Raw genomic sequence first — 72,089 nt, 5'->3', positions numbered from 1 at the left:
GGAAACATGCTTGCTCTGCAGTAGAGCAATGGCTTGGCGAAGCAGCAAGTTCCTTTAAAATACTTTCTTTTTAAAGAGCAAAATGACTGCTTGGCTCTCCTCCAAAGATTCTTGGAATATTGAACCCAGCGGACTATCCAGAAAATAATGCTAAGTCAGCACAACATGCAGGCTAGAATAGAGTGAGGAAGCGATGACCCCCTTAATAAAACACTGATCACTGGGTGAAACCATCTTTAGGGGAAGTCTTTGGAAATAGACTAGGCAATGCCAACCTGTGCTTCCCTGAGGTAGGTTAGATGTTAACTGACTCAGGCCAGGAAAATGGAAGTAAACGACATTGGTACTTTCCAGTCCAAAAATATTTGTGTTGGAATTAATCCAAGTCTTCAAATTAAAATTTATAGACTCTCAACGTGATTAAACTCCTATATAACGGTATATCATAGCAATTAAGTAGCATATTATAAGAAACATATGTATTAATTTCCAATTGCTATGTAACAAATGAACACAAACTTAGTGGCTTAAAGCAACACACATCTGTCATCTTACAGATGTGGGAACGGAGTAACTGAGCTCTCAGCTTAGTGCTTCACGAGGCCAGGATCCTGGTGTCAGCAGGGCCACATCCTCTTCTGGGGCTCAGGGTCCTCTGCCGTCCCCACTCAGGCTGTTAGCAGGATTCAGTTCCTTACAGTTACAGAGCTGAGGTCCCCGTTTCGTGTTGGCTGTCGCTGGGACACGCAGGTCCCCCCGAACCGTGTGGTCCCTCCAGTTCACAGTGAGGCTTTTGTGTTTTTCGAGGCTCACAGGAAAGCTGTTTGTTCTCTATTTTAAGGTCTCACCTGACTAGGTCAGACCCACCAAGGATAAGTTCCCATTTGATTAAATCAAAGTCAACTGATTAGAGACTTCAATTATATCTGTACAATTCCTTTTCTTACACATTAATAACACGGCATAATTATGGGAGTGAGGTCCCATCATAGTTACGAGTCCTGCTCACACTCACAGGCAAAGGATTCAATCGACAGAGCATGTGTACAGGGGCGGGAACCTTCGGGCCGTTTCAGAATCCTGCCTACCACGATGTGTATGTATCCGCGCTTCCCTGTCTGTCTGTGAGCCTCTTCAGGACATGGATCAGAATTTAAATTGTTGGTTGAATTAATGAAAAAAAAAAACTAATTGAAATGAGCTTCCCCGGGCTTTTAAATGTCTCTATTTTGTATCTGGTTATGTTGAGTTACTTTGACACCAATTATAATTAAGCATAGATTTCCATAAATAAATGGCAGTTTGTAACAAAGATTTGCCAATAGAGCTGACATCTTTAGGGAATAAAACTTTATAAAATCAGTATAATGACTAATTCCTTCTCAGAGCTAGCCTATTCATCAACAAGTATTTATTGGATATCAACCTTGTAGGCCATGAGCAAGGTACTAGATTATATGGAGAACAAAACAAAAGAATATCAGATATATTCTTTTCACTCAAGGAGCTCACAACATAGTGGGAAAGATAGCCCTAAAGCACATAAAATAATGTTAAACAACACCAGACAAAACGGTTTAGATATGGAGTGATATAGAAAAACATTGTAGAAACTTACCGAAGTAGGAGATCAAGGTTGGCTAAAGTGAGAAGAGAAGGTTCTAAATTTTATCTATTGCTGAATGCTAACCAGGAGAGATTAGACTTGATTTGTTAGAAGAGAGCTGTCGAAGGTTTTGGTCCGTGACATAAAACAATGAAAGCCGTGCACAAGGAGAATGAGCGTGAACAGGATTTGTAGGAAGTATTGGAGCAGAAGAGGCTGAAGTTGTGAAGATCCCTAAGAAGCTCATGCAGAAACCCAGACTCGAGAAGTGCTGAGGGCCTGGACCCTGTGGCAGTTTCAGGACTAGAGGAAAGATTCAGTAAGAGGCATTTTGATAATATAGCAAGATTTGGTACGGGATTTGATCTGATATGAAGGATAACATGGAATTGAAATCTATAGTCTTAAATTTAGTTGGCCGTGGCAGAGATTGATGGCCGCACACCAAACTCCATGTCCTTTTTCCTTCCTGAGTGATGAGCTAGGCCACTTTTCCCAGCTTCCCTGCAGACAGGTGTGGCCGTGACCCCGGGGTTTAGCCAACAGGAGAGGGCAGAGATTGTGCAGCACTTGAAGGTCTGGAGCATGAAGCCTCCTGCGTGCAATCCTGCATCCTCTCTTCTCCTTCGGCCTGGCTGCCCTGCAGACAACCCTTAGGTCCTCAAGATGCCAGCAGGGGGAAGGGCCACCCTGCAGACTTCTTCTCCCACCGTGTGCTATTATGTAAGGAGAAAATTAACTTCAGCTGAGTTTAAACCACGATACATTTTTGTCCATTGATTTTTGGAATCAGATTACTTTACCATTGGCTTATAAAATGGTGGCACCACTAACATAAGCAGTGATCTGGGAAGAGGGTGTCTGGGGTTTTAGAGAATGCCAAAAGAGAGTGGGAAGTCTGACAGGCAGCTGGTGGTACCGCAGGATCAAAGCTCAAGAGAAAGGACTCAATAAGAAGTAGAGATTTGTAATTTGCAAAGTAAAGCATGTTGACGCTGTAGAATCGAAGAGTTCTCAGATGAAGAGAGTGTCAGAAAATAAGACAGAGCTGAGACTGAACCTTAAACATATGTTTATGTTAAGGAGTGGAAGAAGGAAGAAGAGCTAATGGAGAATTGAGAGAGCAGGATTAGAAACACAGGAAAGCAACAACAGACAGCTCAGCTTTAAAATCTAATTTCGATCTCAGTGTGTTCCCGACGCATCTTCCTCTGAGCAACGGCGGAGTGAGCGCAGATAACAGCATCATCCTTAACCCAGGCCCGTGTTGCAGGGAAACCAGCCACCGCTGGTTTATTGCCTAATTCTTTTATGTTCATTTAATGCCCATTAACACTCAAATGAAGTTGTTTAAAACAATGAGCTGGTCAGAAAAAAAAAAAAGTAGCATAAGGGAAGAAGAAAAACCATAGGGTGTGGCTTCTGTGACCATCATCGTGTCTGCCTTTGATTGACTAAAAAAATGTTTTATCCACATTTGAATCGTTCATTTGCTTTACTTTGCCATCAGCATATCTTAACTTTGGACAGAAAAATATAATTAACCAGCATATCATCACAGTTATCTATGCGAATTCCAGCAATGTCTTGGCTGATCATTTTTTCCGTGACAGTTTTCAAAATATTTGGCTTTTATTGGCATTATATGTGCCCAACCTCAGAGGCAGCCCCCACAGACCCAAAGAAATATCCGAAACCTAATTTTGACCTTGCAGTTGATTTCATGAGCAGTCATTTTATGAAAGTAATAGTAGATTTTGGTTTGTTCACAGTTTAAAAGTAAAACTTTCATCGTGGGTGTGGTTTAACGCTGAGTTCAGGAAATAAATACAAGTTATTCTGTTGCTGTTAATGGTTATGTTTGAGGGTAGTCCTTACTTCAAGGGAAAATAAATAGTTCAAAGGAACAAAACTATTTTTAAACTAAATATCAAAGGCATGGAAATTTCAAAAAAAAAAGAAGAAGACTTTTGGGTAGAAGGTAAAGAATATGATCATTTCTATGTTTAAATAGCAATAAGATATCTTGTTAATAATTCAGAAAATGCCAAGCAGAGGCACACAACTGTCTGAAGGAGAAATTCTCAGAGAAGAAAATACACCCATCAGTCAACCGGCCCAGAAGGGGTGCAAACAGCCCTGCAGACACTGGGCAAGACACGTCGCCTGCCTGAGCCGCCAGCCCGCTCCTCACTTGGTCAGTTGTTCCAGGTGTGGTGATTGGCAGCACATCTCACTTAGCTGGGTGGGGACTAAAACTGCAAAAAGACAGGGCTTATTTCAGGCCACACCTGTACGCTACCAACATAATGGATCACTGCAGTCAATCCAGTCCAAAAAAATCAGTCAAGTTGTGAAAACAAGTCAGATGAATTATTTAGCAATTCTGACAAAACTGCTGAATTATTTGAGAATTATTTGAGACGTTCACTCTCCCTTGGTGATTTTTTTACTCTGTGTAAAGACTTCACTTGCTCTCTTTGTCATGCAAAGCATCCCTTTCCCTTTCTCCCCTTTTTTTATACAGAATAACTTTTCCCCAACTTTCAGATAGACAAAATAACAAGAATGGAAACGACTCAATGATCTCTTCAATCCCCTAGGCTCTTTCAACCTTTGTAGGCTCACTTTAATGCAAATCAAACTCGGGTGGATTGCACGTTACCTGCTGAAAAATAGTTTCAATTAGAAATTTAATTACACCGTCTTGAGGAAATGGAAACCACAGTTTCTTTGAATTTTATACATTATGGAAACCTCCAAAGTGCTATAAATCTGCTAATTGATTTCTGTACCTGTTATGTTTGATTAGGTGTATTTTATTGTCTTCTTGGTTTTAATTAACCCTGGGCTTGTCAAAATGCTTCCAACGACAAAGGATATATGATGAAGTGTGATAAACTCTATTAACAGAGGCTGACTTTTGTCAGTAATTGCTCTCATGCACAAGAGTTATTAGAAATTAGCACACAGGAAGAAAGAAACTGTACTTTTGGTAACAACGTTCATTGGCAGCCATAAATCTGTAGACCGTCCCCTATGTGCCGGTGATAAGCAAATGTGAGTGACCACAGGGTCCTATAGAAGATCAATCATTCACTAGATGTCACATAAATATTCAGAGTGACAAAATCACAAGAATTATGAAGTCTGAGTGATAAGAGCAAAAATTATACCAACATCTCTAACCGTTCAAATTAAGGAACTTGATCCAGAGGGTGGACATAAATGTGGAAACTGAGCCACTCCTGCTGAGGCTGACCCAGAGCAGTCACTCTGTAGGTGTTTGTGTAATTAATGTAACAATAAATTAATGAACCCATCAATAAATTTCCCCAGATGATTAGGATTGTTTTTCATTCCAAAATCATTTTAACTATAGCTTTCTATCCAACTGGTCAAGACAGATCTTTCTGTTGAAAAAAGAAACATTTATATTCCACTAGCTACTGCAGAAATAGAAAAGAGGGAAAAGACTTGATTTGTTTGTTCAAACATTATAATTAACTTTTGTTTTCCTTAAAGTCTGACATGGGAGTACAATACCAGCAAAATTTTCCAGGCTTTCTATCTCAAAGAAACTGGCAGAGGCACTCTTCCAGAAAGATGTCAATATCATATGAAAATTCTATTGTAGATTGATATCATGTCAGAAAGCTGAACACCAGGCTGTGCGACATAATTTAATATGATCAGATAAATTTGCCTTATCAGATTAGACACACACCTATGATGCCTAAATCTTAGAAGCAATCTCTGCGTTGGAAATCATTGTAGCAGGGATCCTGGTGTTCCCAATAATTTGTAGGTAAGTGATCATACTCAAGAGTAGAGCAGCCAGCTTGAAAGTGTAGTCCAATAGAAACACAAAAACTTCTTTGTAGCATGGACATAGAAAAGTAAATTTTCTAGGTACCCAAGAGAAATGGGAGTAGAGGAGCTATGATCCGAAAGGTAAGAGGAGCCTTCAATGCCAGGCTGAAGAGTCTGGAATTTCTCAGTAGAAGTGAGACATCTGGGAAGTTCCTGACTGCGTGTTACGCACCGCGGTGTGCTCTGCAGGCCAAGTTCAGAGTGGCTGTGCCCTCAGAACCCTCCTAGACTGACCTTGGTCTTCCCATAGAGTGAACCCACAAAAGAAAGGGCAGAGCAAACTTGAGCAAGTGGCGTTGGGAAGATCAACTGGTCTTCCCAGCTCCTGAGAAGCTGCAGAGGTATCTGGCATCTAAGTTTATAAAGGGCACTACTTTTTGGAACTAAGATGATTGAGAGATGACCTGCTGGTCATTGTACCACTGGCTCCATGGAGAGTGCATGGCGGGTGAACCTGAGCCCTAAGAGCTAGTAGAGCAATGAACTGGAAAAGGAATGAAACAATGTATCCAAACAGAGGAAGAACAAGCCACGCACCCAGCACAGGTCGCTTCCTAATGAAGAAGAACTTCTGAAAGAGAGAGATGGCAGTTTGAACAAAATAATGATTTTGTTATACTATGAGCACTTAAGGAAAGCAAATTAAAGGACAAATACTTTCATGAACTTGAAATTTATGTTCTGAATGTTGAAATTCGGTAGACACAACCCAAGATTCTATATCCAGCCACGATAGCAATCATCTATCTATCAGGGTAACAGGAAGATATACAAAAATTTAGAAAATATGCCACTCTTTGACCCTATCTGGAAAAAATTATTAATGAAAAGGACATTAAACAACATTTAAATCTCAAGGAAGTTCTTAAGTTAAGGGAAGATAAAAAGGAGAGAAACAAGGAGTGAGGGATGAACTTTGCAATATATGTAGCTGACTCTAAAAGAATGATGACAGAGTGATGGATAAGGAGCAACATCACTGTTAAGCTAGAATTCTTAGAATAGAAGGCACATGCTGGAATGTAAAACCTAAATATAGCTATTTCTGCAATACCTCGGGGTCACAGAGGTGGGAGAAGAGTGAATGAATTATAAAGATATTATCTTGTTGGGAAGGAGAGGGAAAAAAAGAAAAGTCGAAATATCTCATTTTCTTGTGGTAGGGACAACAGTGGATGAATAGGGTGTCTTGGAAGAAGGAAACAGTTGGCATTTTGTTTTCAAGGAATACTATATAAACACACGCAAAAAAAAACTAATTGTAGGCACTTATTAAATATTTGTGGAATGAATAAGTGGCAGGTGTTGAGAAAGAGAAAAACACCACAGGTCGAATAGAAAATGATGTTAGAACTTCCAAACAAGAGAAAAAGTGAATAAACAGTGGCTTGGTTCAACTAGCATAAAAGAAATATGAAACACTATATTAAATATAAGGTAGAATGTAAAGATTAAAATTAAATGTATGCATGTTTTTATCCAATGTGAATATAATGAATCCCCTTAGTAAAATACAGAGACTGAGACTTTCTTGGTTTAAAAAAAAACAAAGATCATATATATGTTGTTTATGACTGTTCTACTCCAAGTGTGTGGAACCAGCAACATTAGCACCCCGGGAGCCTGTTAGAAATGCAAAATCCCGGGTTTCACCCCAGACCCACTGAACAGAAACTGTATTTTCATAAGATCCCAGGTGATTCATATGCATGTTAAAGTTTAAGTAGCATCATTTGATAAGGCACATTTTAAAAAATATATAAAAGAACATTGATAATAGACAGATGGGTAAAGTGGTCCCAGACAAATGCAAACAAACAAGAAGATAGTGTCAGTATTAATACCAGACAAGGTACTGTTTAAAGGTAAATAAACTGATCAAAAAGGAAAATTGTCCATTTTTAAAAGCCCAATTTACTATTTTTTATTTGACCTCAGTTTCATAAAAATAGATTATTCATCATCCCTGGTTCATGATACTTTTTAATCATTGGTCTATTTACAGCCTACCTTTTTATTTGGTTAATTGGATATTTAATTTATTATTTTAAATTATGTCATAAAAACCTGAGATAACCTACCCAAAACAACTAGTAGGAGAACAACAATAACCTACATCTAACCATGTTGCCCCCTCCTTGTCCCCTCCTTCCACCACCTGATACAAATGTCACCCTGAGTCCTATGTTTATCATACACTTGCTTTCCTTTTTATGTAATTTCCTCCCATCTATATGTTGCTAAATCACTCACACACACACACACATACACACACACTTCTTAACACTGTATAATGGCATTTCATGGAAGAAATCTTTGGAGATTGACTTTTTATTGACCTCTTATTACTAAGATTCATCCATTTTGGTGTATGTCACTGTAGTTCATCAGTTTGCTTGCAGTGGAATATTCCACCAAGCCATAGTTCTTCCTCCCATCCTTTCATTGTTGAACTTTTGGGTTTTTATAGGGTAACTCGTGCTCTCATGAATATTCTTGCACATGTCTCTTGCTGTAGGCATAGAAAGAGTGTCTCTTAGGCATTATATCTAGGCATTTAGAATATGTGGCTATTTTAACATAAGAAGACCTCAAAATTATTAAAGCCATATATGATAAACCCACAGCCAATACCACACTGAACGGGGAAAACTGAAAAGCATTCCGTCTTAGAACTGGAACCAGACAAGGATACCCACTGTCTCCACTTCCATTCAACACAGTGCTGGAAGTCCTTGCCAGAGCAATCGGACAAGAGAGGGGAATTGAGGGTTTCCAAATGTGGGCAGAAGAGATCAAACACTCACTCTTTGCTGACGAAATGATATTATATCTAGAAAATCCCGGTGATTCAACCAAGAGACTCCTGGAATTGATAAATGAATTCAGTAAAGTCTCAAGATACAAAGTCAATGCACACAAATCAGAGGCATTCACATACAACAGTAACAATCAAGCCAAAAATCAAATCAAAGACGCAATACCTTTCACAATAGCATCAAAGAAAATTAAATATTTAGGAATATATTTAACTAAGGAAGTGAGAGACCTATACAGGGAGAACTACGAAACCCTGAGAAAAGCAATTGTAGAAGATGTAAACAGATGGAAAACCCTACCACGATCATAGATTACAGAATCAATATACTTAAAATGTTCATACTCCCTAAAGTCATCTATAGAATTAATGCAATCCCTATCAAAATACCATCATCATTCTTTGCAGATCTAGAAAAAATAATTCTGGGGGATGGACATGCTTGAAGCTCTGACTCGGATGGGGCAAAGGCAATATGTGTAACCTAAACATATGCACCCCCATAATATGCTGAAATAAAAAAAAATTAAAAAAAAAACTCTTATAGACATCGGCCTGGGCAAAGAATTTATGAAAAAGACCCCAAAGCAATCACAACAGCAACAAAAATAAATAAATGTGGCCTGATCAAATTAAAAAGCTTCTACACAGCCAAGGAAACTATCATTAGAGCAAATAGACAACCTACAGAATGGGAGAAAATATTTGCATGCTACACATATGATAAAGGGCTGATAACAAGAATCTGTATAGGACTTAAGAAAATTAAGAAGAAAAAATCAAAAGCCCCATTTTCCCAAAAAGTGGAAAAATGACATGAACAGAAACTTTTCAAAAGAAGACAGAATAATGGCCATCAAACATATGAAAAAGTGCTCAACATCTCTAATCATTAGGGAAATGCAAATCAAAACCACAGTGAGATATCACCTAATTCCACTGAGAATAGCTTTTATAAAAAAAAATCCCAAAACAACAAATGCTGGTGTGGATGTGGAGAAATAGGAACACTCTTACACGGCTGGAGGGACAGCAAATTAGTACAACCTCTGTGAAAAGTAATTTGGAAATACCTCAAAGAACTAAAAATAGAAATACCATTTGATCCAGCAATCCCTCTACTAGCACCTACCCAAAGGAAAAAAAGATGTTTTACAATAAAGACATCTGCACTCAAATGTTTATGGCAGCACAATTCATAATTGCAAAGATGTGGAAACAACCCAAATGCCCATCAATACATGAGTGGATTAATAAAATGTAGTATATGTATACCATGGAATACTACTCAACCATAAAAAAACAATGGTGAACTAACACCTCTTATATTATCCTGGGTGGAGCTTGAGCCCATCCTTCGAAGTGAGGTATCACAAGAATGGAAAAACAAGCACTACATATACTCGCCATCAAATTGACACTAACTGATCAGCACTTAGGTGCTCACATGAAAGTAATATTCATCTGGTGCCAGGCAGGTAGGAGGCGGGTGGTGGAGATGGGTAAACTTACAACTAATGAATGCGGAGCGCACTGTATGGGGGATGGGCACGCTTGTAGCCCTGGCTTGGGCGAGGCAAAAGCATTATATGTAACCAAAATGTTTGTATCCCCATAATATTTTGAAAATTGAAATAAATAAATAAAGTATAATTAGAGAAGAAAAGAAACCACCAAAAAAAAAAGATGATGTCAAAGTGTTTTTCAAAGTATAGAGCACTGTATCAAGATCTTTCCTGTCCACATTCTCTCTCATAATATTGTAGACTTTAACAAAATTTTGTCTATCAGCTGGGTATAAACTGGTTAGCCATTGCATTCTTGGTTTGCATGTACCTAATCATAGTGACAGCAAATATCTCTCCATATTTGTATTAGCTCTAGGAGTCCATTTTCTGTGAAATGCCTATTTATAACTATTACCTGTTTTTCTATTGGTTGTTTATATAAAAAGCACTTACACAGATCTGGTGGACAAAAGTATGTAAGAGCATGGGGACAGCGCGATACAATCCACAAATTAATTTTCACACATACTCACATTTGTATGTATGTATGTGTGCATATGTACACATATGTATATGTGCATATGCAAAAGCATGTATTTGTGTGTATTTATGTGTGTGTAGAGAGAGAGAAAAATTAACATCTTTAAAAAGGAGAATATAAATTTGTTTCATATGTCCATGGAATATTTACAAAACTCTCCCATGTAACTGCCATAAAATATTTTAACAATTCTTAGAGGAGAGATTTTGTAGAAAACATTAATTTCAATACAATTAGAAATAAAGAAAAGATGGTATAAAAATCTTAACTCATTAGAAATTAAGAAAAAATATACTCCTACAAAGCAATTGATTCAAAAGCAAGACAAACTGAAATTATAATCTCTAGAAAAAAATTGAGTATGCTGTATATTATAACAGATAAAAATGTTTAAACTTCTACTCAGAGGAAAATTTTAGTAAATGTGACTTAAGTATTTATCTAAAATTTATTAAAAATAAAAAATGTCTATATTAAAAAATAAATACGGAAAACAAAGGAGCTTAGTACTCAGTTTAAGAACTCTAAAAAGGAATAAAATAATTCAAAAGGAAGTAGTAGGAGAGAATTAATACAGATAAATGTCACAATTAATCAAAACCAAAAATGGTAGAAGTTATCAATCTTCAAATGCTATTCATTTGAAAGAACTATTTAAAAGAATCCTCACAATCCTGTTTAAGAGGTAAAAAGAGAAAGAGAAAAAATATAAAAATTAGGAAAGAAATAGAAAACATAATCATAAATAAGGAAGAAATTTTGAAAATTTGGAAAGAATACACATGCCACTCTGTGGAGCCATATTTGGAAACCTAGCAAAGATAGATAATTTTCTAATAAAATATAAATTAATAAAAATGACCTGAGAAGAAATAGAAAATTTGTATAGGCCCAGACAGCATAGAAGAACTTGGATAATGATTACAATTTTAGTATTTATGTTCAGTATAGTTTAAACTATTTCAAACAACAGAAAAAAACATGGAAGTTTCTGTAACTTATTTTATGGCAAAAGTAAGACTTTAATACAAAAATGTAAAAAACATTGCAGAAACCAAGACCTGAATAAATTGTGGAAACTTTTTGCATTTTACAAAGAAAAAATTCCATGGACATCTAATTAGGGAAAAAAGAAAAACAAGCAAACAAACATCCTCAACAACAACCCCAAAAATGAATAAATAAAAGCCAACAAACACATAAAGTGTTGACTACAATGTATTCAGATTTCTCCTTTTAATACTAAATGGTTGAAGATAATAAATCAATAACTGTTGAGTACAAAGAAAATAGCTATAATTCAAAGATTCTATATTCATTAAAGATGTAATTCAAATGTTAAGGAAAGATGGCCTAGCATGGTTGTTCATACCTATAGTCCCAGCTACTTGGAGGGTGAGGAAGGAGGATCACTTGAGCCTGGCAGTTTGAGGTTTCAGTGAGTTGTGATTGCACCACTGTACTCCAGCTGGGGTGACAGAGCAAGACTCTTTCTCTAAACAGAAACAAAAACAACATCAACAACAACAAAAAACAAATGTTAAGAAAAAGATAGAGATAAATATGTAAGGACTAAAAAAAAAAAAACATCATTTATATACCAATCCTGAAAATGTTTACTTTAATTCATGTGCTATTAATCGAGGAATGAGTGAACATAAAATGATAAAGATAAAAAAAGCTGTGAGCATATACTAATCTAAACAATTATTGGAAATATGTTTTAAAAAAGAAATGACAAGAGGAAATTTTTGCATACAAGTAAAAAAAATCTAGAAGATAGCGAGAAAAGGAAAAGATGTCAATTTCATTTTCTTTTATAGTAAGGTTGTCAATTTTAGCTACTGTGGATGGTATAACATTTAAGTGCCAAAGGTTTAGTCTTCAGAGTCCTTTTCCTTTTTATCTATAGTCACCTCTTTGACAATCTCTGGTTTTAAATTGCATGAATAGGCTATTGACTTCCAAATTTATATCTCTAGCCCTGACCACTCCCTTGACTTTAGACTTATCGTTCCTCCATATCTATATCTATTAATAGATCTCTATATCTCCATTTAGATCTCTAACAAGCGTCTCAGACTTCGTACGATCAAACCAAACTCAGATTTTCTTATGCACAACCTAAGCTTCCCGTTCTCCACCCTCAATCCACGGCAAATCCTGGCATCTCTACGTGGAATATATCCCGAAGCTTGCCATCTCTCACCATCTGTGCCATGACCACCCTGGTCCGTGTTGTCTTCCACCAAGGTTGCTGCAAGAGACTCCTGGTAAGTTTCCTTCCTCCTGCACATACTCCTACACACACACAAGAGCCTTTCCAAAATAGACCACATCATCTCCCTGCTCTGCGCTGTGCCTTCACGTCTCCCTCAGAGCTAAACGCAAAGCCTCCGTAGCCCATAATAAGCTGGTGCCCCTCCCCAACCCTCTCTGACCCCCTCCCCCACCATTCTCCTTGTCTGTCCTTTTGCTGTAGCTGCAACTCAACTCTCTCCCATTGCTCTTCCCCCGGATGGCAGGCACAGCTCACTCGTCTTTGGATCTTCATTCAAAGGTCACCTGATGAGAGGGCTCATCTCTGACCACCTGTCTAACTTGAAGCACAGCACTCATTTCCTACCCCCTCATCCTACTCTATTTTTCTTCTTCACAGCACTTTACCACCTGACATATTATTTATTTTTGGACAGCTCTTGGCTGAATATGCCCACTAAAAGGTAAACTACATGGGTTTAGAAACCGTGCTAAATTCTCAGTGCTTAGAACAGTGTCTAGCACACGGCACCCAATAGATATTTATTAAATTAGTAAATAGGATAATTAGTAATAACACACACATGTACACAAACACACATGCATACACACAGCTGCATTCCTAAGAGCATTATTGACTGAATACTAATATCACAAGATATTAGCAAGAGATAGGTCAAATAAGCTTAGGAAATGTGGGGTTAAGTAAAGTTACTTGGATTCTTGACTCATTCAGTACATATTTATGGAGTGCCTACTATTTGTCTAAAACAAATCTAAATCTTTGACCGGCCATTAAGCAGATGCCATAGCTCTATTGAAAAACATGACAAGCCGGGCGCGGTGGCTCACGCCTGTAATCCCAGCACTCGGGGAGGCCGAGGTGGGAGGATCGCTTGAGCTCAGGCGTTCGAGACCAGCCTGTGCAAGAGCGAGACCCTGTCTCTAAATAAAAAAATAAATAAAAAAGAAATGTAAAACAAGACAGACAAGTTCTTACTTTTATGGAGTTTGCAGTCCTACTAGGAAAACATCCATTAACCAAATTGTTACATAATTAATTAGCTAATTGTCATTATAACCAGTGCTAACAGAGGAAGAGCACAGGATGCTCTGAGAGTGTACGATGTGGATCTGAGCTATATCCTAGAAGTTTTCCTGGATGAAATGATATGTAACTCGTGAACTGGAAGAGTGAGGAGGGGTTACCCAGGTGCAGAGGTGGAGAAAGGAGCTCTAGGAAAAAGAAGTCATTTGTGTGAAGTTCCGAGGCAGGAAGGAACTTGGCATATTCGTGGGACTAACGGAGCGGAGTGCCGTGAGGTTGGCAGGGGCCAGATGCTAAGTTCAGAGCTGTGTTAGGGATTTGGGATTTGGTCTAAATGCAACGGGAAACCATTGAGCAGCTTTACATAGGACTTCTCAAGAGCCCTTAAAATACCAATATGAATTGTAAATCTTTAAAAAGCATTTCTTCAATTTATTTGATTATGAAAACTACTTTTTGTAGAGCCTCTTGATAGGACTATTCTTCTGTAATATATTCATTTTTCTGGAAAATATACACCAAAGATGAAAAGAATGATCAAGGAAGACATATTTTAAGCAGAAAAATGAGAAGAAAGCATTAAATATATGAGAGGTGTTATAGATCAGTTGGGTCCACAAATAAATATGGATTCCATTTTATTGTTAGAGGGCAAAACTCACATTTGGTTCCAAAGCCAAAATCCAACTTCGTGCTGTCTATAAAGATTAATCTAATACAGCTACCATGTGACTAAGCCTTTCCACTTCTAATTATTCACTCAAGAAAAATGAAACATGTCCACACAAAGATTTGTACACAAAGGTTCATAGAATCTTTATTTATAAGAGTAAAAGCTGGAAATAACCCACATGTCCATTAAACGGTTAACCAATAAGCAAACTGTGTGTATTCATACAATAGAATTACAACATAGCAATAAATAGGAATGAACTACTGACACATGCAAAAACTTGGATGAATTGCAAAATCGTAATACTGAACGAAACAACCCAAACACAAAATAATATATACTACATGATTCCATTGACAGAAAATTCTAGGAAATGCGAAGTAACCTACAGTGACAGAATAGAGGTCAGTGGTTACCTGGGACCAGAGTAAAGAGATGGATTGCAAAGGAGAAGAAAGCTTTACAGAAGGATGAAAATGTTCTGTATTATGACTACAGTTGTGGTTTCATGTGTGTGTGTGTGTGTGTGTGTGTGTGTGTGTGTGTGTGTATTTGTTAAAACTCAATTGCTTTAAGTGGGGACGATTTATTTTATACAAAATTTACCTCATTAAAGTTATTAAAAATTGAAGGTGGAAAAAGATAAATTTAAAGATGTCTGTTTTGGTGTCACTGTGAACCTGGCACTTCATACAGTGCCCAGTACACAATAGATGCTCAGTAAACAAGGAAATAATCTGATTAACAGAAATAATACATTTGTTTTCATGAACATGTAGAACTTTGTGTCTAATTTAACGAGAATATATATTCATACAATTGGCCACAAAGAAAGTAGATTCCAAAATTCTTTTAAAAACAATGCAGTTAAACTAAAAAAACAACAAAAAGACAATGACAAAGATGTGTAACAACTGCTAAAACATGTAAACACTGATTTCAAAGAGGAAATAAAAGACCAAAAAAGGAGGGAACAAAAATATAATAATTCAGAAGAGAGAAAAGTGTTATAATTACATAGTTAAAACTAAAAGAATTTTAAGAAAATATAAATATATGGTATAACAAGTAATTTGAAAATGGACAGATGAAATGGACAGATTTCAAAAAAACCTAAATTATCAAAATTTATTCCAGAAGAGATAGGAAATTTGAATAGAACAATACAAAATGATATTATAAATGTCAAAGATTTATATTAGAAAAGGTACAACCAACCACAACATAGAAATTATAGACCAATATCATTTATGAATGTAGATACAAAAAAAATCCAAATAAAACATTAGGAAAGAGTCATACAAACAATTAATCATGACCAGGTTGAATTTATTTGTAGAAGCCTAGATTGAATCAAAAGTAGCAATAAATGATGTTACATGTGTATTTTTATTAAGTGTTTTATAAAAAAACAAAACTATTGTTCAGTGGATTTTCACCTTTAGATTAAAGGTGAAAGGTTTATGTTATTTAAAAGAGAAAAAAAATTGAACAATAATTATAAAATACTGTATTTAATAAAAGTAAACATCAATTCATAATTAAAATTCTAAGTAAGATAGTGATAGAATAAAAATGCCTAAAAACGATAGAGTGTGAAATTAAAGTCAGTAACAAACATAAAACTACATGGTGAAACAGTGGATATATTTTCTTAAAGGTGGAAACAAGAGAAATGCATGCTGTCATCACTAGTTAAACAATATTCTGGGATTTATGGCTAATGAAAGAAATAAAAGTACATACATGTATGTGCAGATGTATACATACATGTAATCAAAGAGATTCAACCAAAATTTAAAAACAACTCTTACAACTAGTAAGAGAATTTATTAAATGGCTGGGTACATGATTAAACAGCTTTCTTTAATACTAACAAATTAGATGGAATCTATAATTAAAAAGGATATCCCATTCCTACACATCAGCAGAAAAAGTATAAAGTATCCAGACAAAAAACCAAGAAAATGTGCAGGACTAATGAAGAACAGAACATGCGATCTTGTAATATTTTTGTAATTCTGATATTTATGCTTAGTTCATTTGGCATCTATTTTTATGCAAGGTATAAGATAGGAATCTAGGTTTTGTTTCCTCAAAATAAGTGGCCTCTGGTATCCACACTATACATTCCCCAACATAGTGAAAAATCAGATTTATCACATAATAAATTCATATATATTTGAACATTTTCTAAACTATTTATGCTGTGTTACTGATCTAGTTGCATATTTCTGAGCTGTATTATATCCATTTTTAAAAGAAAAATATTTGCTGGAGGATTCCAATATGCTGATTGATAACCCCTCCTGCAAAACATAAATGAAAATTTATTGGGGTATCATTAAACAGACTTCAGAATTTTGAAGCCAGGTGGTCTTTTTCCATTTGAAAAATCCCGTGTGCGTGAGTCTAAGAAAGTAGATTCCTTCACTGTTGGCATGTCCCCCCGCCCACTTTGTTTTTGAAACTGTTATTAAATATAATGAGAAGTTGATCTTAACAGAAAGTTCCCACCTTCTATGTTCACTGACCTAGTTTGTAGCCCAGCAAATTGTTGCTCAGCTTTTAAAAAACTGGTGACTCTCTCTAGAGGGTTTTAAAATACTAGTGCCAGGTGCAGCACATCTCTGCAAAGGCCCGGCTCAGCATTTCCAAACTGTTCCAACTCCTCCCTAGGCTGAAGCTAGCATTTCTGCCAATCCGTCCCCAAGGTAGCTCAGGGTCCCACCAGGAAAGAAGAGTCTTGCTTATTTAATTTTGATTTGCTTTAGAAAGCATATACACACAAATTTTAGTAAGCGCCTATAAGAACTCATTTGTTACCCTAGTAACTATTTCATTGTGCAAATATATACGGGCATCATCCTTCTTGTTTCCAAGGAGATATAACTATACCCCCAGACAAAACACATGTGGATTGGAAAGGCTCCCTTTTATGAATCTAATCAGGGCTTTTTCTATTATTCCATAGACTTTCTACTATTCCATAGAAAGAGGGGGTATAACCTGGCATTCAGAAAAGCCACAGAGTTAAAAATGGGCCAGTTTAGAGTGAATTTAAAAAGAGAGAATAACAACGTGGGTACTGTGAAAGGAATCACTAGTTTAATGTATCGTTATGTTAACTTAATTTTCTCTGAAACATGGCTTAGGATCCTATTGCCAAAGTGACCAATATATAAGAAAGACCATGATGGTTGTACATGGGTCTTGTCTTCAGTAACTAAATTTATTTTTTGCCAGAACTATTCTCCAAGAAACAGTTGTGTTGACCACCAACAACTTTTGGGGGCAGTGAGTGGGAACAGCTAATGTACTTCTGGCCAAATCCCAGTCATACGGTATAGGACTGGGCAGTGTTGCGAATGATTTTCTACCTCAAGCCATCCGAGGTCTTATCCTTTGGGGCCTGGTGGAACCCAGTGGTATTTGTTTTCAATCATGATTACGGACCGTGGACCTCGCATCAATTACTACCTGATTCTGGAAAAAATTATTTGATAAAGTAAAATGATCTAATGTCATTAGCCTTCTTATTTTATAACATCTAAATGGGACGGAGAAAATACTAATATAAACAAGAGTCCATCAGACAAAGATTTCAGCCATCAAGATAGTGGTACCCAATGTGAGAGCAAATAATTTAGTTTGACAAATATTTATGGAATGTATATTGTCTAGGGAATCATGTAAGGTGGTAACTGGCAAGTTAAAACAAAAAAAAAATTTTTTTTCTTATAAAATTGGGATGGACAAAGTGAAGTACAGCATCCACAAGTAAGAGCCAGACTCTGGAACTGGGGTCTTCGGTCTGTCAGCTTGGGCAAGGTCTGTACTTCTCTATGGCTCAGTTGTCCCATCTGTAAAAAGAACAGCAGAACTTACCTTGAAAAATTGCTGTGTGGATTTAGAAGATATTCTTTATGTGAGGCATTTGCTTCTTAGTAGTCATTAAATAAATAGTAGTTGACAATACATGACATTAATATATAGAACATACATATCAATGCACAACTACTAAGAGAAGGAAAAGAAAAATGAATAATGTGCATGAAGTGTTTACTCAAAAAAGAGTAAATACAAATAGCAAATAAAAAAAGAACATCAGTCTAATTTGACTTAAGAAAAATAAAAAATAGAACAATGATGCATTTCCTGACCACAAGATTAACAATTTATTTAAAACTAACACTTCACTTTGGTGAGACTGTGGTGAGATAAGCCATTTTAGGCAGCACCAGCAGTAGAGCGGATACTTGTAATCTTTCTGGAAAGGAATTTGCTAATGAGTATCCAAGGCCTTCAAAATTTTCATATGACCAATGGCCCAGTCATTCCACTTCTAGTTTAAATATGCCCATTACACTACTCTCTATTTTTAAAAAGCAACCCGAGATAGAATAATAGAAAAATGACAAAATGTTATGCTACATCCACAGGATAGACTGTCATACACTGAGCAATAAGCATAAAAGTCCGCAAGGGTTTTTAAATAATATAGTCATATTAAAGGGGAAAGCAGGATATAAAGTTGCTGCAGTCAGCGTAACCTATACCATATAAGAATATATTTGTATCAGTAAGCTATTGCTGTACAATCAACTACCACCTTCTCCAAACAAAACAAAACAAAGCTCAGTGGTTTAAGCCAACTGTTTATTTAGCTCATAATTCTGCAGGCAATTTAGGCTGGGCTCAGCCAGAAAGTTCTTCTCATCCAGGTTTATTTCAGGTGGGCTTGTCTTGCAGGTCAGCTGGGAGCTTGCTGGTGGCTTGAGATGACCTCAGATGGAATGATTCATCCATCACCCAAATGATCTTTTGTTCTTCATCAGGCTAGCCTGGGGCTGTTCTCACAGTGTATCAGGGTTCTAAGGAAGTATGCAAAGCTCAGAACTGGCTCACCATCACTTCTGCTACACTCATCAATATTTCCCAAATCAAGCCACCAGGCCAACCCAGACTAAAGGGAGGGAAAATAGATTCCTCCTCTTGATGGAAGGGAGGGGCTTATGTTTTACTCACTGAAAGTGAGCTCTGAAAATTTAAACCCAGTCCTTGTAAACTCAGAGCTGGCTAATTTTGAAAGGGAGTTCTCGTTTATGATTTTAAAAATATTGTTGTGGTCATACGAACCCTGGTGCTAAAGAGGGGAGTTTGCCTCTAGCTGAAATCAAAGCTCCCAGAAAGCTAGGGAGTAAAAGCAGAAGGTGGGTGATCTATTTTCGCAGCAGCAGCAACTGTCCCCTTCTCCCTTTCGGAAGCACAGAGAATCTGGGCAATCGCCTTGCTGTGGAAGATTTTTAGAGCAGGATTAATCAGCACCTGCTGATTAAATTTTGGTCTATAAAATTGCAATATAGCTGTCACAGTTCTAGTGGCTGTAGTCTATGTTATGTGTTTTCCAGTGAAGTGCTTAATTAAAATGAATGCCTAGATGCTTAGATTCCTAGAACCAATCAATCAGCTGGTTGTTTATGACTTATCTAAGGGCCCCTTTGTCCCTAGTGCCTTGTGGTCTATCATGTAGTCTGTGGCCCCTAAACCAAGAGAAGTTAACCTGTACTCCTGAGAATTGAGTTCACAGCCTCATCAGTTCCCGACTTCATCAAAGGAGATAAATGCAGCAAAACACACAGAACCGCTCAGGAAGACACGAGCAGCAAAAGATCGTGTGTGGAAATCCAATCACCAGCTTCAAAAACGCCTTCTATAACTGAGCATTTATGTGGCATGGGAAAGCAATTGGCACTTAGTAAGGGCTCAATAAACATGGTTTTTTGTTTTCGTTCTTTTTTTTTTTTTTACTTCCTTCTCCAACTTTCTGTGGCTTTGTGTGATTATGGGTAGAGAGAACTTTAAACGATAAATGAATTTCAATTAGTGTTGCTAGATTTAGCAATGAAAAAAATACAGGATGCCCAGTTACATTTGAATTTTGGATAAATGGGAAATAATTTTTAGCGTAAGTATGTCCTATGTTTATCTGAAATTCAAATTTAACTGGGCACCCTGTATTTTATCTGCCAACCCTAATTTTAAGACTTCGCTAGGATTGTGAAGTCCTTCTTATGGGGACACTATAGGACTACTGACAGGCGTGGAGGTGAGGCGTGTGAATCATGCACAGTGTGTCAGAGCAAAGGCAGAGCTCCTGTCCTCCTGAGCCCGGGCTGGGTTCTCTTCCATCGGAACACCCTCGTGTGCTTTGGTTGGACAACTCATTTGATGAATTTCATTATCTTCCAAAGGATTCCACGGAACTTTATGTAGCATACCTAGAGAGAAATAAGCTTGTTCAAGCAAAACTACCAATTTCCTAATTTGCTAATGTGAGAGCCGACATGTTGACTGTTAGCAGCTACCCGGTCCAAACACACAACCACATTGGAGTGTTAAAAAGTTAGGACTTTAGGAAAACACAAAAGTATGAACTGCCAATGAAAATATTCCCTTCAAGGAATATGACCAACTTAGGAAGAAATCCTTACACCTCCCCCGACGGGAAAACAGAGTGTGGACACTCATCTTCAGTCCCCTCATTAAGAAATCAGAAAAAAAATTCTTTAGTTTGTCAGGCCAAGAGGAAAAAAAATATATCTCTGTTGTAGAAACAACTACAGTTCTCTTCTCCTGCCTAGTCCTCATTGTATAGATCCCGCCACGTGTTATACCCCGTCCCACGCTTGTCCCTGGGGTGATAACGCTTCCGTGTTTCAAGGCCCTTATTACCACGTGAAGAGTTTTCTTAGTATCTATCTACAATTGCTAATTTTCTCTCAACTTTAAGTCCTGAGTGTTTTCCAAGAGCGCTGCTAAGGATGCTGTCTGCTGTGTTCTCTTTCCAGTACTTTCTGCCAACTGTGTGCTAATTACCTGCCACCTGGGGAAGAGCATCTCTGTCTGCTTCGCGCCGTGGCTCAGTTTCCAATCCTCGTTGCCCATGCTGTCGGCATTCTGCCCCACTGGTCGTCCACATGCCGGAGTGAGGCGAGGGTGTTTATCCACCGTTTCGGGAGGAAGTGCTTACTGGAGTCTGATTAGAAAATAAATTCCCACAAGCAGAAACATTGATTGCATTTATTTATTCATTCTTTCTTTCACAAATTTAATAATTTGTGAAGCACTTATTATGTGCCAGGCACTATACCATGCCCTGGAAACACGACAGTGAACAACAGAAATCTGGTCCCTACAGTCTCATGTGGAAGTTGATTATTTATTCAATAATTCCAATGGTGTCAAATGTTTTTGACAGACAATGTACAAGATGATACGTGAGGATAACAGAGGGGGACTTAACCTAGGTTAAGAAAGACTTCCTGGAGGAAATTTTATTTAAGATAAATAGTGGCTAGCAAGCTTCAAAGAAAAGTGTGTGTGTGTGTGTGTATGTGTGTGTCTGTGTGTGTGTGTGTGTGTATGTGTGTGTGTGTGTGTGTGTGTGCCTAGGGAGGGGTGAAACAACATGTGCAGAGGTACCTAAGGAGAAAGAGCACAACACATTGGTGGAAATTACCAGAATATAAAGGAGGGTTCTACCTACCGTATGCCAGGCATTGTCCTGGAATCTGGAGATACAGCTTTGAGCATGACCAACATTGAGGAGTAGCTTAAATCCTGGTGAAGACAGACAGACAGACAAATGTTAAAAAGTTAACCTTGCGTATTGGTAAGTTCACTGAAAAAAAATAAGGTAATGAGCCGTACTGGGTGGGCTGGTGGCACGGCTGCTTCAGCCAAGGCAGTCGGGGAGGGAGTATGTCTTTGAGGAGGTCACATTTGCGGTGAGATCTACAGGTTCAGAAGCAGCAGCCACGTTAAGGTTCTGGAGGGCAAAACGGTCATGAGACAAAGGAGTCATGAAGACCTTTGAAAGCCACGTTTTGGAGTTTCAGCTTTATCCTAAAGTTGATGGGCAAACACCAGAGACTTTTAAGCAGATGAGTAATATTTCTTTAAAAATAGTGGTTGTAGAATCTGGATTGGAGGAGGGCAAGACAGAAAGAGGCGGGTGGGTCAAAAGAATGGGGAAAGACAGTCGGGTCCAGAAACATTTGGAGAAGAGAGTTGGTGGGCTTGTTGATTGAATTGTTGTAGAGGATAAGGGAGAGAGGAAGGAGGGAAGACTTTTTTCTTTTCTGTCATGTGCAGCTGGTTGGCTGGTGGCACCATTTGCTGTGCAGGGGAGACAAAAATGATGACTTCTGCTCTGGATGCGTTAGGTTTGGGGCAGGTGCCCAGAAGGAAGTCACACACCTGGGTCTGGGGCGCAGAAGGAAGGTCTGGCTTTGACGGGGGGACTTGGGAGTTATCAGAAGAGCAGATGATTAAAGCCGCGGGAAAGTGTGAGTCGTGAAAATCAGACCTTGAACACAGCCCCGAGGAGTGCCAGGCTGCGGCTGCTCCACACTAGACAGCCTCTAGACACATCTCCTGGCGGTTGTTAGAAGAGCTGCATAGTCCATGATGACTTTCATTCTGCAGAAGTTATTAAATACCAAGCATGCCAAAGGTCCCATGTTAGGCAGGGTACAAAGCATTAAGCACACCTCTTGATAAAAATTGTGTAGAGGAGACCAAGAATACGAGTAGGATACCGAGGATGTGGGGTCTTCCCTCCTGTGTTGGTTAAGAACAATAATAAACAGTAAATGGGCCTTCTTGTGTCAGGCACTGTGATGGATGTTTAGTATCAAACACTGAATGAGATTTTATTCCTGAGCCCAAGAAGCTCACAGATAATGATCACGTGACTCACACAGGGAAACAGCAATAAAATACTGTGATCCATGGAGAGATCGGTAAAGGATACTGTGGGGACATGGGATGGGGGTGGTGGCAATGGGTCTGGAAGACCATGGAGAAGACAGGATGACCCAAGGCTGCAGGTCAAATTCCTAACCCAGCGCAGAGACAGACAGTTTCGAGTAATCGTACTAACCCTTATCGATATTCACAAGGATAAAACCCTTAAAACAATTTAGGGGTCCTAAAATACTTAGGGGCTGGTGAGTATTTCAAACCTATTTTCAAACACTACAATAATGAAAACCTTTCATGGTATTGATGCAAAGTAATTTAATTAAATATCAGCTTACTACCTCCTGGTCCAGATCAGGTATCTGGGATCTAAGTTCCAAAGTACAAAAGCCAAAGACGACTATTAAGAACTACTGATAATTTGTCCCTTGGGCTAAACATATAACATTAAACTTTTCTGGCCCAAAGTTAATGGCGTATGACACTCTCCACGTTATAGGAATAAATGTCATGATGTTGCAGAAGCAGACCAAGTATCCAGGCGATGCCCAGGATATACTGAGTATTCCTATTATACTAACACATACTTCTAGACTTGTCTTCAGGTCAGGCATTACATCTGAAGTGCATGGGGCTGGGCATTGCATCTTGGGAGATCCCTTGAGTTCCCCTATTCATTAGCAACATTATTTGCACCATCTGTGAATAAACTTGGGGGGACTGGTTGCGATCTCCATCTGATTGATGTTGATTAAAAAAAATGATAAGAAGAAAAACAATACAGTCGGCCCTTAAACAATGTAAGGGTTAGGGGAGCTGACCAACCGCCACGAAGTAGAACTTTTGACTCCCCAAAAATCTAACCACCAATAGCCTACTGTTGACTAGAAGCCTTACTGATAACAAAGACAGTCGATTAACACACATTTTGCATGTTTTATATATATTCTATACTGCAGTCTCACAATAAAGTAAGCTAAAGGAAAGAAAATGGTATTAAGAAAATCATAAGAAAGAGAAAATATTTTTACTATTCATTAAGTGGAAGTGGATCCTCATAGAGGTCTTCATTTTAGTCCTCTTCACGCTGAGCAGGCTGAGGAGGAGGAGGAGGAGGAGGGGGTTGGTCTTGCTGTCTCAGGGGTGGCGGAAGCAGAAGAAAATCTGCCTGTAAGTGGATCCACACAGTTCAAATCTGCATTGTTCAAAGGTCAACTATGTATAGAAGCGAGACTCAAAGGTTGGGATTTATCAGCAGAGATTATCCAGAATCTGGTGATAAGGTTGAAATTACTTATGGAATATTTTTTAGAGTCTTTAACAATTCTGGCGGATGCCATCGTTGTAACACAAACTATGCCTTTCACCTTAATTTTCCAGTCCAGACTTTCCAAATAAATCAGGACCCTTGTCGAGAAACCTCAGCAAGAATTTTCAGTTATTTTTGTTGTACTAATAACCTACTCAAATCAATGCTCTTGGTCACACAGGATTAAGTATGTGGAGGGATTGAATGTCATCTCTGAGCACAACAAAAGGGTCTGTGATGGCCCAGCCAGCCAGTCGCGAGCCAGCCAGGGAGCCGGGAGAAAGAATGGAAGCGTGAACATCATGGCAGCAGGTGAGAAGTTTACCAGGCAGTTGGCATCCGAGGACCACACCCTGCTCAGCAGTCGGTCCATCCCAAGGAGAGGTTCAGAGCAGCCACTGCCCACAGAGGCTGGAACCTTCTGCTGACTTTGGAAGCAAAGGAAGCTCAGACCCATCTGTTCTGTCCCATGGAGGGAGTTTCAGGTTCAGAAGTGTCTGCCCTCCCTGTCCAGGTGCTTCACCAAGAGCCCTTCCCTGGGCAGCAGGAATCAAGGCGGCGAGATCTAATTTCTCCTGAGCCCCAACGTCCTCTCCCGGCTGCCTCCTCGAGAGTCACAGGAATACGGATAAATGGAGGCCTGGACTTCTTCTTGTAAAAGGTCAACCAGTGTCAACCTGGAACAGCCACACCAAACATTTTGTCTACTGCAAAAACGAATATAAACGTTTTACAATCACGTCCGTGAAACGGGAAGGGGGTCACCGGCCCCTCTGAGGCTGGGACATGGGACCAGAGCTGCTGCCACAGAGCAGGGCATGGCTTTCTCCGAGCCCAGGCCCTGGGGAGGCTGGTGGGATCCCTCCCCCCGCTGTACGAATCTCTGTTGCCGAGTAATGCCAGTGAACTTCAAAAATCTGGAGCCAGCAAGTGCAGTTTAGTATATTTTAAAAAATTCAAATTCATTACCATAAAAATGAGCCTCTTCTCTGTCACAGCTTGCAATTCTCTCTGACATCCAGCTGACTGATCAGCAGACCTGTGCTTCAGAGCAGGAGACTCTCTGCACTCCTCTTTGATCTGATTTCCCCCTATTTAATAGACAATTATAGGCTCTGGAAATCCCAAAGGTTCAGAGACAGCAAATAATTACCAGTAGCAATTTTAGAATAAAGCCAATCTAAATGAGTTCAGTTAAATTATGCAATACTAAGTAGTGGCGTTTTTTATTTTAAACAAGGACAGCTAACCCAAACCCCAAACAATCGTTAGGCTGCCTCAAATTCCTCTTGACAGCTGCCTGTTAAACTTCTGACCTGTTTGTAAAAATCTGCATACCGTCTACCAAAGGGATACACACATGATTGCAAACTTCTGTTCTAAAGACATTAAATAAATTATTTCTTTAAGATCATATGGCAGATCTATAATTAATTAAACCCACCATGATATTACGGCAAAATAATTTAGCTTTTCTAAAAAGGTAAATGTAATTTGCCGATCTGGTATTTGGAAGAATGCTTTGCCCAAAATCAATTCCTTTAGTTTCTAGAGAATAGAAACTAGAGGCAATCTCATTTTAATTATATCTCTTTATTGCTAACAAAGGAATGATTTATGCAATTAAATTAACTGGCTAGAAAATTATTCTCAGCTGGGCTGTCCTAATTCTTTGCTTTCTGAATTGCAGGCTCTTACACTTTCCTATGTAGATTAATTTTTCTGATATGCAAACAATGCCTCTTGTGTTCGTCTTTTCCATTTTTTATTCAAAAGTCTCCTTTTCTTCTTGCCAATGACATGAGTAATATTTGTTGAACTGCTGGGCTTTGACTAGTTTTTTTTTTTTAATGTTAAAAAGATGAAAAAGATCTTTTCTTTCCAGTCTCATTATTCCAGAACAGAGCAAGATTTGAGGGTTTCTTATCTGTGGGACTGGAACAGCAGCAGGAACAAGAAAAAAATCGCAAAAATGTCAAAGGCTGCAAAATTTGAAAGTGGTTTCAGCAGCCCCAGAAGTCATAAATTAGCAACTGCTTTTAGGGACATCTTTCCTCGTTGCTTCCCTCTGTCTCTTTCTCCCACCGATAGCTCCTCTCTGTCTGCCCCAATTATTGATATTTTTTACAAAGTGCAACCAGGTAAATAATGCACTACATTATCAGCAGCCATAAGTTAACATTTCTGGAATGATCTCAGGAAGCAGAACACTGAACGAGGTCAGCGGCTACAAAGACATTCCTCCTGTGCTTAAGTCATTGATGATCCAGGAGGCAATTTTGGGGAGAAATTCTCACATAATAGGATCCGTTTCTGTTAGTAGATTAAAGAGAGATGGACGGACGACATTATTTGGGGCCTAAAATAATTTAGATTAGTTTTAAATATTCTCTATATTTTGTTACTTATTATTTTAAGATAGGATGAGGCAAGGAGTTGCAAGATAAGTAGCTCGACAAATGTTAAGAAGATGTTAAGAAAACAGACGTCAAGAAAAGAGATTAGGGGTACTGTTTTTCAAGGCTGAAAATACGTGACGGCCGCATGCTTCACTCACTTTTGTCTGCTAGACCAGGGTGGCAACTCTCCTCTGTAAAGACCCAGACAATAAGTATTTTTGGTCTTGTGGGCCATGCAGCTCCTGTCACAGCTACTCAATGCCCCTGTTAGAGCAGGGTAGCAGCCATAGACAAAATGAAGCAAACGAGTATAGCTGCGTTCCAATAAAACTTTATTTACAAAGCCGGTGGTGGGCTGGTTTGACCCATAGGCTGTGTTTTGCCAACTTCTGCACCAGCCCCCACTGGCTGCTTTTCACTTTATTTGAGGAAAAGAGCTCTATGTATTTCAAAAATAAAAATAAAAAAAGTATTTACTGGGCCTCAATAAGTGAAGGCGTGGTGCTAGGCCCTCAAGCATGACTAACAATTGTTTGCCTTCAAGAACCTCACAATCTAGTGGATTAAACTTTTTAGTGATTTAATGGATTTAGTGGATTAAAAAGTGACCATTTAGTGGGACAATTACTATGATAAAAGCTTTTACAAAGTGCTGGGGGGCGGGGTGTATGTGTGCAGTGGTTCACACCTGGGAGGCTGAGGCGGGAGGATGGCTTGAGCCCAGGAGTTTGAGGCTGCTGTGAGCTGTGACAATGCTACTGTACTCTAGCCCAGGCCACAGAACAAGATTCTATCTCCAAAAAATAAAATAAATAAAATAAAAATAAATAAAAGGTGTTGTGGGAGAAGAAAGTAAAGTGACAAATCACAAATAGAAGACATTTGAAAAGCATACAACTGACAAAAGATAGTATCCACAATTTTTAAACATATCTATCCTTGAAAGTGTTAATGGAAAAAACCAAACTCTGTAAAATATTTTAAAGTGGTTTATTCTGAGCCAATCCGAATGACCAAAGCCCAAGGAAAACACAAACCCAAGAAGTCTTGAGTAAGTGGTCCCAAGGCAGGAAGACGACAGTTTGGTTTTATATATTTTAGAAAGGCAGGAGTTACAGGCAAAGACATAAATCAATACATGGAAGGTCTACATTGGTTTGGCAAAAGATAAGATATCTTGAAGTGGGGGCTTGTAGGTCTTAAGTGGATTCAGAGACACTTTAATTCGCAATTGGTTAAAGGAACGAAGCTTTGTCTAAAAACTTGGAGTTAGCAGAAAGGATGTTTAAGTTAAGATAAGGATGCTGTGTCAGAGTCAGATTGTGACAGCCAGCCAGTGTACTGGGTCAAAATGACCTGCTTGGCAAGATTCATGGCCTGCAGGTACGTATGACTCAACTCTTGCCTTACATGGATTTAGGTCCTATTTATAATTCGGTATTTTAGTGCTACAAAGAATCTGTTTTGTCAGGCTTATGATCTCTATCTTAACATTAATGCTGGTCAGTCATTGTGTCTAAACTCCAGTAGGAAGGGTCCTGGGGAGGAATGTCCCCTCCCCATCAGGGCTGGGAACTTAGTTTTTAAGGTTTCACTGGGGTCCTCTTGGCCAAGAGGGAGTCCATCCAGTCATCACGGGCCTTAGGATTTTATTTTTAGTTTACAATAGCGATAAGGAATAAAATAACCAAGTAGAAAAATGGCCAAAAAATATGCAGGGAATTCACCAGAGAGGAAACATAAATGGCCAGTAAACATATAAAAAGATGCTTATTCTCACTCGTAAACAGGAAAATGAAAATGAAAACCACAGTACAATATCATGTCACATCTATCACATTGGCAAACATTAAGAAAAATCTGATTACACCAAGCGATGACGAAGACACGAAGTCCCTGGAACACACACATGTCGCTGGTGCCAATGTCAAACGTCAAACCACTCTGGAGACTCCATAATTCTACTCTTTGGTGTATATTTCAGATAAATTTTACCACGTATGTGTGGAAAAAAGGTTAACAAATGTTCGTAGTGCCTAGCACATTTATTATAGAAAAAAAGGAAACAACCTAAATGTCTCTCAGCAGGAGTGTGTGGCATAGCCATGGAAGGAAATACTACACAGAAGTGACAATGAAAGAAGAAAAGCTGTACATATAAATATGGAAACAGCCCAGAAATATAATACAATAGTATAATGCTTATTCGAGGGATATCTGAGTGCCTCCCACGCATCAGCCACTGTTCTAGGTGCTTCGGATATAGCAGCGAACAAAACAAAGTCCTCCGTAAGTCACTCCCACTGAGCAAAAACAGCGAGTAGCAGAATATGTAAAGCACATGACTCAAAGTTTAAAACATGCGAGCAACGCTATACACGGTTAGGGTTACTGCATATAGTCAGTGAGTGTATACAGAAATTCATGGAAAATAATAAATTTCAATTCCAAGATAATGGTCACCCGAGAGTAGTGAAAGTACTTGAAATTGGGAAGGGGTATGAGAAAGGGCTTAGATTGTATTGCTAATCTTTTCTTTTTCAAGTGATGGTACATGCATATTCAATATTATTCACAATGTAGTAGCCTTGTATATTTCTGAAATATCTCTCTTAAGGAAAAATGGAAATGTGTTCAAGTCCAATCATTAGGTAAAGGCTTTGATTATTAAATGTTTTAACCAAATAGGAAAAAAAACCAAACTAACAAGTCTGCTTAACATTCTGAATATTTACTTCTAGAATAAAAATAGTTGATTAGCTAATGACAAATGAAGTACGTTATGCAGTTTTTTACATTGAAAATTGTGCTGGTCACTGTGGTTTGGTAGAGTATCAATTAAAATGCAGCCTTCCTTTAGGTTGCGTCAGGGGTTCTGGCCTGGGACCTCACGTCAGATGTCTATAATTTCTTAGAATTTCCCTTTTAACTAGAAAAAAAAAGATGAGGGGCTCTTGGAAAATAGAAAAAGAGGAATAATTTTAGCTGGAAAAGCTAGGGAAAACTCACGGTGGGCACTTACAAGTGCTCTGCTGCCCGGGCTGGAGTGCAGAGGCGTCATCACAGCTCACTGCAGCCTCCAGCTCCGGGGCTCAAGCCATCCTCCTGCACAGGGGGCACCTACAGGCCCGCGTTTCCAGCCCTCTCCTCTGCAGCAATGACACCTGACCTCGCATGCTGGTGATCTGTCACGAGGACGTTGAGGCAGCAGGCCTCCTGGGGTTGACGGAAGCAGGACAGCCTTGGAGGGCCCACTTTATTCTGCAACCACTTTGGGGAGGAAAGTCAACTATTGTGGTCGTAGTTTGTAGCTGTCAAATTATTGCAACTAATGTAAACCGGGTTGATCTTGAATCCTCAAAGAAAAATCGCAGTGAACCAGGACATAGCCAGGGCAAGGGGGTTAGTGGTAATCCCAGACTGCCGCAGTAGAAATGAGAGCAGGGAAAGATCTATGTTTGTCTTTCTTACACAGGAGTCTGAGCTAAGGAGCCAAACTGTGCTTCCCAGAGTTTTCAGAATTAACTCTTTGGAATTGCACCTGGCTTGTGGAGTTCAGGCTATGGGTCCTTGAATTCTTGAAATGTGACAAGTAAATGTCTGATTGCTTTTATTAAAAGTTTGAAAGAAGGTCAGATCCTATTTGGAAGCAACTCCTAATATTATGCTAATGTATGTTGGAGTCAATGAGGAAACTATCTGATTGAAAAAATATAGGTCTACTTTCAAGAGGGCTTGAATGCCAACTCAATAGTTCAGACTTGAACTAATGAGGACATTGGCAGTCGTTTGAGGTTTTTGGGCAAGTGAATCAACTGGTTGCCACTCAGAACCTCTCTGAGCCAAAGTTTCCCATCTGTTTCACAGAAGATAATGAGTGCCTCCTCTACTAAGTCGTGCTGTGATCACATTAGACAAGTATAAAGTTCCAGTCAAGAAAAAGGGATGTTGTCAGAGATCCACGAGTGTGTTAAGAAGATACATTCATCGGTGTGAGCAGACCGATCAAAGAAATGATTCCCTAACTTTACCTTAACACACGTCCTCATGCTGGTGTTTGGGGTATAGAACCCTGAACCCCCAGGACAGGGACGGAGCCGTGTGGTGGCCAACCCCACAAGATGGCCCCACAGAGCCCAGCCTCCTGGTACTCACACCTTTGTGCAGCGCCTCCCACACTGTCCCATGGCGGGTCTAAGTGAGCAGTAAACTGATGGGACGTCACTTCTAAGAATGGGTTATACAAGACATTGTGGCTTCCATCTTGACTGCACTTTCTCATTCTCTCTCTCTCTCTCTCTGTCTCTCTCTCTTTCTCTGTAATCATTTGCTCTGGGGGAAGCCAGCAGCCGTAGGAAGCCCTTGTGGTGAGGAACTGAGGCTCCTGGTAACAGGCAGCAGGAACCAAGGCCTGTTGCCAACAGTCGTTAAATGGAGCCATCTTGGAGGTAGATCTTCTGGCCGCAACCGAGCCTCCAGATGACTGCAGCCCTGGAGGACGGAGCGACTGCAATCTCCTGAAAGCCCCTAAACCAGGACCACCCAGCTGAATTGCCCCTGCATTCCTTGACCCTCCAAAATTGTGTGAGTTGATAAATACTTTTTGTTTTCAGCTGCTCAGAATTGGTGTCATTTGTGACACAGCAATGATACAGGGATCTGGACAGAACGGGAGATGAACAACGTCTTGATGAAGACAGAATCTTTAGTAGCAGACACTGTCCAGGAATAGTTCTTGAGAGCAGGAATTAGTGTTTTCACTGACTTCTTCCAGTGTACTCAGATTGGGCCTGTGCATAGTGGAGTTGTTGAGTTATTGAGTGAAGCAGAGGGGCCCTAAACTCTGTGAAAGTAAAGGAAGCCCCAAACCACGGGCACAAGAGCAAGAGGGCAAACAGGAGCTTCATGTAGAATCCATGTCTGGGAGGACCAACTGTCATGGTTCGCCCTGAACCGAAGGGTTTTCTGAAATGTGGGACATTCAGGACCAAAACCGGGAGAGTGAGAGGACTAAAGGGACCCATCTAAGAAAAACAGAGGCAGTTAGTGGGAGAAACTAACAAAGGACAGCCTATTACCCCTTTGAAGATGGTAGTTTTTTCATTCGTTTGTTCACCAAATATTATTTTGCTTCCATTATGTGCTAAGTTCTGTAGAGACAAAATAAATTACGGTCTCTGGCTTGAAAGAGCACTGCTATGGAGTTGTCCTGATTATATAAGGACAGATTTGTCCTCCCTGATAAAATGCAATTGCTTTCTAAGAACTTTTGAAAAGATACTAATGTTTCTGTAATTCTTTTCTTCCTACAAATCTTGTTTTAAGAGACAGCCTTAAGTATCTCAGTATTTTCTGAGTTCTTTCTCCTTTGCCCGGTGATACACCTGATAGCAACACAGGAACATCAGTGGTCTAATGGGTTGGTCATAATCACTGTAGGATTTCTTTCTCCTGGAGAGTAGATTCTATTTCTTTTAAACTGTAAAAAATCACATAACACCTGCTGCGGCCATTTTTGTCACCTCTATTTCTTGGGTTTTACTAGTAATAATGGCCATTTACAAAGAGCGCTAAGTATTAATAGTTTACATTTATTATATGATTTAATCCTTGCAACAATCTTACAACAATCCTTGCACCTGCTAAACTCCCCAATTTGAAAATAAAGAGCCTAAGGCTCAGCGCCATTTGGTGCCGGGCCCCAGCTCACAAAGCTGGTAAGTTGCAAACATGGAATTCAAATGTCTGCGTCTCAAAAACCCACATTCTTAATCGTTGTACTAAATACCTCATCATAATAATTTCTAACACGTATGAAGTACTTCACTTGTGCTGTGTGCTGTGCCGAGAATTTTACATACATCTTCTGAGTCTTGGAAGGCAAAGAACTTGGTGAGGAGAAGGTAGGATCAATGCTGGAGGCAGGAAGGGCTACCGCCCTGCTGTGCCAAGTGTGGTTTGTGTCCAGCAGCATTGGCATCACCTGGGAGCCTTCCAGCATTGCCGGCTATCGGGCCCCACCCAGACTGACCGAGTCAGACGCTAACAAAATCTCCAGGTGACTTGTAAGCACATCAGAGTTTGAGAAGTACTGTCGTAGAAGACACCTGAAAAAACCTACCATCCGTTGTGAGTAGATTTCTCTAATGCAGGATCCTGAATCAAAACATCAGCTTCACCTGAGAACTTGATTAAAATGCAAATTCCAGAGCCCCACCCTAGACCTATTGAATCAGAAACTCTGGGGCAGGAAGCTGTTTTAGTTCCCCAGGTGATTCTCATGAGCCCTGAGGTTTGCCAGTCTTCCTTCCTGACACCATGCCATCTTACGCCTGTGCTCCACCGGGAATGAGGAGGCAGCAGTGACACCCTGTGGAGCCCAGGGAAGTCTGCACCTTTTCTATGAGTGCACCTGCTTTTTTCCCTGGTAGGACAAAACCGTCAGGATCCTTCTTGTTCTTTGCACTGGAAATACCATGCTGATTTCTTTTCCTGCAAACTGTTTGCTTTCGAGTCCTGTGCCCATTTTGTATATGCAAACTAGATTCTTTAATGCAGCAAATATTGATTAATGTATCACCAACGAGGTGTCAAGGATTACGACAGAGGTAATACAGAAGATATAAAGCATATCAAATTGGCCCCCACAGCAATCAACTAACAGTGATATCTGTAATAGCACCAGCTACCGTTCTGGTATTTGCTGGGTGGCAAGTACTGTGCTAATTGTTTCCCAGACCTCATGAAGCCCTTACGTGCCTGAGACGCACATTTGAACCTTGAACAATGTGGGTTTGAACTGTTTGGGTCCATTCATACGTGGATTTTTGCCAATAAAATTTACACTGAGTGTGCACCTGCCTCTCCTGCCTCCCCTTCCTCCTCCTCGACTTCTTCTGCCTCTGCCACCCCAGAGACAGCAAGGTCGATCCCTCCTCTTCCTCTTCTTCCTCGGCCTACTCAATGTGAAGGTGACGAGGATGAAGACCTTTATGATGATCCAATTCCGGTTAATGGATAGTAAATATATTTCCTCTTCCTTATGACTTTCTTAATCACATTTTCTTTTCTCTAGCTTACTTTCTTGCAAGAATGCAGCATATACTGCATGTAACATACAAATATGTTAGCCGACTGCTATCAGCAAGGCTTCTGCTCAGGAGTAGGCTATCAGCAGTTAAACTTTTTGAGAAATCAAAAGTTATATGTGGATTTTTGTGTTTGTGGGGGGTAGGTGCCCCCAACTCCCACATTGTTAAAGGGTCAACTGTATTTGTCATTCTCGTTTTATAAGGAAAGTAATGTGAGGACTGATTCTAGTTTATGCTCTGAATCACACACGGTTCTTAAAGTGGTCACCAAGGATTACTGTTATTAGAATCACTTAGTGTGTTTGTTGTAAGGGGAGAGCCTCAGAAACCCACCAAACTAAACCTCTGGGGGTGAGACACCTTTAACAAACACCCCAGACAAATTTTATATGCACTAAAGTTTGAGAACTACCATAATACACTATGTGGTATCCACTAAAATGTTGCCCTTCAAAGTATTATGGGTTACGGTCAAAGATTTGTAGAGCACTGGGGTTTGCATTTTAGGGAGGTCTCTGTGGTGGCCGTAAGAATAGTGTTGAGGAGGTTGTTGGTGGTAGAAACTTACTTTACAAGATCATCATCAGAAAATGTCACACGGACATATCAATGCCACCTGGTGTTCTAGGTTCATTTCCCAAATGATTTGCTCACTGTATGGAATCTCAAATTCTTGACTCAGGAAAATTCAATTTTAAGAGTTGCACAGAATCTGAGCTAGAAATTCTGAACCAATTACTAAGGAGGATAACCTAGATAAAATAATTTTTAAAAGATAATAAACAGAGGGTCAGAATTAGAGCCCTATGATAAGAATCATCCTTATAGCAATATTTAAAAATAATCTTAAGATACTACTTAGAACCTATTTCAACCCCAAACAATTGTCTCTAATTTCTTTCTGACGTTTTTCTTTTTTTGAGTTGTTGCTATCACTTTAAAATTTTCAGCGTTTACATTTCAAGCCTTAAACTCCAGGGATGTTCACACTGGTTATGCGCGTTGTGTTGTGCCCTCTGGTGGCAGCATGGACAGGAGGATGAGAAGCATATTTCAATCACACGGAAGGTGCCCACTTAATTGAAAGAGCTGGCAGGCCCTGAATTTGAAATGGAATCTCATATAAAATTTTTCTGGTCTTACTAAAAATAGGAAACATCCCGTTAAACTAAAATCAGATGTATTAACCTCAGCCTGCGAGGTGCATATTTCAATTTCCCTTGCTTTGTCACAAAATGGATTAGCTCCTTGAAATATGTCAGTTGAACTCGAAATTAAATATTTGCTCTCCATATAGCTAAGTGCCTGAACTCATAAATGATAACCCAAGTCTGTATCTGCACAACATCCCTTTAAGGTCAGGCCTCAGCACGTGCCATGTACGTATGATGCCATTTACATCTTCAGAGTATTAATTTTCCTATATTAATAAACTTTAAAAGACTGCATGGCCCAAATAGTCATTTTCAAGAAGGCTCTGGAGAAAAAAATCTAAATATTATAATTTATTCTTCAGTCAAAACAGCCAAATATAGGTTCTAATGTACATTGTACCCAGGGCCTCTTGAATAAGGCTTTTTACTTCTTTGGTGGCAATAGTAGAGAGTGAAGATAACAAACTACTAAAACATATGTTGATATTTAGTGTGAGAAAATGCATAAAAGATAGTGTTTCCTGCTGGACTGATATAAATCTGATCTCAATGACTATATAATTTGGTCGTGGGAGAAATGGCTATTCCTTAAGTAAACACTTTAGTGACTGCCAGTAGAGATACTAAAACAGATTTGTCATTGGCCTCAAGAAACCCAAGGTCTACCCAGGTAAAACACTTTAATTTCTTTGTAAGGCTGGGTTAGAGACCAGGAGCTGGTAAGAAGATTATTGCCAGTATATGAGGTGAGAAATCATGAGGATGCAAAATAGCAACAGGAGCAAAGGAGACATAAGAGGGGGATTTGGGTACCTTAATCCATAGCTCTTGCTAACTTAATAGATCTAATAAAGTGAAATGTAGTGGCATAAGAGACAAAGTAGGTGAGTTCCTTTTCCAACATGGGCAAAAGTATAGTTGGTGATATTAGTAACCACAATGTTTCTTTTTTATTTTAGCATATTACGAGGGGAGGGCAAGGTACAAATGTTACCTTTGCACTGCCCAAGTCAGAGCTTCAAGCATGGCCATCCCCCAGAGGGTGCACACCACACCCTTTAGGTGTGAATACACCCATCCTCTCCTCCTCCCTCTCCCACATCGATGAATGTTATTACTAGATATGCACATAAGTGTTGATCAGTTAATACCAATTTGCTGGTGAGTACATGTGGTGCTTGTTTTTCCATTCTTGTGATACTTCACTTAGTAGAATGGGCTCCAGCTCTATCCAGGATACAAGAGGTGCTAGATCACCATTGTTTTTTGTGGCTGAGTAGAACTCCAAGGTATACATAGACCACATTTTATTAATCCACTCATGTATTGGTGGGCACTTGGATTGTTTCCACATCTTTGCAATTGTGAATTGTGCTGCTATGAACATTCGAGTGCAGATGTCTTTCTTATAGAACGTCTTTTTTCCTTTGTGGAGATGTCCAGTGAAGGGATTGCTGGATCCAATAGTAGTTCTACTTGTAGCTCTTTGAGGTGTCTCCATATTACTTTCCCCAGAGGTTGTACTAGTTTGCAGTCCCACCAGCAGTGTATGAGTGTTCCTATCTCTCTGCATTCACGCCAACATTTATTGTTTTGGGACTTTTTCATAAAAGCCATTTTCACCAGATATAAAACCATCCTCATATAGCCATCTAATCTTTGACAAAGCAGACAAAAACATACACTGGGGAAAAGAATCCTTATTCAAGAAATGGTGCTGGGAAAACTGGATACTACATGTAGAAGACTGAAACAGGACCCACAGCTTTCACCTCTCACAAAAATCAACTCATGGTGAATAACAGACTTAAACCTAAAGCATGAAACTATAAGAATTCTAGAAGAAAATGTTGGAAAAACTCTTATAGACATTGACCTAGGGAAAGAATTTATGAAGAAGACCCCAAAGGCAATCACAGCAACAACAAAAATAAATAAATGGGACCTGAACAAATTAAAAAGCTTCTGCACGGCCAGGGAAACTATCATGAGAGCAAACAGACAACCTACAGAACGGGAGAAAATATTCACGTTACACATCTGATAAAGGGCTGATAACTAGAATCTACACAGAACTCAGGAAAATCAGCAAGAAAAAAATCAAAGAACCCCACTGAAAAGTGGGCAAAGGACATGAACAGAAACTTTTCAAAAGAAAGTAGACTAATGGCCAAGAAACATCTGAAAAAATGCTCAACATCTCTAATCATCAGGGAAAGGCAAATCAAAACCACAATGAGATATCACTTAACTCCAGTGAGAATGGCTTTTATCACAATGTTTCTAGATATTTGATAATCATATTTGAATCTAATTGGTTTCCCTTATAATCCTGAATTTTATTTCACGAATGAAATATGATTCTGAAGGGGTCCGACAGGCTTCATCCAAATGCCAAAAGGTAAGATACACCTACTGACCATGGGGTCTCCAAGTTTGAAATTCACGAGATATATGACAAATGTAATCAAATGTATGCAAATATAGTAAAAGTTGTACGGATGTCTAATCTGTAGATTGAAGCTGTGGGTGCAGACAAAAGTTTTCTAGAAGCATAGAGGTTGTGAGGAGGAGGGCCAACGGCAGAAGCCCAGAGAGCAGAAACACTTAGGAGGGGGACAGAGAATGAGGCCCACAGGAGAGGGAATTAAAAAGGGACAGGGAATTAAGAAAACCAACAGAGTCGTGTTACTGAGACAAAGGGGAAAAAAAGTATTGGACAGGTGGAATTTTAAAAAGATAAAGATTAAAAAGTATCTATGGAATTTTGGTAACTAGGAATTTTTTGGTGACCTTAGAAAGCTCAGAGAATTAGTATGGACAGAACAATGCCATGATGGACAGGAAATAAAATAGACTCGCATGTATACAACAGGTTTTCTAGAAATTTGGTCGCGGGGAAAAAAGGGCAGTAGGTAATGGTAGAGATAGGTACATGGTGGTTAAAATTTTTAAATGTGAGAGAGACGTGTTCATGTTTACACCTGTTACCTGGCCTCGCGGGCAGCCCTTTCTATGAAAATCCGTGACTATTTAAAGAGCAGCAAGCAAGGAACAGGGCAGTAGCTCAACTCTGCACCCCCATCTATTCCTCCTGGACACCCAGTTTTTGCTCTGCTCCTCCCATTCCAGGGCTTTCCTCTTGCTGAAGGCCTGGGCTCTCCCTGCAGCATTTTATTATCTCTGACAAAGAGGAACGTCCCAGCACTCTCAGGACTCTAAATACTAATAGATAACACGTATCGAGTGTCTACCAAGTGCCAGGCACTGTTGTAACCATTTTATGCATTTTAACTCATCTTTCTCATGAAAATGCCGATGGCATCAAGAACAAAACAGACCACCACACCCAAACTTTTTCTTTCAAATGATTGCATTAGAAAGTGCAGTGCGGTTGGAACATTCCAGACTTTGGTATCACACGAGCACAGTTCACATTTTGGTTCAGCTACTTAACCTTTGGGGACCGTCATATGGTCACTTCATCTGTAAAGTAGTAATAAAAGTATCGACCTAGAGTTGCTGACATGAGGGTCCAATCAGATCCCTAAGCACAATGTTTAGGGCACAGTGAGGCCTTAAGGATGCCACAACTCTGCATGTCAACAAACAAGACAACAGCCATGATAAGAACAGAAAAAACATATTTCATAGGTAACCAGTTTCGTTTTATTACAACTTTTTGCAAGGGGCAGAGTAGAGACATGAATAGCTACACAAGTTATTTTAACTTTAAATTAATAAAAGTCTACCTTGAATTCTTATCTTATAAACTAGCCACATATGAGAGTATATAAGAACTGACTGAGGCTACATTATTTGGTACTGCTGATACTTCCATTAGCTTCAACTCAACTACTGTCTTTCCAAACAGAAGATTAAAAGATGGCGAGCTATTTACAAAGAGACATATAATTCGGTTTAATCAGGGTGGCGCTCTGAACATCTTCTTCTTCAGCTCCGCTGTCTTCCCGTCTACCTTAGCGCAGCCGTCCTCTCTTGCCTTTTCAATGCCTTCGTGGTACTTCTCCAGAGCAGTTTTCAAGTTTAGAAGTATTTCCTAAGTAGACAATGAAATAGAGTAAGAATTATTCCATGCAACAACCTAATCTAAAAATGAGTTCCAAGAATTCCAGTAGTTTCATTCATATTAATACTTTAAAGCCTAAACTCTTATGCACACACATGCGTGTGTACTACACCTGCTCTTATTAAAAATTCATTCTGTGAGCTGCACAAACACATCAAAAAAGTCTGCTGCTTAGAAAGAACAAAGCAGAGACGTGTGACAATGGTTAGGATTCCAAGACATTAAAAATAAACATTTATAATTACCAAAGAAAAATTTTACTTTAGAGTTTTCCATGCTAAACATGGAATAACTAGATTACTATAGATAAACTATAACCACTGTATTTGACCCTAATCATCATTTAAAAGACATGTAAACAGATTTAATAAGTCATCTACAGGACTGAAAAATATATTATATCTTTGAGTTCTTTTAAAAAAAAATTGGTTTGATATTTCACAACTTATATGGATGTGCTAAGAATTAAAAAAAATGAAAGCAAAACAATTTTTATAGATTAAATAAGAAACATATTAGCCTGTATACATTTTCTATTTTCATACTTACCAAATATAATATTAATCCTCCTTTTATTATTCATTTTTCTTAGACAAAACAATTCTCAAGCCATGGTACAAGAAACAGTGGTATTCTATAAGGCTACGGGATTTGCCACTGAAATAAAACAGCCACCCTTTTCCAACAGGGGAAGACAAACAGTAAATGGGTACAATGTTCTCAATTTTAAGCATCTCTCCTATAAAATTTTTCTTAAACCTATGGTTTTATACTACTTATCTAAGTTTAAGTTCTAGCATAGAATCTGATTTTCAATAAATTATATAGATTAGAATTTGATTTAGTACGAATTCAGTGTTCCAAAAAACAACTATTACTCCAGATTAAGCGAATGTAAATATATGCTTAAGGCTAAATGCTCTCCAAAAATTCAAACAGTTATGAAATCCTAATACAAAAATAGAAGAGTGTGTTTAGATTTCCAAGATCTAAGCAGAGATCAAATTATTATAACTATGATAGAATATAAACCATTAGGAAAATAAATCAAAAATTTTTGAAAGCTTTATTTCTTAAATCCTTCAGGAAAACTAAATGTGAATTAGTTGCTAGCTTGTGTGAATGCCATTTAAAAAAAAAATCAGCAGATTCAGCAGCTATAGATCAATTTAACTTCCTAGTTCTATAGGGGTATATGTTTATTCATACTAAAAAGAAAGCTGAATAAATTTGGCAGAAAGATATTACTTATAGGAAACTATCAAAACTAAGCATGGCTAAATAAAGATATACAATCTGTAAATATCTGAACCAACCGTTTCAGCACACTCACAAGAGCATTCTCCTCCTGAGGACAAACATACTCTCAAGGAGCCAAATTCTGCCTGCAGAGGCAGATTAAAGCCAATTCCAGGGCACGTACACAGGAGCAAACAGACACTTGAAGTCCTGAGCCAACCCTCACAAGGTGTTTAACGGTGACAGATCATAACTCTGATAAATGCTATCTATTTTAAAGTTCCCAATTGAGTTCTACATCCAAGTGGAACTTTATAATATTAATCCACAATAATTCACATATAATAAGTCTTACTGTGATGACTGTATTGAAGTTAAGTATTTTTAAACTCAAAAACTAGTTCCGCACCATCTAATATGATAACTACTAGCCACATGTGACTATTTCAATCTAGTGCAATTTAAATTTAACTTAATCAAATGAAATTCAAAATTCAGTTCCCCAGCTGCACTGGCCACACATCAGGGGCTCAACAGCCACATGTGCCCGCTGGCTGCAGTACTCTAGAAAGTTCTATTGGGCAGCGTTGGTCTAGATACCAATAATTATCTCACTTTTTAAATCAGAGATATTTAAGATTATACAAAATCTATGGATTTTTATACCCAGTGTAGCCATTTATCACACAAGTATGTGTTAATTAATCAACCAAATATATTATGGAGTACTTTCTGTAAGTGGCACTGTAAATAATACAGTAGTACAATGGAAGATGAAATTATGCTTTCTACCCTCAAGGAACATATAAACACACCAGACTAGATATTGAGTGCTTGAAATATAGCTAGTGCAAATGAGGAAACATTTTTTATTTTATTTCATTGTAATTAATTCAAATGTAAATGTAAATAGTCACACATTGCTAAGAGCTACCTCACTGGACAGCAAAGATCCAGATTTCTTAGAATAGACTAAAAGTGCTGTAGTGTCTGAGAGAGGAGAGAAATCAAAGATATGTGCAAGGAGTCAGAGAAGGTTATATGGAGGATATAATCTCTACTGAACCTTCAGTAAGGGAAATGATCATCTTAGATACAAAATTCTGGAAGTCTAGAGGTGGGTGGACTTGTGCCTACTCTCTTGGTCAGGGTGACGCCCGACATCTCATAGACGCACGGGCCGTACTGCCCGAACGAATAGACTGTGGAAAACCAGTTCCTGTTTTAAACAAGAAAGTACTGCATTGAGAGTAATATTTTAGCAGGATAAATTTGGTATCATCTAAATCCACTTGGTACTCAGTGTGGATTTGATACAGAAGAATCTAAAATCAAGGAAGAAATTCAGCAAGTGCTGCTGCAATCGATGAGTATTACAAAATTATGTGAGAGATGTGTAAACAGAAAGGGGTAGTTACAAATAGTGTCACTGAGTAAAATAAAATCATGAAATTAACTTGGTGATTGTCTAGATATCAGGATTATCTAACGCAAGTCCAAAATGTCAGTTCTTTATGATAGAAAATGATGATGCCGTTAAGAAACAGGAAGAAACTGAGTGAAACAGAGGAAGGGGAAGAAGAGAGAAAGGGAGGCAGGACAGACACAGAAAGACGCTGGATGTAATCTTATATATGTCATTTTTGTTGTGTGTGGCCAGAACAGGAAACAGATTTTTGAAAGTTACCCAAATAAAGGTAATAATTGAAACTAGAAGAGATAAATTATGTATGAGAAAGAATATTTAATGAAAAAAGGAATAGGATCACTAGAATTCAACAGAATTTGTGCAAAGAACAATTTGGCAATCTTAACATATACTTGTTTCTTTTTCATAGTGGATGATTATAAAGTAAACTAAGGAGAGTTCTCTGACAAAAAGTACCCTGATTTCAACAAAGTATTTAGAGACCTTCCCATGCTACTGTGGAACAAATAGGTATCACAATGTAGACCAGGTAAAGGCAGTTTAGAATAACTTATCAAGTTGAACAGTTGTACATAAAGTTGTGATCACAAGTTCTACACCACTTTGAAGAATAAAAATACAAGGCAGCAAAGGGCCCTGTTCTACTCAACATTTTTAACTTGGAGAAAAAGGCTTGTGATTAATTAAATATGCAGTGACACTGAACAAGGAGAAACAGCTGATGTGAATGATGGAATTTAAACTGATCCTGATATTTTTGAAATCTAGGTTGAAATAAGTAAAATGAAATGGTAAAATCCTGAATTAAAAGCAAGAGTTGCACTAAAATACAGTGAAAAACTCCTACCTTGGCAGAACCGTGTGTGAAAAAGACAGGGGTCCTTTAACTAATCACAAGCTCAGTGGGTCGAGGGCAAGACGCTGATGCCCAAAATCCAGCTTTGGGGCTGGTCACACCACCGTGTTAGTAGACTGTGTTTAGTGCTGGGTTCTACCTTTTAAACAGAATAAAGATAAGTAGGAAACAGAGTAGAGAGAACAGCAAACAGGATAGTAATGAGTCTGAAAACTAAGCTACATAAAGAAGGCTGGAAAAGTGGGGCTAATTAACCTGAATAAGAGAAGGCTGAAAAGAAACCATGATCATTGTCCTTAAATGTCTGAAAGGTTATTAAGTAAGAGAAGGCACAGACCTTCTGCAGAGAGAAGATCTAGGTTCACTGGAGTACAGAAATAAATATTTTAAACTCAATAAGAAATAGCACTTTACAACCAAAGCTGTCCTAGCAGAACAGCGTGATTGGTCATGAGTGCTACACCACTGAAAACAAGTAAGTAGAAACTATCACCAGCTCTCAAAAGCCACACTGAAAAACACAGGTTTGTGGACCCCATTGTTCTAGAGTCTAAACCAAGGTGTTTGGATGGGGGTTGTTTATTTTTAAATTCATCACTGAATTCTAATACACAGCTGGTTTTAAGAAACACCATGCCAGGTGACCTTTCAATCTGACAAACATTTAAGGCAAGCGCATACCTGTAAGGCACCATTCCAGGCATGGTTTGACACATGCTGAGGTTAACAGTACATGACTGCTACTGTCAAGAAACATAAAATGTTACCGGCAAGAGACACATGCACAAAACTAACAGTGATATAAGGTGAGTGTGGTTATCTTTTATGACTGATAAACAAAGGTATCTGAAATTTGAGTTAGTAACTAGTTACTAATTCGTTACTAACTGGTTCATTAACTACCCAGACCTTGTGATACTACATCAATATTTATCGATTTGATTTGGTTAAGAAGCAGGATTAAATATCTCCTAAGGTCTCTGTAATCCCCATTCTGGAGATAAGCATAGGGCCAAAGGCTGAATCGTGGTGAATATTCAGTTAAGGGGCAGGAAAAAGGAAAGTAGTTGTACAGAAAGAAAAGAGAAAAAAAGCAGGACAGACAGTGCACTGGGCAGACCATGAAAGGAGAATCACAACCATTTTGTTTTCTTTTTACTTTCCTTTTCCTTCCTCCAGTTCTTTCTTCTTTCCTTCCTCTTAAAGTAGCCTTGAGACGATGCTCACATGGACAAGTGCCACAGTGTAATCTTTCAGGGGGACAAAAGTTCCCAAGAACAGGTAAGGGCATTGACTTCTGTGGATCTTTTAGTATCAGGAATTTTTGCAAACTGGGTGTGGATGGTGGGAAGTAGTGACAGCAAGTGTTGAAATATTTATCAGGTTATCAGGGATTTCAGAAACCTGAATCAAAGGTGCCAAGGGTAGGCAAGATGAAGAATACTGAGAAAAGAACAAAAGGCCAAGGGATTCTGCATGAAAAAGAGCTATTTTTAATGACTTTTGGTAGAGCAGTTTAGATGACTGTTCTAGTAGAACAATCTTGACAATATAAATCAAACTTCGAAAGTTCAGGAGAGAATGGGGATATAATAAACGTATCAGGAACAGACTTGTTAGAGACATTGGCAGTTAAAAGAAGGATAGAAACGGGGAAACATTTTATGTTTGACACAGGACTGGCATTTTGAAAGGTAAAAATGTACAAGACAACATGCCTGTTCTCATTGCACTTAAGACTGTTTATGAAGTTATAAAATAAATGTACTCAAAACAAGCAAAGAATAAACATAGTAAATGATATTAGGTAATTGTGATAAAGGTATCATTAAAAGTCCTATAACACATGGGACCAAGCTAAGCTGTTTTGTTTCAGTTAACACCTCCAATATATTTAACACTGATGTTAAGAAATACTTTTGAGATCCTTTTATCAGGAAAAAAAAAACGGAGAAACTTTTTAGAGGAAATTACAATAGAAAAGGTGCTATAAATGAAAATAAAAGTAAAGGACCTGTGGGGTCAACTTCTAATCCAGAAACGGACAAAATCTTCATAATGAGGGTGACAATTTACATTTTAAACCCATGAGATGACCTGAAATCAATTTCTTATGGACACACACCCACCTGGGACTTCAGCTTCTCCCGCTCAGCAGCATCCTTTAGTTGCTGGATTCCAAATTTAACTTTCTGGATTTCTTGATTAATTGTGGTGACTCGCTCATAGACAGCATCTCTTTTTTCTTGAACTTTATTGCAATCCCTAAAGGAAAACAGAGACAGCTAATATATAATCCTCTTAAGCATCCGAAAAGGCAAACACTTAATTCTAATTTTGATTCCAAAGTGATCCTGTGTCAGTCAGTATTTGTTTAACACGTCTAAAACTCTTCTCGAGATAGAAAAGCAAACAAACAAAAACCCCAAAGCATGGTGCTATAATCACGTCGTGGCATAGGGTGAGCTTTTCACCCAACAGCTATTCTAAAAATTGGAGATTTTAAGTGACATTTCCCTAGTTGTGCACACTTAGGCACTGTTGGTGGGATTACGAATTAATACAAATTTTCTGCCAGGCAGGTTGATGACAAATACAGAATCCTTAGGCTCTGCCCTTTTTCTTCATCTGCTTAAGGAAGTGCGAAGGAAATAGATGATTGATCTCTACTGATCATCTTTTAGGACTGAAAGAATGATGTCATAAACATATCTGGGGCAGGTATTCCAAAAACACATTCTTAGAACTGATGGGGAGAAGACCCAATGAAATACTCCAACATGCTGATAAAAAACATGTTTAGCAAAGTATTAATTCTTACCAGAATAAAAAAATAAAGACTTTTTCTCAGTGAAAGCTGTAACTGTACAGCCCAGCTAGACCGTAAGACAGACCGGCTGACTCATTCTAACGCATCTCTAGGCCACAGTCTCCAAAGTGCACTGACACAAGCAGTAGCACCAGAACCCTCGTGCAGAATGATACAAAGGAACTGGAATTGTGTATCCAGGGGAAAAAAAAAAAAACCTAGTAGCTAAAACATCTCTAAACCTAGATCCAGCAGTATAAGTTTCATAATTAACCCATCTGCTTTAGTCACCTAAATGTGACTAAATAAAGATAAAACTATTTAAAACCTTTTTGAAAATATAGTAGTTTTGGAATCCTGGGGAAAGAATGTATTAACTTTTCCTAATCACTTTCTAATACACTAAAATGGATAATAACTTCATACTCGATTAGTGTGCGTTTGTATTGCTTAACGTCCTCATGCTTCTTATTTATTTTGAATTGTGTTGTGGCAAGCTTTTCCTTCTTCACAATCATCAGTCTTTTGAATGAATTTTCTTCAGTCTTCAATTTTTTCAGTTCTGACTCATCACTCTCAATTTGGTCCTCCAAGTTCAGGCTCTGTATTTTACGGGAAACATTTAAAGTCAGTAAACCAGTGAGGATTTATAAACAAATTGAAAGAGTATTTTCTAGGATAACATAATTTTAAAATGAGATAAAACCACCTGGACCCTGAAAGCACAGCAGAAGGTGCAGACTGAACAAAGGAGACAACAGGAAGGCACTGGGGGTGCTGAGAAAAAGCACGACAGCCGGAGAGGCGTTTATCGTGTCATCCTATCAGTAGAGATCGTGACAGAGTGACAGAGGGATATACTCAGATCAGCTAGGAGACTGGAGTTGAGGAGGTTAGTGGGTCCGGACCAAGGCAGGAGAAGGAAAGAGAGAAGGGCAGACCCTAGAAACCGCTAAAAGCAGGTCTCAGTCTTTTTGGGTGACTCCTGATGGCCGATGAGGGGACTATGGGGGACTACGCAGTCAGGAAAGAAGGCCTCAGGCAATCTCAACTTCTCAACCACAGGGTTCTCTCAGAAAGGGAATCATTTCTCAAATGTAATGTTAGTGAACCTGGGGACTTCAGACTAAGAAACGTAAACGCCATTAGCTCTCACTCTTCAGGGCAGAGACTTTGCTATAAACTTCAAATCTCTTTATAGGCCCTAGGTGCAGCGTTGGACACTGAGTTGAGATTTTATGCTTTCTGATTATGAGATCATTTCCAACTGTTACAACAAGTGTAAAATTCTATTACGGCAGCCCTTTCATCCATGAGTTCCCTTTCTGTGGTGTCAGTTACCTGAGGCCAACCATGGTCCGACAACATTACATGGAAAATTTCAGAAATAAAAACTTTGTAAGTTTTAAATTGCAAGCTGTTCTGAGCAGCATGGTGAAATCTCGCAGTGTCCTGGCCTGTCCCCCCATGGGTGTGAATCGTCCCCTTGTCCAGCGTATCCGTGCTGTGCACGTCCCCTGCCCTGTCTTTAGTCATCGGCATCCAGCCAGACACAGGAGTGGCTGGTGATCCAGGACCACCTGAAGCAGCTGATCCTCCTTCTGACATATGGTCACAAGGTCAATGGCAGCCTAACGATCTGTCACAACACCTACACCATTCACCTCACCTCATCTCAGCATGTAGGTATTTTATCATCTCCTACCATCAAAACAAGGGTGAGTACAGTACACTAAGATACACTGACAGAGAACAGTACATTATTACGATGGTTCTCTTTTATTCGTACTTATTGTTGCTAATCTCTTACTGTGTCCGATTTATAAATTAAACTTTATCATACGTATGCATGTATATGAAAAAACATAGTATATATAGGGTTCAGTACTATCCACGGTTTCAGGCATCCACTGGATACATCTTGCAACGTGTCCCCTCTGCTCTGGATAAGAAAGGACTACTGTACCATTTTCCAGAATATATATGGCAATGTGCTGTTAGTCAATTTACAAGTCATTGTATCCGAAGGTTAAAACATGGGTTCTTGCTACTGCTATGTTTAAAAAGAAAAGTGTCTTATTTCCCAGCATTCATTGCCACATCTATTGTACCGTAGAATCATCCTGCTTTTCTTTAGGAAAATAGTAGCAAAAAGTGAAAACAAAATCCACGGAACTATCGCAAGCTATTACATAATAAAGACATGAAAATTGCACACAATACAAACCTCCTTTAAGATGCTGGTTAATTTTTCCCTATTATCTGAAAGGTCTTGTATTTTCTTTTGGTATAACTGCACCTCCAGCTGACATGCCGGCAGGCAGTCCACTGAGTCTCCATAGATTTCATACTTCTCCATCACTTCTTGCTTTGAAAGAAAAAAAAATACAGATCACAGTTTGATACTCTCCTTTATGAAACTGCAGTAATGTCAATTTGTTTGCTCTTAAATAATTTCTGCATTTAATATTGAAAGCTTAAGAGTAGAAAACAATTAAGTTTCTAGGTCAATAACAAAGCTCAACTACTGACATGTGTCTAAGCACATATAATTATGTTTCTTAATTGCCAGATATCCCTGAACAAAGGAAAACTGCCATAATTTTACTAAATTAACTGCCATAAATTTTACTAAATCCCTCACTGAAGTACATTCCAAAGGTTATTCACGATGATATTAAAAGTATTCATTCTGCTAATACTCAAACTATTTCTGATTACTCCTGGGCAAGCATATTACCCATTTATAATCTTCCTATTCATTTGTATAGTAACTGTTATTATAGCTAATTCTTTTAAAAAGATTAATTCCTCCTCTAAAATTACAAAATGAACATATATTTACCACAACCACTGTAACAATACAAAGATTTCTTCCCTTTTCCCTACTAGCCTACCCCTTGTCCTAACTTATCAACCAGTTGCAGTTTGTCTTCAGTGAAATGCCTAATCATATCATTGCTCATTTTTCTGTTATCTTTTTCTTACTAATATGTAAATGCTCTTTGCATATTGGGGATATAATCCCTTTACCTGTCATATTCGCTGTAAATATGTGCTACATAATCTACTTTTCTCCATGGTTTTGGGGTTTTGAATCTTAATTTTCAAAATCTATCCTAGTCCAAGATTATATAAATAAATGTTCTCCTAAAATTTCTAACACTGCTAATTTTTTAAATTTAAATTTATAATCCACATAAAATTTATTTTTGTAAATGGTGCAAGGTACAGGCCGAACTCTCTTTTCTTCTAGATGAATAGCTAACTGAGCCAGAACTGTTTTTTAAATAAACCATCCTTTTCCCATAAATACTCAGATCAATTTCTGAGTTATTTCTGTTCTGGTGACATTTGTCCATTTTTGTGTGATAATCTTAATTTTTAGGAATAACTTTGATAACAAATTCAGAGATAAATAAGAAATTTTAATTAATAAAAATTAATTAAAAACTTTGCTTCATATAGGATGCTTAATTGTCTATCCAATTCTAATTTTGTGTGGCTCCACCTCAATCCATCTCCCATGGTCACCCCTAACCTTGACTATCCCTTGTTCCCTCCCTCACAGAATTCACACATGCTGTTCTCTCTGTACAATTTACTGTTCATTCTTTACACGGTAGCATGAATTTCCACTTCCTTTCCTCTTCCACTGGATTCCCACAGTACTAAATTGGGCTTCCCTCATTATATTATCGCAAAGCACCCTATATTTTTTGCCCCTTTCTTTTCGGTGCTATTTTAATAGATTTTAATTTTTCAAGCAGTTTGACATTCACAGCAAAACTGATCAGAAGGTACAGAGATTTCTCATTACCCCATCTTGCCCCCACAAGTACGTAGCCAATGCTTTTTTAGTCCAAGTATATAGCCTATACTTTTTTATAGTACATATTATAATTTACAATTATGTAATTGTAACATTGTTTAATATCTTTCTCCCTTGTTATAAAGTAACTCTCATGAGGACAGAGCAGGTCTGTTTTGATCACCAGACCAAAGCCTCAAAAACTTGTCGCATAGCTGAACAAATGTCTTAAAACTATATTTCTTTTCCCCATATCCACTTCAGAGAAGAGCTACAAATCAGAGATAAGGCCAAAAAGTTTAAGAGGAAGAGAAGTATAGATAATCTAGAAATCAGAAAATTAACACATGATTAAATGTGAGTTTGCTTTAAAAAAATAAAAAAGATAGAAAAGCATTAAAATAAAAAGATAGCGTACCCTGGAATTTTTAAGCTTCTGGACTGTATCTTTCATTTTTTCTTTATAATTCTTTAGCTTCTCTGGAGAATCCACAATTTTTGTTTTCAAACTCTCTTGCACTTCCTTTGAAGAAACTACTGACAATTTTAGTTCATTCTGTTGGGAAAACATTTTTATATATTAGATATAATAATAAAATTGGTGATTTACCCTTCCAATAAAGGAAAATAAAGAAATTACTTCCGTGTTCACTGTGAGTGGGGTGAAATTAAATTCCGACCACCTCACTTGCCTGTTTAATTGCTCGTGTTCATCCACAGGCCAGAGATCAAGCTCCTTGCCCTGGCATTCAAGGCCCTTCAGGTACATGCCTCTCACTCTCCTTCCCCAGCTCATCGCCCACTTGTTTCCTACTGCACCCCACAACCTAACAGTGCCAGCCTCACGCTTAGACAAGTCCTAGGATCCTTCTTAGATCAGCATGGTCCTTCTAGAATATCATCATCCCACTCCTGTCTGCCTGCTGAATTTCTATTGATCCTTGAAAATCCTGCTCCCATTTCCTCTACTTTTCTTCCATAAACAGTGCAATTATTATACATGCAACTCTATACTACAATTACGTATTTAATATGTTTCATAATTGACTGATCAAATTAGAGTTATGAAGTCATCTTTGTTCTTCCAATACCCAAAGTAATAGCACATGCCCAATACATGCCTGTGGAATCAAAACAAACTCCTTTCTCCTGAAAATTTTGTTTTGAGACAAGGTCTCACTCTGTTGCGTAGGCTAGAGAGCAGTGGCATCATCATAGCTCACTGCAACCTCAAACTCCTGGGCTCAAGCAGTCCTCCCAAAGTGCTGAGATTACAGGTGTGAGCTGCCCTGCCCAGTCCATTCTCCTGAATTTCAAAAGTCAGTGCAACCATTCAAGGAATCAAAGCTTTTAAAACTTTGCTGCAGTCTAAAATTATTAAAAAAAAAAATTCCCGTGAATTTCCTTCCCAAATATTTGTTGTCGGTTGTTGATAAATTATATTTACATTGTTTCGGAATACCTTATGACTCTATCTATGTACTGATATGGAAGATTCCCCAAAAATATCAAGTGAAAGAACTGCATTATACATTTCTATAAAAACAAAACAAAACAGTGACACATGACTACATGCATCTGTACATATGCAAGCAATGTCATGGAGAAAGAATAGGAAGGGTCTCACCTCAAGGTAAAAGGGCTGAGAGAAGTCCTTTCATATTTGACCCCCACCCTTCTCTCTCTCTCTCTCTCTCTCTCTTTCTCTCTCTCTCATACACACACACACACACACAAAATCATTTGAGTAATTTATAACAGAAATGTATTATTGCATGGCTTATGTAATTGGTCTAAATATTTTTAACTTTAAAAAAGAAAAGTTTTTTTTTTTTTTTGAGACAGAGTCTCACTCTGTTGCCCGGGGTTGGAGTGCCGTGGCGTCAGCCTAGCTCACAGCAACCTTAAACTCCTGGGCTCAAGCAATCCTCCTGCCTCAGCCTCCCGAGTAGCTGGGACTACAGTCATGCGCCACCATGCCTGGCTAACTTTTTCTAAGTATTTTTAGTTGTCTGGTTAATTTCTTTCTATTTTTTCATAGAGACAGGGTCTCGCTCTTGCTCAGGCTGGTCTCGAACTCCTAACCTCGAATGATCCTCCCGCCTCGGTCTCCAAGAGAGCTAGGATTACAAGCATGAGTCACCGAAAAAAGAAAAGTTCTTACCTTAGTGATCAGCTAACTCAGAGGTCAAAACGAAATGTTTAAAATAGTGCATTTCTGTTATTTCTGTATATTTTGATATTTTATTCTTAGAGTTCCACAAACCACCATACTATCTACTCTTTTAATGCTCTACAAAATTAGAGATCATTTTCCTTACCATAATGTTAACTTTCATCACTTTTCTTCCCTTTATAAAAAGCCTAAACTTGATATTATAAGTACAAAGTGATTTTGTTTTAATCTAGATTTAAATGGGACAGAAAGAAATGAATAATAAAATTGAGCCATAGTAAGTACTACTCAAATGAAAACATTTGCCAATAAAAAGAATGATGGAAAAATAAGGGTATGTAATACCAAAGGAAATTTCAGATGGCTTTAAAGTATAAATGTTAAAGGGAAACCATAAAATACAATGAGAAAATACAGTATTAAAAAATAATATGATGAATGGGGTAGGCTTTTCTATATATAGAATTAAAGCCAAAAACCATAAAGGCCCTAACTATAAATTTTACTATATAAAAATGTAAACCTTCAAATAGAAAAAAATTATGATTTTGAAAGATAAATAGAAAGCTAATATCCCTAATTCATGGAGTTTCCTTAAAAATAAATAACCAAGGTACACAAACAAGTAATTTATAAAATAAGAAATAACAAGAAATCACTTAAGATGGTCAAAATCACTAGAAATAAAGAAATCAATTTAAAATGAGATTTTTCTTCTTCCTATAAGAGTGACATAAATGTTAAAAAAAAAAACAACTAAAAACATCCAATTTTGGAAAGGGTATAGGGAAACAGACAATCCCATATTCTATTGGTAGGAATATAAACTGTTATCTTTCTAGAAGTCTGTTTGGAAATATGAGTCAATATTAAATGTGTATTTCCATGATCCAGAAATCCTAAATTAAGAAATTTATAAGATAAAAAGCAGCTTCATGCAGAAATGTACATATATACATATGTATGCATATAGCACACACATACGTATATTTATCTTTAATAGCAAAAAGATTTGGAAGCAACATAAAAGTCTGTCCATGGGGGACTAAAAGGCTCTACATTACAGCACATACATGTGACGCACAAGCAGATGCAAGCATTAATGTAGTGAGAATCTGTGTGAAACTCATGATAATTATTTGTACCATACTGGTAAGTAGGGGAAAAAAGCAGGTTTGAGATATGTTGAGTGTAATATCATTTATGTAAAATTATACACATATATTTACATTTGCATGACAAATATAATCTATGATAGATATCATATTATGTGCTAAGCTGCTTTCCCGTGATTTTTACTTTATACATTTCTGGTGTCTTGAGTCTTCTAAAACAATAATAATCTATTATATTTAGGTTGAAAAAAGTTTAGTCTCGTTTTGAGGGAAAAAGGGAGAAATATTTGACTATAATAACACACACAGCTAAAATACTCCTTCACACAACCTATTCAAATTTTAAATGCTAGTTTTAAAAAAGATGCTTACCAAACGCTTGGTTTTCTCTGAAATGTTTGACTTCTTTTGGGAGTTTCCCTCTTGTAGCACTATCTAGGGAAAAAGCAAATAAATGTTTTATAATGACTCAAAACAGATTTAAATTTAGCTGCTCACTGCTTTCTCATAAAATAAAGGTAAGAAAAAAGAGGTGTTAAATGGGTTAGACCAGATATTCTTCAAACTTTCTTTGTTCATGATGCCCTTAGGCCAAAAGAAATATCTAAGAGCTCCTTTACTATGTAATTAAGACCAAATAACTGCATAAGTATTTATGTGCTAACAACGGCTGCAGCCCTCTGAAAAAATAATACATATAAGCTGAAATAAAAAAAATATTTTTACTTCATTCTTAAATAACCAAAATTACTCCCTAATTAGATGTGTGTACCTATTGGGCGTTGCAGAAATTCACATACCCTGGAATGTACATTTTAGATTGGAAATGGACATTCTTATTTCCTGTGCCATAATCATTTTCACATGGTACTTGCTTTTTATCATAGCAAATGCCAAAACCCCAGCTTCAAAAAGACAGGAAAAGTTATCTAACATTGAAACTGTGAACTACCTTGAATTCAAGAAGTATATGACAGATGCTGAGTATTGTCGAGTTTCCCTTGAAAATATGCAATGTTTCGATGCTCCCTCAAGGGTTTGCTGCAGTGTCTGGGGTGCCAGTGTGCGTGGTTTGGAAACAGAATTAGACATAAAAGAGCTCTCAAAAATTTTATTCAACAAGACAGCACGTAACTCTGGCAACATAAACAAACCGCCATGGTGCTAAGGGGCACAGCAACACATTCTATCTCTTTAGTAACTGAAAGCAATGTGCTCTTACCTCCTCTACATGCCCCAGCACATCTAAAAAAAGAAAAAATTTTCTAAAATGTCTCCCAACAGATACCGTTTTTTGATGAAAGTCTTGATTCAGTGATTGCTGCAGCTCCTGAATGGCATCTGAAAGTTGCTTGAACTCTTCTTGCTCTTCAACTGGAACAGAGCTAAACACAGCAAAATAGATTAAAATAACATTTATCGAGTTCTTAACTTTGAAAGGCTAAAATAAAATCCCGCCCTCGAATAACTTAGATGAAGAAACCATCTGCTTTCATGTTTCTGAATTACATCCTTTCAGATGACAGCCATTTAAAATAGATTATCTGGCCTCTGCTACAGAGAGAAAATAAAAATCAGATGAGCTCCCTCAATTTTCTACCCTCAAATCTATGCATTCATCCACGCACATACCTGCCCTTTCAAACTTCAGTCCTAGTCAAGCGAACATGGTCTTCCTCTTCCTGTTTAACGCTAACGTTGCCACCTCTGCGCAGCTCCCGTCTCCTGCCCCCTAGTCCCGTGTCACCCGCCCTTCTGCCGCCAGTCCCTCCTAGCAGCACTCACACGTGCTCGGGCCTCTCCCATGTGGATGCGCTCTACGTTGGTTTTCGCCTATCGGACGTATTAGCCATCTGTTTCTATTCTGCTGTGAACTCTCTGTGAATAGTCTTTGCCCGTTTTTCTGTTATCTTTTTTCCTATCAGTTTGTGGGAGTGCTTTGCAGATTAGGAATGTTACATGGATTTTGTTATCAGAAGTTAGTGATGCTTTGTGGAGTACGTTGCAATTATTCCGTCCTAGTTTGTCACTTTTGACTTAATCTGCGGTGTCTTTAACCATGTTCTGTCTGCCTCCTATCCCCAGTCTTTTCAGCTTTCTGCTGCTTATAAAGTCAACTGTTACTAGGGGCATGTTAGAAAAGCCCTCACCTGAAACAAATAACCTCAAAGACATCAACAAATTAGAAAAAACAAACAAACAAACAAAATTCCTTCTATATATATATACATATATATATGTATATATATATGAGGAAGGCAAAGAAATCTTAACTTTCAAGTGATTCTTTCCCCTATATAACCTGAGTCAAAAACAAAACAAACAAAAAATTCTGTTGTAGGAGTTAAAAATTTTAACAAAATTAACTGATCTGGAGAAACAGAGTTCAGACAGTTATTGCTCATCTACATAAGACAGATAATCCAGATATAATTTGGAAGAGTAAGTTAATGACTTTAAACAAGTCAGGCGAACACACTAACAAGAAAGAAGCCAAAGAATATATTAAGAGTTAGAAGAAAAACAGTTTTTCTTTTTGTAGAAAAGGCAAGCTTAAATAATCTATTCAGGATGATAAAAGAGACAAGGTGGACTATAGGGTTGTAAAATATTACTTACGATTCACTTTGCATTTTGAAATTGTGTTTACTTTATTTGTAAAATGTCCCACTTACTCAAGTCTCTCCAGTTTCATTAGTGCCTCCTGGTGGGCAACATTTAACTGCTGCACTTTGTCCGCAGAGGATTTCTATTAACAGAATTTTAGTAATTGCATATTAAATCTCTGATTTTCAACATAATCAATCATTTCTTTTTTCAAAAAAGTCTACTAGCACAGACTACAAAATATTTACTCACTCTACAATTTTTGCCATCAGAAATAAGAAATTGAAGGCAGTTAGGCATTCATGACAAATGTATCAGGAAGTTCTTTACTTAACACAAATGTTGAGTTCTCACCATAGTTAGGCACTATACTAGATACTGGGATTATGGCACACAATGTGCAAGCTTTGAAGAGTATGTGATGTTCAGTAGATACAAGCACAGCATGATGTGTGCAAACAAGTATCTGCCTGTACAGCTCCACGTAGCTGGAGCTTAAGGCCTAATTGTCGGGTGTTGCTCGGGTGCTTTTCTAAGAGTGTGGTGTCCCAAAACTGAGAACAAATGGGAACAAACCACACAGATGACCCATCATCTTCCTCAATTCTGTAAATTGTTGAAGAAAGGAAAATGAGTGTGTCTCTGTTAAAGTGATTGCCTTGGACTGAATCTTACAACGCAATGCTGGACAAGCACGATAAACACTACGACAAACAGTTCAATTAGGCCCTTCTTTAAAAGGCAAATATAAATCTCAAATATCTCAATTATTTAAAGAACACTACAGTATCTATGCAAACTGCAAAGAAAAAACCACAAACCTATCAGTATTCTCTTTCCTAACATTTTCTAATATAGGAAAAGAAGCCTCAGCTACAAGATTGAAAAAAAAAAAATGTTACCAAATATCAAAGAAAATCTCATTCTGAGAAATGTTTTCCAGTAACTAAAATCTACAACTTTATATATATATAAAAATAAATATGATTCTAACGGCCGTACCATTTGATATCTGTGACAAACATTTCAAAACAGATTAATAGTTCTTATAAATGTTGTTACTGATCTGTGACCCCAAAACGTATTTAAATCTTACATATTGCCAAAGAAATTCCATATATGTCTCACGGCATGCTTCTCTGAAGTGAATAAAGTTGATAATGCCACTTAAAAATCGACTTGTCCGTTTTGCTTCTAAAATAGAAAGTGAGACTCTTTAAATAAATCTTTGAACCAATATAACATAAAAATGAAAATCCATCCTCTCCCACCATATACTCTGCTCATAATAAACTAGAACTGTATAGGCTATAACAAAGTTCAGAGAAAGACAAACCACTTTGATCATGAAGAAATAAGAGATCAGATTTACTCTCCTACATTAACAACTAGAAAAACTGACAAAAATATATGAAGCAACAAATCTGAGACACTGGACAACAGAGGCAACAAAGGACAGCAACCTTCAAGAGAAAAAAAGGAGGTGAACGCTGTTAATGGGCCAGCCCATGACTTGGAGAGTTTTCAGGCGATGCCCCAAAGAGGGAGAACACAAGCAAAACTTAGGGGGTCTTTCTGAGTCAAAAATACAGAGTGTAGAGTTTGGAGAGGCCAAAGCGACTAGGATTTATGGGCCTGAGTACTTGAGAAGAAGAACTGCAAAGAGAAAGAATTCTGGGGGCCCATATAGGATTCTCCTCGAGTTTTCACTGGAATATTAACTGGTACATGAATATGAAGAAACTGCTAATGCCGAGAAAATAACCAGACATATTTAAAGGAGCTAAAATCCAGCACCCAACAGTGTAAAACTCACAACGTCTGGCACCAAAGAAAATGACCAGGCACAAAAAGAAGCAGGGCAAAGTGAGCCATAATTAAAAAAAAAATCAATCAATGAAAAGCATACTCCAAAAAATAACACAGATGATAGATTTAGTAGCTAGGGATGTGAAAACAGCCTTCATAAATATATAAAGGTAGAGAAAAATCATCAACATTATGAAGAGAAAACGGAAGTTTCTTTTTTTAAAGACCAGAATGAAACTTTTAGAATTGAAAGATAAAATAATCTGAAATAAAAAGTACACTGATGGGATTAATATCAGATTAGACCTAGAAATGAAAGGACTAGTGAAATTAAAGACAAGAGAGATAGACGTTATCTTAAATGAAAGCCAAAGAGAAAAAAATGAATAAAATAGCTCTGAACTCAGGAACAACATCAATCGGCATAAATGTGAAATTGGGGTCCCACAGAATGGAAGGGTAGAAAAAACTTTCCCAGAATAGGTGAATATTCTCCATTTCATATAAACTAAACACATATCTAAAGAAGGGAGCAAACCTAAGCAGGGGGGAAAAACCCAAAACAGAAAAATAAAAACAAGGGAAAAAAAATATCAGAAAATCCCTCAAAAGGCACATTATAATCAAACTGCTGAAAACTAGTGATAAAGAGAAAATCTTAGAAGCAGCCAGAGGGAGGAAAACAAAACAAAGGCAAATGACATTGAGAGGAACAAAGATGAGAACAGCAGCAGACTCATCAGAAATAAAGCCAGAAGACACGCTGGAGCAGTATCTTTAAAGCACTGAAAAATCGTCAACTTAGCATTCTATATAGTCATGGCTTATATCCGCAGGGGGACTGGTCCCAGGACTTCCCTCGGATACCAAAATCCGTGCATGCTTAAAATGATGTAAAATGATGTAGTGCACCTGGCAATCCACATCTGCAGGTTCTGCAGCCACAAATTCAACCAACTTTGAATTGAAAGCTTGACCCTCTGTAACCACAGAGAATTCAGGAAAAATACCTTTCAAATGAAGGCAAAATAAAGTCTTTTTACCAGCACTACAAGAAATGTTAACAAAATTCTTCAGGTGCAAGGAAATTCATAACATATAGGAATTTGGATGCATTTAACAGAATGTGAGTTAATATAAAAGATATGTTTACCCATTAAAAAAAATCCCTTTAAAAGATAATTAATAACTGAAGCAAATCTAATAACAATGCATCAAGGTGTTTATGATATCTATAGATGGAAAGGCTATGACACAATAGCACAAAGGCCAGGAGCAGGGAAAATAAAAGTATATTGTAAGGCATAAATGTGTATACCTTTATAACTAAAGCTTCAAGGTCTATGAAACAAAAATAAAAAGAACAGGCAAAACAGACAAACCCGCCATCATAGCTGAAGATTTCCTATTGAACAATTGACACTTCTCCATCAATTGTTCAATAGAACAATTAGCAGAAAATCTGTAAGGATCTGGAAGGCTTGAACACTATTAACTAGACGAAATTAACATGTTTAGAACACTCCATCCATCGACAACAGAATACATACTCTTCAGTGCACATGGAACACGACAGAGCATGTGGCAGGCTGAATAATGGCACCCAGAGATATCCAGATCCTAATCCTTGGAACCTGTGCCTGTTATCTTATTAGCAAAGTACCATTATAGTATAATTAAGTTAATGATTCTAAGATAGAGAGATTATCCTGGATTATCTGGGCAGGCTCTAAATACAATCACACTTGTCCTTATAAGAGGAAAGCAGAGAGATTTCACTACAGATATAAAGTGGAAAGCAATGTGACCACAAAAGCAGAGAAAGATTCAAAGATGCTACACTGCTGGCTCTGAAGACATGAAGGGACCATGTGCCAAGGAATGGAAGGAATACAGATCTGGAAGCTGGAAAAGGCAGGCAAACAGATCACCCCTTGGACTCTCCTAAGGGAGTACAACCCTCGTAACACTTTGGTTTTGGTCCAAGGAAACCAATTCTGAACTTCTGACCACTAGAACTATGAGAGAATAAATGTGTGTTATCTTAAGCTACCAAGTTTGTGCCAGTTTATTACAACCACCACAGTAAACAAATACACATCATATTCTGGGCCCATAGACTAAGCCTAAATAAATTTAAATTGATTCAAATAATACAAAGTATATTCTCTGATCACAAAAGAAATAAATTACAAATCAATAATAGAAAAATTACTGGAAAATTCCCAAATATTTGGAAAGTAGGCACACACTGATAAATAACACATACATGAGAAAAGTAAATTTGAAAATATTTTGAACTGAATGAAAATAAAAATACAACATATCAAGATTTGTGGGATGTAGCTAAAACAAGGCTAGAGGAAAATGTGTAGCACTAAACACCTGTATTAGGAAAGAAGAAAGGTTTCAAATTAATGGCTTCCACCATAAAAAAAAAAAAAACTAGAAAAAAGAGCAAATGAAATCCAAAGTAAGCATAAGAAAAAAGAAAAACAATAAGCACAGAATTCAGTAAAATAAAAAACAGAAATATAAGACAGAAAAGAATTAAAGGAACCAAAAGCTGGTTCTTTGAAAAGATCAGCAAAAGTGATAACCAACAGCCAGACTAGTCAGGGGGAAAAAAAAGAGTAAAGAAACAAATTATTAACATCAGACATGAGAAAGGGGACATCATTACTGACCTCAATGTATAGTAAAATGATACATGAGAACTGGACGTGATGGTATTTACTGGCAAAAATAAAATAAAATGATATAGGTGTTCCTGCTATAGGTGGAGAAAAAAATGATATGGTAATTTTATGAACAACTTTCATAAAATTTTTTAATAAATTTGCCAACTTAAACGATATGGATAAATTCCCTAAAAAAGGGTAAAAGACGGAAGCTCACTCAGGAGATTTGACAATAAATAACCAGATTAGCCTTTTGCCTATTGAAGAAATTTAATTCCTAATTTATCCCACTGAGAAAATTCCAGTTCCAGATGGAGTCACTGGCGAATTCTACCAAATATTTAAGGAATAATACAAATTTTATAAAACTACTCCTGAAAATGGGAAAGGGAGTTTTTCCAGATTCATTCTAGAAGGCTGGCACTACCCTGATATCCAAATCAATCACTGCAATGACATTACAAGAAAAAAAAACGACAGACCAATATCTATCATGAAAATACACACAAAAACACTTAACAAAATATTACCAAATCAAATCCAACAGCATTTTAAAAATATAACCTATCATAACCCAATGGGGCCCATCCTGTATGCCAGGTTGGTTTGATATTCAAAAATCAAATAATGTGATTCACTAGACTAGAAAGTGGAACCCCATGATTATTTCACTAGATGCAAAAAAGGTACTTTAAAATTTAATACCCTTCATATTAAAAACTCTCAGCAAGGCCGGGCGCGGTGGCTCATGCCTGTAATCCTAGCACTCTGGGAGGCCGAGGTGGGCAGATTGTTTGAGCTCAGGAGTTCGACACCAGCCTGAGCGAGAGCGAGACCCCGTCTCTACTAAAAATAGAAAGGAATTATATGGACAGCTAAAATATATATATAGAAAAATTAGCCGGGCATGGTGGCGCATGCCTGTAGTCCCAGCTACTTGGGAGGCTGAGCCAGAAGGATCGCTTGAGCCCAGGAGTTGGAGGTTGCTGTGAGCTAGGCTGACGCCACGGCACTCTAGCCGGGGCAACAGAGTAAGACTCTGTCTCAAAAAAAAAAAAAAAAAAAAAACCTCTCAGCAAAAATAAAAGTTGCTCACCTTGATAATGAGCATCTAATAAAATCCAGTCCTACAACTAACACTTCATAATGAAAGACAAAATGCTTCCCTCTTAAGATCACGAGTAAGGTAATGATGACTGCTCTCACCACTTCAATTCAGCATTATGCTAGAAGTCCTAGCCAGTGTAGAATGCAAGAAATAAAAGGCATCTAGATTGGAGAGAAGTGAAACTGTCTTTGTTCTCAAACAATATGATTGTCAATATAGAAAATCCTAAAGGAATCTACAAAAAAGTTTACTAGAAAAAGTAATTTTAACAAGGTCAATATATAAAAATCAATTATATTTCTCTACACCAACAATGACCAATAATCAGAAAATTTAAATTTAAAAAAAAAATTTACAGAATCACTAAAAATCTAAATATTTAGGGATAAATTTAACAAAATTTATCATACAACACCTACACTCTGAAATATATAGACGATTCTTGTGAGAAATTAAATACAATCTAAAAAATGCAGAGATATAACATGCATATAGAACACCCAAAGGGATTAAATTGTCAAGTATCCCCAAAATAATCTATACATGCAAATTAATGCCAGTCAATTAGCTTTTATTGATGAGGAGGCATAGAAAGTGTCAAGCTAAAAATACTAAATTGCATATGAAAATGCAAAGGACCAGAATAGTCAAAACAATTTTGGAAAAGATGAACAAAGTTGAAAGACTAACACTGTGTGATTTCAAGACTTACTATAAAGCAAAAGCTATCAGGGTTGTAGCGTGCTTGGCATAAAGACAGACGTATAGATCAATGGAGTGTAAGAGTGAGCCCAGAAATAGACTCATACATACATATGGCCAATTGATTTTTTAATACACTTTATTTTTTAGAGCAGTTTTAGGTTCACAGCAAACTCGTATCGAAGTAGACAGTTCCCATATGGCCCACATCCCCACACAAGTACAGCCTCCGCCATCAGCGTCCCCCGCCCGAGTGGGACATTTGCTACAACTGATGAATCCGCACTGACACATCATTATCACCCCAAATCCATAGTTTACTTTAGGGTTCACTTCTGCTGCTGTACATTCTGTGAGTTTGGACAAATGCATAATGACACGTATCTACCATTAGACTAGCTTCACTGACCTAAAAATCCTCCATGCCCTGCCTACACACCCCTCCTTCACCCCTAATCCCTGCCAACCACTGATCTTCTCACTGTCTCCATAGTTTTGCCTTTTCCAGGCTATCACGTAGCCATATAGCCTTCTCGGACTGGCTTCTTTCACTTAGTAATATGCATTTAAGATTCCTCTGTGTCTTTTCGTGGTTTGATTGCTAATTTCCTTTTAGCACTGAGTAATATTCCATTGTCTGGATGTATCACAGTTTGTTTATTCATTTACCTACTGAAGGACATCTTGGCTGCTTTCAAGTTTTGGTAATTGAGAATAAAGGTGCTCTAGACATCTGTGTGCACGTTTTTGTGTGAACATAAATAAGGGGGGGGGAAATACTAAGGAATACGACTGTTAGACTGTATGGTAAGAGTACGTTCAGTTTTGTAGGAAGCTGACAAACTGTCGTGGAAACTGGCTGTCCCATTCTGTATTCCCACCAGCAAACAGAGTTCTTGTTGCTCCACATCCTCATCAGCATTTGGTATTGTCCTTGTTTTGGATTTCTGCCATTCTAATAGGCGTGTAATGGTTGGTCAATTGATTTTTGACAAAAAGTGCCAAGGCAATTCAGTGGGGAAGAGAGAATCTTCTCAACAAGAGGTGCTAGAATAATTTGATATCCATAAGCAAAAAGAAAAAAACCTCATACCATATGTAAAAATTCAAACACTAAACAATAAAAGAAGCTAAAACTGTAATACTCCTGAAGCAAAATATGGGAATGAATCTTAGCAACTTTAGATTAGAAAAAGATTTCTTAATAGGACATAAAAAATGGTTTCATGAATCATAAAAGAAAAAATTAATCAATGAAAATCTTCAAAATTGAAATTTATTTTGCTCTTCAAAAGATACTGTTATGAAATTGAAAAAGCAAGTAACAGATTGGGAGAAAATATTTGCATAACACATATCTTATAAACAACTTGTTTCCAAAATATCTAAAGGCTTTCAACTCAGTAAGAAAATAATTCACTTTAAAAAAACAGACAAATGATTCAAATATGAACTTTATCAAAGAAGATATACATATAGCAAATAAGCATACAAAATATGCTCATTCTTATTAGTCATCAGGGAGATGTAAATTAAAATCATGAGATACCACTACATACCCTCTATAATGGTTAAAATTAAAAACTTAAAATACCAGGCCGGGCGTGATGGCTCACACCTGTAATCCTAGCACTCTGGTAGGCCAAGGTGGGAGGATCATTTGAAGTCAAGAGTTCAAGACCAGCCCAAGCAAAAATGAGACCCCGTCTCTACTAAAAACAGAAAAAATTAGCCAGGCATGGTGGCGTGCACCTGTAGTCTCAGCTACTCAGGAAGCTAAGGCAGGAGGATCGCTTGAGCCCAAGAATTTGAGGTTGCTGTGAGCGAGGCTGATGCCTTGGCACTCCAGCCCAAACAACAGAGCGAGACTCTCTCAAAAAAAAAAATAAAAAAAAAAACTTACAATACCAAGTCCAGGGTGAATGTGGAACAACTGAAATGATCATATATTGCTAGCAGTGATGCAACCACTTTGGAAAACTTTGGTAGTTTCTTAAGAAATTAAGTATGTACTTACCATATGAACCAGCATTTCAACTCATAGGTATTTACAAGACTTGTATGTCAGTTTTCATAGCAGCTTTGTTCATAATGAACAAATATTAGAAACAATTCAAATATCTACAAACTGGTCAATGGATAAACAAATGTGATATATACTTAGAACAATCCAAAATAAAAAGAAAGAAACTACAAATTGCAGTAACGTGGATGAATCTCAAAAGCATTATTCTTAAAGAAGCCAGACACAAATGACTACAGATTGTAGGATTTCATTTATAGTAAACTCTAGAAAAGTCAAAACTATAGTGACAGAAAACAGACCCACGTTTTACATAACTATACACGTGTGTTAAAACTCATCCAATTTATACTTACAATTGGTGAGTTTTATTGTGCGTAAATTTATGTCAATAAACCAAACCAAACAAAAAAGTAAGAGTTCCAAAAGAGAGCGAAAAACAAATTTTTAAATAGCACACAGCAAAGCTCTTGCAACATAAAATAACTTGATGAATAAATAAAAAAGTCAAATGAATTAAGGGATACCTAATTCTAGCAAAGCTAGAATTTTACAATACAACATCATGACTATTCTTATTAGTGCTAAAAGATAATTTCTTCATGGTAAAAAATAATTGTTACATTTGATAAAATTGGTACATAAAAATCACAGTTGTATATTATTTATATTCATGTTCCCAAATTCATAGAACATTTTTAAAATGGAAGGAGTTAAGAAAAAATAATTTAAAAAATAGCCTTTCTGTGGATGTACAAAGGAAAAAAATTCCAATGGGATATTAAAAAAAATTCATCCTTAAAAATGAAAAATCACTTTCTAAAGCCAATTTTCTTGAAGTTTTTTTTTTTTATATTTACCGATGGAAAGGTCAAATGGTAGATTGAAGCCAGACATTAAGAATTGTTTTAAATTCTCACTTACTTGGATATAGAATATCAGCAGTCTCAAAGTCATTCACCCGGCAAATGGGCATAAATGAGTCCCTTGAAGATGAAGTGGAGAAAGAATATTGAAAAGTATATTGTAGATTATATACTAAGCCATAGGACATAAACATCTATTTTCAAAAAGAGATTTCTGGATATATTTGTCAATATCAAAGGACAAAGCCAGAGGTCTACCACAATGCATAATCCTATGGCACCAAAATCTATTTTTTCTGTATGCTACTAATGTCTTCATGTAATACCATGAATACAGTTATAGATTCTAATAACAGCACACACGCCTGGACACACATTCTTTCAGAACACAAAAGCCTTCACAACGATGGCAAGTAATTTTAGATTTATAACATCTTAGAACTCCTGTTGAAAGCATTCTGAAAAAGTGCCGTAGGTGGAGGCAGTTCTGTTTGGTGGACGTCTACAATTTTGAATGTTTACGGGATAGAATAAAGAGAAAGATGGCGGAAATTCTTTCCCAAAGAAAATCGGGTCATTAAGAAAGCTTAAGGTAATGTAAATATGAATGTAGACTAAGACAATAAAACCATTCTGTACTCACAGATGAGTAAATAAATTGCTGAATGGTAAGAAGCCCTCCATTAAATGTGGATACATGACTTCAGAGTTCACTGGCATCTAAATGTAACAAATCACAAAATCTAAATTATATATTGATTAGACAACATGAGAAAAATCTTCAACCTTAATTACATGTAAGATCAAAATATATTAACTTATAATTAAATTAAAATGCTTAAATAATAAAGATCATAGTACAAAGCTAGAGTTGTCATTAAAATTAATAATGCTAGGTTCAGTGGGTACTTAAAGATTTTTAAATGAATAAAAAAATGAAGGAGTAATGGTTAGCATTTACTAAATTATCAGGTACTATGCTAGGCATTTTACATGTATTCTCTTCTAATTTTTACAACAACCTGATTACATAGTACTATCCTTATTTTATAGACAAAAGCTTAGCTTCTTTGAAACAAGCAAAAAGTTTCATAGCAAGTAAGTGGCAAAGCCTTCGACTTTTAAACAAATTTCAACTATGCAGTCATATTGGTGAGATTCCAAAGACTTTACATTTTTAGTGCATCTTCAGATAATGGCCTTGTGATTTCACAACAACAAAAAAAGATTAAGAAAAATGACCCTTCCTACTAGAAACACCTAATTTGCCATAAGCACAGTTGCCTCGTTTCAATTGTTTCAATCTTACTGCTTAACTTCTGCATTAACTTGGCAGTCCTTCCTGAGAACAGAACACTGTGAAAACTTTGCTGTTGTTCATTATAGTCTCTGAAGACAAACCGATAAATCTGTGAACTGCACGGCATAAATAAGTGCAAGTGTCCTTTAAGTCTTTCACTATGGTTTTTGTCTTACTAAAGCTATCAATATAAATGATTACTGTGCCTAAGATTCCTTTGCAAGCAACATTAATTTTGTAAAAGTCTTTGAATTTGTTAAAAATAAAGTCAAGAACTTCCTATCTTAAAAGCCAGTACGCACTGTGAGCAGAAGAAATGTACCAAAAAATCATATTTTGCCTTATCTTAAACTCACCATGTAAAAATGTTCCAGTCGAATTCCATATACTATCTGTAAGGCTCTCATGTAGATCATGTACAAGACTTCAGGCTATAACAGAAAAATAACTTTTAATACTCTGATGCATTATTCTAAAGCTATATCACTATCATTACCATCCAGTCAATATTAGTCAAGGAAAGCAAAAAAAAAAAAGGCCACAAAGTTACTCTATTTCCCTTGAAATAGTCCTTAATTTTTCCAAATTTTAGAACACAGGACACCTGGTTTGCTGGTATATAGTAAGTGGCCAGTGAGAGGAGTTGCTTAGGAGTGAGAGCGAGCATGTCCCAGTCCAACCCCAGCAGCCCATCCACCCGAGGCAGGCGGGAGGCTGGCCTCTTACATCGGGCTGTCAGGCAGGTGGCAGAAGTACTGGCACACTGAGGATGCACTTTTTAAAAGACCATGAGAAACCTTGCTTGTTGCTGTAGATCTCAAGGTTTCCTTACATTTAAAGGTTAAGGGAACACTTCATCTAGGAGGTATAAATTTAATAGGGTAATAGGGGATTTTAAAAATCTTATTTTCTGAATGAGCAGCTCCTAAATGCTGGCTCGTGAACCTGTCTGATCCACATACAAGTTTACTGGATAAGCAGTAAAATGAGAAACATAGGGAAAACGTGGTACTCTTTTCATAAAGCTAAATTTATTCAATTTAAAGGCCTACTGTTTATTCTGAGATTATTCCTTCCATTGTGAAGAATTAAAGAAGTACTGAGATCAAAAAGTTTGAGTTCTACATCATTAAACCAGATTTTACTATGTTATCACTTCAGGATCAAGACGGGAAACTGGAAGGAGACTCTGGGATTTCTGTGACACATAAATAGTTCATTTTTGTATTTAATAACTAAAGATATAAAGAACAATGCCTGCCAAAACAACTCAATTCCCTCTGGGGCATATTGCAAGAAAATTAATCTGTAAGCTTCCAAAGAGAATAGTTTCTAAGCATTTTTTGTGGTTGGAAACCACTTGGAATAAGTTCTTTCAAGCTCTACCAATAAAGGATACTCTCAGACCACCATTGCAATAATAATAAAAAATTTAATATACTTTAGTATGGTTTAAAAGTTATTTTTCATAAGAAAACGACCATATTAAAGAATTGAATCCTAATGGGACTATGAGGTTGCCCCACATATAAACTTTACTGTTATTTTAAAATTACCTGAGGTGAGAGATTTTCTCTGGATGAAAATGACTGGCCCACATCAAATAGGAGAGTATATGCCTTTCTTGCTACACTATAGACCTAGTTGCTTACTTTATTCTCAAATTCCATTATTCCCATGCACACATAACCACATTTTACCTTTGGGTTTGGATAAAGATCACTCTTGGAGAGGTTTTTACCATCACCTCCTGTTAAGATCTTGTTGCGGATATGAACCACAATCTCAGCTACATTATATCTGGGGAAAGACAATGTTTCCATCTTGGGAGTTTCCTGCTAATCTGAAGGAAGAAAAATAAAGATCAGAAATACCACACAATCGGTAGTTCTCATTATCTGGAAACCGATAAATGTAAGGCAAAATTAACAAGCCAAGTTTGTGCTACTTATAGTAGTGTTAACTACCATCAAATAACCTAGTAAAATAAAAAAAAAATATGTACATACAGATCCTAAAATAACTTTTATTCTAAAGTGACACAGTTACTTTCTGCTAATTTGCCTAACGCTGTTCTCTTTGACATGGGAAGGAGAACTAGCTGAATAGATAGATGAGAAACCATGGCTTCTTTTCTACATTTGGGGGTCAGAGGGCTTAACAAGATCAATCCTGAGATTTGATTCTCAAAGCAAGGCATGTAAGGCAACACCATTAACAGAAGCAATATAGAGTAGAACTGTATTCTGATTTGACACCCCATTCAACCCATACATAGTGAGATGGTTAATAAGGTTAAAATGCAAACAGGAAAGGAGAAAAAAAAATAAAGAATAGATGGTATAATTGGAAGGAATTCCTATCACCCAAGTGGGAACTTTAAAAAAAAAACAAAAAACACTTAAAAACACTTATCCTAATGTCCTCAGATAGTGAGTTATTCCTACCTGTGTCCCCCTAGGGTAGCAGTTCTCCAGTTATGCCCCCAGTGCACACCTGGAAATGTGTGTAGACATTTTTAGTTGTTAGAGCAGGTGTGGAGGTGCTACCGGAATCCAGTGAGTAGAGACCAGGGATGCTGATAGATAGCCTGTAATGCACGGTGGCCCCCGCAGCAAAGAACCATCCAGTCCAAAACGTCAGTGATGCTGAGGTTAAGAAAACTTGTCCTAGAACCTTGCATTTAGCTCTGTTATGATACTTGTCACAATTATAAGAATTATGTTCATAGAACTCTGACCCTACATTGCGTGATCCTGGTGGGCTAAGACCTTTTCATTTTCTTCATTGCTCTCCCTGTGCCTGGCAGAAGAGCAATAGTAGGAGGAGGAGAAGCAGCAGCGATAGAAGCTCTTGTCTCAGCCGCTTACGGAAATACCTGCTTAGTTACCTGCAGATCCCTGACTGCCTGGTGAAGCTGCACGATCCCAGAAAGCCAAAGTGAATATATTCAACTATGCAAACACACTGAATTTCCACAAGTCTAGAAATCTACTTCTTTAGCCTCCTAATGTTTCTTAGAATATTAGGGTTAAAAAGCTCTGCCAACTTGCTTAACCTCTAATGAATACAGGAAGCCATTCTAAAGTTATTAAATAATTTCCCATTTCTGCTTGAATGTTTGAAAACATCACAGAATTCATTAACTCTCAAGGCAACTTTTTCCTACTTTAATATGGCTCTAAATTAGATAACTCTTCCTTATGGTGTGTAGAAATATGTTTTCTTGTAAGTTTACCTACTGGTCCTATTTCTAGTCACTGCAACTCAATAGAATACATTTATTAATATACCTAGAATATGTTTACATGACACCACTTTCAAAAATGTGAAGAAAGCTATCACACCTCTGTTAAGCCCTCTCTAAGATAAGCATAATTTCTTTATGTATGGCTGTAGGTAACTTTAAAATACTCCTTATATGACATTGTTTTAGAAACGTTACCATCCTATTCACCTTCTTCTAAAACACACTCTTTTGGGAACTGGAGACCATTCTCCTAAGTGAAGGATCTCAGGAACAGAACACCAAACACCACGTTCTCACTAATAAGTGGGAGCCAAGTGATGGGTGCACGTGGGCACAGAGTGATACAAAGGACAAGAGAAACCGAGACGGGGGCGGGGGAGGGGGATAAAAACCTACCTTTTGGGTACAATGAACATATTCTGGCGATGGGCACACCAAAAGCCCTGACTTAAGCATTATTTAAGGTATCCAGTAACAAGAACACTTGTACTCCGTTAATATTTTGAAATAAAAAAATAATACCGAAGCACTCTATTTTGCCAATGTCTTCTTAAAATGTAACACCCAAACCGACAGGGTCTGCGGAGGGCAAAGTATTCACACAGTGGCCTCTGCTGATCTAGTTCACAACGGTATCATTTCCCGACAAATATGTATTTACGATCAACTGAAACTCCATGGACTCCTTTAACATGACCCATTTACATACCAAGCCAGGACTTCCCTATGTCCTTCTTACATAATTGATTACTTGAACCTTAAGTGAGGATTTGCATTTTCTACTATAGAATTTCATAATTTCATTTTAGAGCTAGGATCTTTTGGAATCTGGATTTTGATGCCTCACATAGTATATGTCCCTTTCTGCATAAATATGCATTCTATATTTTCACCTAAATCTTAGGTTTAAAATCTGTCGATAAAAAGGACTGGGACAAAGAAAGACTACAGAAAAAGTCACTTTTTCAAAGCAAGCTACATCTTAATTAGAGATTATCACTACAGAAAGCGTAGGTGTAAAATCTAATTGTCACTGCTCATCCCTCTCCTAGTGTTTTGCACTCTGCGATCAGATTAATCCTTATAAAACACCTAATGCATCACGTAACATCTGCTCAAAAATACTTCAGTTATTCACCTTACCCACCGCATCAAATTTTTCTGCTTGGTTTCTAAAACTTTTAATGATCTAATGAACTTTCTGCTCCAAATTATTCTCCTAGCTTTCCCACACTTCCAACGTTTCCTTTTGGAATCTGCTCCCATATCCAAATTCTTTCAAAGTACGAATTCAGTTCCAATTTACTCATTAACATGTGTGTGTGTGGACAAAGGGATAAGAGACACGTTTTCCAGCCACAGTTTGAGCTTAGATGGAATAACGTCCAGAAATGACTTAATACACGCGAAGCGCTGACCCCCCTGCCTGCAGAGCGAGCAGCAGAGCTAACTGCTCCTCCGGTTTCTCATCTATTTGCAACACCGGGACGCTGAGCACAGCCGGCATCGAAAGGGTGTCTGTTAAATTTCACGCACTTCGTCTGCTAAAATAAACCAGCTTGTGGAAATCATAATCCTGCGAAGCAGAGTTGAAACAAAACCAAACAGCAAGGACTGCCGAGCTCAGCGAATGAAGGAAAACTCCCCTGACTCGGAACGGGGAAGCGGCCGTGTGCGTACGAGTCGGGCCACTGCTCGCTCCCTTCGACTCCGGGACTAAGCGCGACACCGCTGCCTTTCGGTTCCCGGTTTGGGGTTTGGCTAACGTGACGTCCGAGCAGGGGGCTCTGCCGTCTGCGGCCGGAGAACCCCGCGGCCCCGCGCCTCCCGTGAACGGACTGAGACGCGGAGACCGGGCTCGAGTTGCCCCTGTCGGCCCGAGTCTCGCCTTCCACGGTTCGCGCCGCACCAGGCACCCCGTTAGCGTCGCAAGGCCTGAGCTCCGTCCCCCCGGGACCGACAGCGAACCAGGTAAACAGGGACCGCGGGCGCGTCCCGCCTGCCCGGCGCCGGCTCCTCCCGCCTTCGCCCGCGCCGCGACAAACACACGCCCCGCGCCCGCCCGCGCCCCCGGCGGGAGACGACGCCCCGGCCTCCCGCCCTCGTCCGCCCGCGCTCACCTACCGCGCCGGCCGCCCGCAGCGAGGCGGCAAGTCCGCGGAGCAGCCGCGGGCGGAGTCAAACATCCGCCATCACCGACGGTTGCCGCTTTTCAAACTTGCCGCCTCCTTCTGGAAGTCCCGCCCCGCCCCGCCAAACTCACTTCCGCCCGCGACGGGTGCCGGGAGGGCTCAGGAGACTCGAGGCGGGCGGGGCGTGCGTTGGGATGCAGGGCGCTGGGCTCCCGGCGGAACCCTTGTTCGCGGAGTTGGCGTCTAGTCGGAACCTCGATGCCGCAGGAAGTGGGAGCCCCGTGGCTCGGGAGAAGAGTCCGGCTCGGATATTTAGCCCCGTTGTGACTTCCGCCAAGACGGGGAGGGTTTGCAGGGGCCGAGGGGAAGCGCCAAAGCGAGCGAAGGAGACTTGGCTGAGCGCAGGGTGACGGGGACAAACGACGGGGGGCTCTCAGGGAGACAGGGAGGGCTGAGCGTGGAGGCCCGGCGCAGTAGTAACCTGCTGAGCACTGATTATGAGCCGGATTCCGCGTGAGGCGCCCACGGGCGCGATCTCGTTTAGGATTCACAAAGGGGACCGTGCAGATGCCACGTCCTCCCCTCGCGACGCGGGTTCTGCGTCGGAGCGTGCTCCACTTGGCGTCAGGCGCCGGTTCATTGGAACGGAGATTCCCTGGGGGCCACAGACATTTCCTGTACCCTCGTCCCAGTTAACTGAGAAGAATAAAGCCATCATGCGACATACATCTTAACTTCCTGCCTCCCCCACGTCCACCAGTGCCACGTGTATCTCCCTCTCTTTGTCTCAGAAGGTAAAATGGACTTCCTCCTCCAATATTCTGATAACTCTTCCTTATGGTGTGTAGAAATATGTTTTCTTGTAAGTTCACCTACTGGTCCTATTTCTGGTCACTGCAGCTCAAGAGAATACATTTATTAATATACATCATTCAGTCCACTTATATGAATCATGAATAATTATTGATGTCTTAAAAATGATGACCCAGAATAGTAGGCTGAAGTGAAATTATGAACATGCATTTCATATTAAGAGCATGT

The 72,089-nt window shown here is 38.2% G+C and overlaps 1 protein-coding gene across 2 annotated transcripts; it reads right to left on the bottom strand.

Annotated features, from left to right (window-relative positions):
• Nucleotides 1-38,676: 38,676 nt before the first annotated feature.
• Nucleotides 38,677-71,170, bottom strand: NUF2 (NUF2 component of NDC80 kinetochore complex). Of its 2 annotated transcripts, none has more exons than XM_045546597.1 (14): nt 71,037-71,170; nt 67,367-67,509; nt 66,023-66,097; nt 65,010-65,086; nt 64,425-64,486; nt 56,274-56,371; nt 55,246-55,319; nt 53,859-53,955; nt 52,943-53,005; nt 49,698-49,835; nt 47,696-47,836; nt 45,895-46,070; nt 44,789-44,924; nt 38,677-39,105 (listed from the first exon to the last, which is right to left on the bottom strand). In XM_045546597.1, the coding sequence occupies exons 2-14, from the start codon at nt 67,487-67,489 to the stop codon at nt 38,971-38,973; spliced, it is 1,395 nt and encodes a 464-aa protein (XP_045402553.1). In that variant the 5' UTR covers nt 67,490-67,509; nt 71,037-71,170; the 3' UTR covers nt 38,677-38,970. The 2 variants fall into 2 exon arrangements, with proteins under 2 accessions (XP_045402553.1, XP_045402554.1); XM_045546598.1 differs by having other exon boundaries at nt 71,041-71,148.
• Between the last annotated feature and the right edge of the window lie 919 nt (nt 71,171-72,089).

The sequence above is a fragment of the Lemur catta genome, chromosome 3 (genome assembly GCF_020740605.2).
Source record: "Lemur catta isolate mLemCat1 chromosome 3, mLemCat1.pri, whole genome shotgun sequence".
Lineage (NCBI taxonomy): Eukaryota > Metazoa > Chordata > Mammalia > Primates > Lemuridae > Lemur > Lemur catta.
This window is presented reverse-complemented; position numbering and strand designations above follow the sequence as displayed.

Bases quoted from the DNA above. Each gene is read 5' to 3' on its own strand.
- NUF2 (XM_045546597.1), bottom strand. From the start codon at position 67,489: ATGGAAACATTGTCTTTCCCCAGATATAATGTAGCTGAGATTGTGGTT. The intron at 65,087-66,022 runs GTGAGTTTAAGA...TGTTACATTTAG, and splicing joins GACTGGAACATTTTTACATG to ATGCCAGTGAACTCTGAAGT. The intron at 64,487-65,009 runs GTGAGTACAGAA...TTCATCTTCAAG, and splicing joins AGCAATTTATTTACTCATCT to GGACTCATTTATGCCCATTT.